This window comes from Botryllus schlosseri, chromosome 4 (genome assembly GCF_051294905.1).
Source record: "Botryllus schlosseri isolate E-star chromosome 4, Bs_hap1, whole genome shotgun sequence".
NCBI classification, from domain to species: domain Eukaryota; kingdom Metazoa; phylum Chordata; class Ascidiacea; order Stolidobranchia; family Styelidae; genus Botryllus; species Botryllus schlosseri.
Window position 1 is genome coordinate 8,667,480 of NC_137239.1, and position 72,089 is coordinate 8,739,568.

A 72,089-nucleotide genomic window follows, 5' to 3' on the forward strand; every position below is an offset into this window, starting at 1 on the left:
AAGCATTAGTAGTGATGCAGCCGGTAATGATCTAAGATTCATTTAAGACATGCTAAGCAATGCAAGCAAACTGTCTTTTTGCTGGTCCTACCAGCATAGTCTGTGCTTATCTTTAGACCTCTTTTCGCGGCATCATTGAGGACTTTGACAGCACTTGCGGGTATGATTCATTATGCTGCAATAATCTGACAAGTGCCAAGCATAAATGACAGATTCATCCAGCCCTTACAGCATTCAAGACTTCAATTATATACCACGACAACAGCCTAATAAGATCAGACAAAGTAGTGTCAATGTCAAGCTTTTTATTTGTATTCAATGATGCTACATCCCCTCTGAAACTAGAAATTCGTTTGTTACTTGCATAAGGGTTTGCAATATACTTCCGCTTGTTTTTGTGCTTTCCATCAATGAAATCAAGGCATACAGGCTACAACGGTTACCTTCACAATAAGTCACCCAGTCATGTATTTAATAGTGTACGCATTGGTATTCTCTCAAACCAGAGTCCAGCCAGACGAATACCGATTCAAGATGATAACAATCTAAACTGGAGCATGTATCAACAAACCAGAACACATCAAAGAATGAGTATTCTAACGAAACAGTTACAGTACGATAAGAGAGCTTACTAACTAAATTAATATGTAACAATACCGTGCCATAAGTAATTGCGTTTATAATGAAAGATGTCGCGGGCCGCAAAATAAACGTCTGCGGGCCGCCAGTTTAGAACCCCTATAAGCAGGGGTCTATAAATGGTACTTGAGTACAATTTAGCAAAAATAGCTTATTTTATACTCAAACAGAATTTTAAATCATACTAAATTATACTTTTATGAAAAATGGCTCTTTCCTGGCATAGGAGGGTACCATACTGAGACTTTTATGTGAAAACAAGCTCGTGTTTTGCGTTACTCCACCTGCCGGTGTTTCAAGTTTAATGATCTAACCAAAAATCATACAAGTTTCTGCAGCTCTTAAAACTGTTTTGCATGAAGGCAGCCTTCGAGCGAGAAATCGGTTAGGCTCTCCTGGTAGTCATCCTTTTCAATTCCGATGGCGAAAAAATCCGCCTCCACTGGTGCCGTCGTTGGAAACACGGTCGAGAGCGTTCCGCAGAAGTCCTTTAGGGTGGGCAGGTGTATTTTCATACCCTCGAGGACACCCCAAGCGTCCCTGAAGCTGCTGTCAGGGCCCTCCTCCTCCAACGTAATGCGGAAATTGTCATGGTCTCTGTAAAAGTCCCGCAGTTGAGCGTGCTCCGTCTCGACATCCTCGAGTTTTTCTTCGGCCCCCCAGCTGCTCGAAGCCGTCCTGACTGTTCGCGAACCAAGTCAGAGACAGCTGAACGACGCAACTTAACCAGTTCTTTTGGGAGCGTCGGTGGTATCTCGTTGTTTTTGATGTCCGCGTTGTTTGCCAGGATATCACAGACGCCATGAAGAATAGGGTGCAAACCAGAAGGCCGACTTCCCTTTGAACAGTTTTCCTTGTAGCCTCCAAGATTTCATCAAGTTTGGCCTGCACAAAAAGTCCTAAGTCGAGGATGAATTCCTGAACATTTGTCATGGAAACAGAAACTGATTCCACTCTGACGTATTCTAATTCACCCTGGAAGCCATCCTCCTCACAAAGCTCTGTAGTTACTGAACACAAGTCCTTCAGGTTGTCACGCAACTTCATCAGCTAGTCGTACTGCTCGGTGACCAGAGTTTTCTTGCCTTGCAGGGCTTGACCACTTTCAGGACCTCTCCGGCGATTACAAGGACGGGGTGTTTGGTGACAATTTTGAGCTAGTTAAAAAAAATTTTTGGGGGGGATTCTCGGTTTTAACGAAAATGAGAGATTTTAAATGGAATTTTAACCTACTTATGGCTTGAAATCATGCAAGATGATTATATTTTATGAAAGAGCCAGTCTCATACTTTGTAATTATGCCATAAAAAAGCATGAAACATTTTGATGATCTGGGTGGACCTTCCCCCCTTAAGAACTGATTCAACCAAGCAACCTACTGCCGTTATATACACTGCAACAGTATATTCCGGTCTTGTCCAGTTCAGCAGGGATCGTCAGCCTTGCCAAGTTACAACCTATAGTTCAGATAATTCACTCACTCACTAGAGTTTAGATTATAGCGAGCGAGAGAGATGAAATTTTGAAGCCTATTATGACAATTTAATTTGAGCTGCGATAGATTACAAAACAGAAAAAAAATGAACAAAGGAAGAGGAAAATGAGCTGAGCGTGGAATGAAATGAAGCGGAAATCAATCCCGCCGTGCGAGTAAAGCCACACACACAGCACTGCGCAGGAAGAACCCCAGTGCAGTGCGGCATCTGCACTCCGCCGCTGCGGTCTCCCCACCCAACCGCCAGGCAGCACCTGTGGGAGCCAGCAGGGCCCGAACAGAAGCGATAAACCCGCCAATGCGTTCTTAGAGACTCCGGTGAACTGACAAACACCGAAAAACGGTAAACAAAAAATCCTTATTTTATACTCGACAGAAACTTTATTTTATACTAAATTGTACTTTTGAGACCCAAAAGTACAATTAAAAGTGGCCTGCCTATAAGAGAGGTACAATTTTCCGTGTGAATTTACAGGAACGTCGCAGTTGGAGTCGGAGTTGTTGTTGGTTTGGGGTACTCATGGTGCTTGTCGACTACAATGGTCATTTACACCATGCCGAAATTTTACATTTTTAATGTCGCATCTGTCGACTTGTAGCACAACTGACTTCTAGGCTTTTTCTACGACACCGCTTACGCGAATGAGATGGCGAGGAGGAGCCTAGATAAACCTCCAAGACTTAAGGTCGGAATACTGGAGTCGACCTCGGTCGGACTCGAACCCGCAACCCATCGGTGTTGCAGCCGTGTATTATACCACTGCGCTATTCTTTAAAACATAAGGAGTCGGAGTCGATATATTGAAAAAATATGGAGTCGTTGGTAAAATGAATAGCTTCCACAGCCCTGTAAGAACCAATGTCCACCATGCAGTCACGTTTCAAATTGAAATTTGAGATATCTGCGTGAGCTTGTAAATACTTCTGATCTTACTAAAATTTCACTTGTTTCAGGTGTGTTGATTATAACGCCATGTCAGCTTATTTGTTTCATTCGATGGTTTATGATGGTGTAAAATCTGAAATGATAGGTTCACCGACAGTGCGACTTTTACGACACCAACGAAATAGTCTGTTAAGACTTTTTAAACAATTTTGACAATTTATTGACCTAACGCTACAATTTTGACAAAATTTCGACTTTTTTGTAATGAAGAGCTTCTTGGAGGTACAGAACTTCAGTATACAATTGAGTAGTATATTCATATTGAAATGAAACCCGAATATTTTCGGCTGACACTCGTCAGGGGTAATCGTCAGCAACTAGTAGAGAATAAGAAAGAACAATGTATATCGACAATCGTATCACAAAATATGACGTCACCAGCACGAAACTTCAAATGAGAGAGCGTTCATGAACGTGCGTGAGCAACAACAAATCCCGCACCACATGGTACTATAGAAAACTTACTAAATTATGCGTTAGACTTTGCTTGGATTGATGTCAGGAAAATAATTACTCGGGATCTATCTATCATCGAACCGCGAAATTGCGTTTTTGAAACGGGTTCACGAAAGCGATCTGGTCACCTCGATTATTCAGAATATCATGCCTGTGATTTCATATGTAGCGATACCATTCGGGTTTAATTCAAAATCGATATATTATTCAAGTGTAGCTATCTCCAGCAACGTGACATTTTTATGTCAATCCTCATGTTGCGAGTCCTTGATACTACGACTTCACAAACTACGTTCTCTACATGGTTGAATCCAGACGATTGACGGCCCTGCTGTCCACCGGGAGCAAAAAGGCTTGACCGCGTTATCTTACGGTCTGAAGTGAAACGTGGCTTAACGCGAACCTAGCACTTTGATATTCAGTCGTTGAAATTAGGGTTTTTGGTAATATGCAAACTTTGGCCTCCCGGCAATGGCTTTTCGCTATATATACTTGAAAAATAAACCAATGCAGGGTGCTTCAACTTTGTAGTTGAGGGAAGATTGGGGAGTGTTGTCCATTTGCTCATTTGGGTGCTACGTTTGCCCCGTTTGCAATCTGTTTGATACATTGGCACTATTTCTTCGTTGCTTAACCACAATAATGAAAGTTTGTTTTCGGGCTGCTCTATTTCAATCACGTTATGCAGCGAAAACATCGAATTCCTCCCGACTCCCGCGAGCTTGTCTTTGGCGTAATCAAAATGCTGAAACGCATTCTTTGTGTTTGGCAGGGGTTCCCAATCTTCAACTCTCCGTGGCCCCTATGTTTTCAGCTGTTCTGGCTCATTCATTAGGCATAAAGATGGAATATAAAACACATTGAGACCGGCACACTGCTTTGTCTGGTAGTTATGTTATCCAGCTTGAGATAACTTTCATCATACTTCTTACTTCTCCCACGAGTAGCCATTGTGCAAATCTAAAAATATTAATTAATCTAATGGTAAAACAATAGCATCTCACATCAAGAAGTAGCTACAGTCAAATTGAATATATTTCGAATAGTAACAGTAATTTGTCACTATTTCAGTCAATTCGGCACACAGATGCTTTCTATTGTTTTGTAACCCTGGACTTTCAATTGTGTCGTTGGATTCAGAAACAACTTGAGCCAGAGTGATTATAAAATCAAATATTGAGCTTGAAAGGCCTAAAAATGACAGAAGGGGTCTCAGCTTTCCCGTGGCCACTTACTGGCCACAGATTTTTCTGTGGCCGGCCACGAATATCTCAAATTGTTCCTTGCATCAACCACAAATATATCATGACTATTGGTCACTATACACAGGCTTGGCATAGGCATTTTTTCATCGATCGATGGTGATGCATTTGATGACGCAAAGTATACTTACATATATATATATATCTGGAGTCATCTATTATTATAACAGTAATTTGATTATATAGCAGGCACATTTATGTCCTATGCCCATCACATCGGTTAGCAGCTTGATCTAACAACGGCATATGCGATACAAACCGATCCTTGCACCCAAGTAATCAAGTATCCTCTGGCATACACTAGGGCAAGGGTGGGCATTCTGGGCAATTATTTTCCTCCGCGGGTCAAATGAGAAGTAGAAAATACGTTGGCGGGCCGAGTGAGAAATTTTAGCTATATTCTCCAGCGTATTCCAATTTTATTTCTACATTACATTGTTACTAAGTGCTGCTCAGTGAATGTGTTGATATTAGGTAATGATAAATTGGCGGTTGATTAAAAAAATATCTATTTCCGTCATGATTGGAAACAATGTTAAACATGATACATTTTCAACTCTCGTTAAACCCCTATCCACGTTCTTCAATTATGACTCTAAAACAGTGGTTCTCGAGCTTTTTTAGACACGCCTCCCTTTATGATAGTGCAAAATTTCACGCCCCCCCCCTTATCATGACATCACAAAATATTAAAAAGTGCACAAAGAATGCTAGCAATCCCAACGGGTAGTTTGATGGTATGGAAGGTTCTGGCTGTTGATAATCGAATTCTGAAATATCTAAGTCGGACAATACACAGAGCAGAAACTGTAAACTGGGGGTAAATCGCGCGAGGCGCGAATTAAATTTTGATCAAACTTCGGCTTCGCGTCACCATTCCGATGCTTTCGCGCCCCCAGTTCGAGAACCACTGAACTGAAATGTATATGAAATAGTACAAAGCTTGTTTTCTTGGTCGCTGCCTTCCGAGCAGTGTGCAGCTTAAATAGCCCTCATGTTGGGAACGGGTTTACCCCTGACTCCAGTATACAAATATTTAGTACTCTAAACCAGTGATTCCCAACCGCGGCCCCCACAAAAATATTGAGAAATCGACTTTTGCTTGGCTTGGAGTCTGGAGTTTTCAATTAGGATTGCAGGAAAGTTGTGAGTAGACTGCTAAGATTACGTCACTGCTGTTTCAATGTAATGTGCGTTAACTTTCCTGTTGAACGAGCAGTAGGCCTACCTACCTATAGGTATAGATCAGTGGTTCCCAACCTTTTTCAGTGGCAGGGTCAAATTTAGAATTTCAGAGTACGGTCGGGGCCGCACGAACACCAAGGCAATGAAAGGAACCCAAAATAGTCACCAAAATATGAAAATTGGCATTGTTCCGATCATTCGCTTGACGCCATTGGCCGTTGTGTTGCCGCATACTCCCGTTGTTCAGAACAATCAACCTTTGCTGGCTATTTTGGAGTAGTTTTATTGCTCTGGCGAGATCTCAATTCGTATTTTTGGAATCAGTGGAATCGATTTCGATAAACACCGACATATCAAATTATTCGGACACTTGGGTCGCGAGCTATAGGACTACCAATTATGCTGCTTTTTGCCGGCTAATCAGTACGCATCTCGACGTATTCAATCGTGAGTCACTTGTTGCACATCTATTAGTAAATTAGTTATCAATACCCAGGGCCGTAACAGCACTTCTTCAGCCCTCCCCCCAAAAAACGTTTCTCATTGGGACCCCATAGGGTGATAAACAGAACTTTAGGCAGCATCTCTCGACTAAGCGCGCTAAGCGCGAAAAATTGCTATAATTCATGATTGAATCGGTCAATATAATTGGGAATTGCAGATATATTGGTATCAATTTTTATCCTCTCTCTGCTCACGTAATCAGATTGACCGGTTGAGCCGAGTGAGTTGTGTTTGAAAAGGTAGGACCACTCAATAATAATTAAACATCTTCGGGCGTATACCCGTTGGCAGGAACGAAACAGTAGCCTACTTCGTCAGGCCCCCCAAAGCACTTAGGTCTTGAGCTCCCATAGGGTGATAAACCGACCCCCCGTGCCGTTGTTCGCTTCTGCCACGAAATCAGGATCCCCGTTTAGTGAGCCAGCGCGGGGCGCGAAAACTTTCGATAATTCAAAATAAAATAGGTCAATAAGATCGGGAATTGCTTATATATTGCTGTCAATTACGTGTCCTCTCTGCTCACGTAATCAGATTTACCGGTAGAGCTGAGTGAGGTGTCTTGGAAACTGTAGGGCCCGTAAATAATAATTAAACATATTCGGACGGGCGGACCCGTTGGTACGACTTCGTTACATGATGTTATTTGTTATTTCGTGACCTCCAGTCTGCTATATCAAGAAATATAGAATCGCCCAAACATGCTAAACTAAAAGATGCAACCGATTTCAAATTGGTAGTCCTTCACTGGAATGTAAATTATTCCCTGCGAGATGGTAGCCTATTTGTCTCGTGGCGTTCAGATTGCCAAGACAGGAACATTCGGCGCCAGTCATTTAGGCGCCTGTGGTCAATTATACCTATATGTATTTTGAATATACATAACGAAGTTTTCGGTCCTTTTCGGCCAAGGTTTTGTCGCTGCCGATCGTTCTGGCACACTTCTTGGAGTCGCATGTCACATGGCCTAAAATTTATATGTCTTCGTGCGTCGTGGCGCGGTAATGGCCAACGCCGATATGCCCACTTCTATTAATCTTGCGTATTTTATCTTGGTCGAAGAGTACCCAATAATTGAGGTACTTGGAAACCTGAAATCGCGCGCAGCGCGAAAAATCTTTGGAAAAGTTGCATAAAATTTCATAAAATACTCTATAATTTATGCTAATTCACTAAATAATTTTGGGCCCCCTTCGAGCTCACTCCCCCCAATTGGGGGGCTTGGGGTGCGGCAGTTACGGTCCTGTCAATACCTATATCTATACCTATATCTATAGGTACTGCCCGTTCAACTGGAAAGTTAGGGCACATTGCATTGAAACAGCAGTGACGTAATCTTAGCAGTCTACTCACAACTTTCCTGCAATCCTAATCGAAAACTCCAGACTTCAAGCCAAGCAAGAGTATTTTACAAATATAACTTTTTTTTCATAAATCGAATTCTCAATATTTTTGTGGGGGCCGCAAGAAGGCTAGCTGGGGGCCGCATGCGGCCCTCAGGGCCGCGGTTGGGAATCACTGGTATAGATATAGGTATTGACAGGACCGTAACTGCCGCACCCCAATTGGGGGGAGCGAGCTCGAAGGGTGCCCAAAATTATTTAGTGAAGTACCATAAATTATAGAGTATTTTATGAAGTTTTATGCAACTTTTTCAAAAATTTTCCGCGCTGCGCGCGATTTCAAATCTCAAAATACCTTAATTATTGGCTACTCTTCCACCAAGATAAAATACGCATGATCTATAAAAGTGGGCATATCGGCGTCGGCCATTACCGCGCCACGACGTACTAAGACATATAAAGTTTTACGCCATGTAACATGCGACTCCAAGAAGTGTGCCAGAACGATCGGCAGCGAGAAAACATTGGGCGAAAAGGACTGCCCTTACGCTGACCGAAAACTTCGTTATGTATATACAAAATACATATAGGTGGCCTATAATTGACCATAGGCGCCTAAATGTCTGGCGCCAAATGTTCCTGTCTTGGCAATCTGAACCTCACGAGACAAATAGGGTCCATCACGCAGGGAAGAATTATATGCCAGTGAAGAACTACCAATTTGAAATCGTGTGCATCTTTTAGTTTAGTACGTTTGGGCCATTCTATATTTTTTGATATAGCAGACTGGAGGTCACGAAATAACATCATGTAACGAAGTCGTACCAACGGGTCCGCCCGTCCGAATATCTTTAATTATTATTTACGGGCCCTACAGTTTCCAAGACACCTCACTCAGCTCTGCCGGTAAATCTGATTACGTGAGCAGAGAGGACAAGTAATTGATAGCAATATATATGTAATTCCCGATCTTATTGACCTATTTTATTTTGAATTATCGAAAATTTTCGCACTGCACGCTGGCTCACTAAACGGTGATCCTGATTTCGTGGCAGAAGCGAACTACGGGACGGGGGGTCGGTTTATCACCCTATGGGAGCTCAAGACCTAAGTGTTTTGGGGGGCCTGACGAAGTGCTGTTTCGTTCCTGCCAACGGGTATACGCCAGAAGATGTTTAATTATTATTGAGTGGTCTTACCTATTCAAACACAACTCACTCGGCTCAATCGGTCAATCTGATTACGTGAGCAGAGAGAGGATAAAAATTGATACCAATATATATGCAATTGCCGATTATATTGACCGATTCAATCATGAATTATAAAAAAATTTCGCGCTTGGCGCGAACAGTCGAGAGAAGCTGCCTAAAACGGACACCCGATTTAGATGATAAATAGCGGTAAACAGCCATCTAGCCTGAGGGGGGCTGGGGGGCTTCGAAGTTCGGTTTATCACCCTATGGGGGGCCCAAGAGCAACGTTTGGGGGGGGGCTGACGAAATGCTGTTACGGCTCTGGGTATTGATAACTAATTTACGGATAGATGTTCAACAAGTGACTTACGATTGAATACGCCTAGATACGTACTGATTAGCCGGCAAATAGAAGCATAATTGGTAGTCCTATAGCTCGCGACCCAAGCGTCCGAATAATTTATTGATATGTCGGTGTTTATCGAAAGCAAGTGTCGCACTGATTGCAAAAATACGAATTGAAATCTCGCCAGGGCATTAAAACTAGGGCTGGGCACAATGATTCGAGTACTCGAATCTGAATCGAGTATTAATTTTAATGATTCGAGTCGAGTAGTAAAAGACGATTTTTTCGAGTACTGAAATGATACGCTCCTCACCACTGAAAGTTGATTTATCAACGAGGAGTTTATCAACGATCAACGAATTTATGCTAATTTCACTATTGAAGCCTTGAAACCATGATTGGCCGTATCGTAGCATACGAAACATGTAGTACAAAGCTACGAACGTTACTGGAAATAGCACATTTCCGAAGTCATGATCATCCCACAATATTGTCACCAAGTGCAATGAAATCGGTATGGTCGAAAAAAATAACAAAGTATCCTTAATATGATGGATAACATTATATTCTTTGTGGTCGGTTAAAAGGTACATATTTGAACTTTGACAAATAATATTCTGCTATGACGTCATAATGAGTGATACTCGATTACTCGACTCGACTCGAAGCATTTTACGTGATTCAGAATCGAATCACTCAGGTACTCGATTTTGCCCAGCCTTAATTAAAACTACTCCGAAATAGCCAACAAAGGTTGATTGTTCTGAACAACGGCAGCGCGGCAACACAATGGCCAATGGCGTCAAGCGAATGATCGACACAATGACAATTTTCATATTTTGGTGACTATCTTGGGTTCCTTTCATTGCCCTGGTATTCGTGCGGCCCCGACCGTACTCTGAAATTCCAAATTTGGCCCTGCCATCGAAAAAGGTTGGGAACCACTGCTCTAAACATTCGATGAATTTCAGTTTACGGCTTTCATTTTTGGCATGCCTGTTAATCCTATATGGGTGATAGATATGATGAGTCATATAGTAATCGAGAGCACTGATTGACTTATTGTTTCACGAATTAGGGATTTGGATACGTATCACGTACCAATTTGAAACACATACTGTATAATGCGAAATGTGACAATAGCAACAAAAAAGGTTTGAACTAAACTATATGGAAAGAGGGATTTCTTTTGACTTGAATTGCTACTCATTCTTTGCCATATTTACCATATTTTGAATCGGGATTACGCATGCGAGGTAAGTTTGGGTTACCATAGTCCTCTTTTAAGAGGATTTGTCCTCTTTTTAAAAGTGCCATCGAACGACGCCCAAATGACCTCTTTTTTGAAAAAATTGGTAAAATGTTTTTGAAAATTGGACTGAGATACAGGAAATCAGCATTCCAGTAACGGTCAGGAGAGTCTTTCGAGAGTTTACCCAGAAAGACGACTATTTTTTAGTTGTAGTAGTTTAGTTTTTAGAAAAAGTTGATCAATTTGGCGGTTTCTGCATGAATTGGGCCCGTGATCAGTAGCAAGGCCTACTTGAATCAGAGTGTCCCTCAATTAGGGATAATGAGCAAAAAAGGCCTTAATTGCACAAACCATCCACATAATCAGAGCGATCGCATTCATTAACTCTGTAGGCTACCGCGATTCGGACGCACGATCGCAGGTCATCGCTATATAGATCGCACCCACAACGGCGAAATGTCAGGGATGGAAGATGTAATGCTTTATCCTGCAGACATTTACAACCACTTTGAGCTGTCAGTCGTAAGAACGATATTTGCAGTTCTAGCGGCAGTCGGTTTAGCAACCAACTCTCTGATGATCGCCACAGTGCTGAAGATGAAAAGAACTGCTTTCCACGTTATAATCATCGGGCTGTGTTTGTCAGACATCATGTCGTCCTGCAACAGTCCGCTGTACGTGGAGGTGAATCTTTCTTTCCAGGATATCAAGTTCCCGGCATTTTTCTGCTATTCGGCGACAACTTTGGACATTGCCACGTCCATAGTTACAGTGTTTCAGGTCCTTCTGCTCACTGTCATCAGATTCAGGAGCGTAGTCTACGCAATGGCGTCCAGAGGCGAAATGACGCCTCGAAAATGCGCAGCGTTCGTGGTCGCATCATGGCTGACCTGCATGCTGGTGGTCATACCCTATCCATTCGGTTTTCGTACCGTTGAGACTAACACAGGTTTCATGTGCACCACAAACTCAAACGCAACTAACATTCATTACTTGATCTTTTTCACGATGACCGTCGGAATTTTCCTACCGGTACTCGCGATTATTACGCTCTGTGTCGTCATGATGGTCTTCTTAGTCTGCCGGAAATCAAGCGTGAGATCTTCAGGCTCTGGCGCGCAAACTGCCCAAAAACAAGCTTTGAGACTACTGACAGTTATTGTTATCAGCTTCCTCATCGGTTACACTGTGGATTATGCAACCAAGCTCTGCATCATGTTCAAAGGGAAGGAAATGACGGATTATTTCGCTCTGACAATGGCGATGGTTGCTCACGGAGTGCTCCGAGTGACGGAATGTCTCAACCCGTTCCTCTACTACTTCGGTTCCGGTGAAATCCGGGAAACTGCGAAGAAACTGTGCGTCAAGTCGCGCACTCCAATGACAGCAAGTACAAGTAATGAAACGCGGACTACCAACGTTCGGGTGGACCAGATTGCATGAGCTGCTTCGCCAGGTTACATACTGGTTGAATGTTCAATTGTTAACCGTAATACAAAGTATAATTCCTGGTATCCTTCAGCTTACAAAAGTAATTCAACACTATGGGCGATTTTGTCTCAAAGAATAGACTTGAATGGATAGACTACTTACTCGAATAGTGACATGATTTTTTTGATTAAAAGAAATATGGTTTCATTTATTATTGCGTGAAACTTGATCATCGTATTCATTTACTCTGTTATTGCCTCATACCTAGAACAATGCGATATAATGAGTGATATTATTATATTCATCCGTTCAGGACCCACAATGCGATACACGGGGCATAATGTAGTATAACTCATTTACTCATGCATATGACATTATACTTTTAATGTAGATAGATCAAGGAATACATCAATACTAGGCAGCGTTCGAGATTACCGGACAGACATACCGATTTCACCTACACCGACTTGTCTCTTCATTTTAGTCGCTTGTTTATTATATCATCTTATGCTTCTTCTGATTCTATGTACACTTGTACAGTGCATGCTTCTTATTTGCATGTTGTGGTGTTTGATTGAAAGACTACTCCAAGTCGTTCCTACCATTGCATTTTGCTGCAATACTGTGATGTTTTGATCTGATGAAATTCCAAATAAAGTGAGCTGAACTGAACTGAAATTTGACAAATTTGAACAGAGGATGGGAATTTGAAACACAGGGAAGGGCTGTGAAAGCGATTCGGTCGTCGGATTGCTTCGGGTTCGTTGGAACATCGCCCTGATCCAAGACGTACAAGGATTTCGTTTTTTTTTTTTTCAAGAATGCGGACTTCCGATTCGGCTACCAATCCTATGATAGCAGTAAAGTAGGACAACTAGCTTTTCGGAATTAGATCAGAATTAGAATGATAGCGGCACAATTTTTTTCCAAATTAGATTAGAGTTACAATTACTGAGTTCGGGGAAGAAAGACAACAAAAATCAAGTTCATCAGTTCACATCAAATCAGAGGTCATTCTCCTAAGCACGAGAATGGCGGATATCTGTACGTCAAGCCTGGGTAGCTCGCACGATACAGTTCTCCTGTTGCATTTTCAGGAAAAACCAGAAACTAGATTACTAAAATGACAACATAATAGAAGCATTTCACAATTAGATTACAGCTATATTACCGCCATTTAGCAGCATTCCGCTCGTTATGGCCAGAATAGCTTGGACTTGGTGACATGAGAAGGGCTTCGCCTTTTCGACTCATAGAAATTATGAGCGGGTGGTCAGATAAGTTCACGAGAGGAGCTGTCATTAAAGGCGCGAAATCCGTTCGCGTTTACATTCACCTCAACATATGCTCATGCTCAGCTTCTCGTGATGTCGACGATACCTCGCCAATGATCTGAATCCATTTTTATCGATTGCATTTAAGTGTCAATGTCACCTTTTATTGATCTACTAATATTTGAAGAGCTTCTTGGAGGTACAGAACTTCAATAGATTTACCATTGCGAATCACCGCGCCGTGGCTACTCCAGGTAGAACTTGCTGACAGTAGCGGTAGTTATCGCGTGATCTAGCGCTAACATGTATTATTTTGTGAATCAGCCGGACACAGATTTGTGCAACCAATTCTAGTCGTTTAACTTGATCGAAATTCCGGTAATCTAATATTAAAATCTAATTCTAATATGTGAAATACGTTCATTAAGCTCTCGTTATAATACTAAATCTACTTTCTGTTCTTCCTGAAACTGCTGCAGCCGAGCCAAGCTCTGTGTACAGACAGTTGCCGTTCTGGTGCTTGTGAGTATTACCTGTGATTCGATGTAAATTGAACTTGATTTTTTTTGTATTTCTGTCAAATTTGGAATTGAATTCATTTTCCTAGTTTTTGCGAATTCACTCGTTCTAATTCGAGTGTAAATTGAAAAAAGCTGTGTAGCTATAGTTTTCTTGCTTGTTTTATTCACGACATTAGCGCTTTTAAACTCTGAGGTCATTTGCGGCCCGTAGATTAAGTTCAGTAACATAAATTCTTTGTGAGGTTTTTTCAATCGTATTACGGGCGACTTCCATTCACGCGCTCTTCCAACATCAGTCTCTGTCTAGTTTTTCGTGCGTCCGTAACTTGAGTCATAGCTGCAGACTTTTTGGCTCGGCTCACATTAATTCTGGGCTTTTCATACACTGCAATCGCAGCGAAGTTAGAGATGAGGAACCCAGATAAACCTCTGACACATGGAAGTTGATCCTAACCGGGATTCGAACCAATGACAGTTCGTGTCGTGGTGCACATAGCCAGAAAAAGGCGAGAAATACCACTGTAAAAAATGCCAATCAATAATAATACTAATATTAATAATAACTGTAAACGCGGACGTTGCCGAATCGCGAATGGATTCCGTCATTAATAGTAGCTAGGGTTGCATTTAAAACAAACGGTGTTTAAATACTTTGTTTAAAACATGTTTTAAATAGTGTTTCAAATAAAGGTCTTTTAAAAAAAATATATTTTTTTTAAGTTGTAAAATTATGCTATAATTGTGTAAATACTTTCCAAAAAACATGTTGTATGAGCCACCCGATATAGCCGACGTATATCGATATAGGATGGTTGGAGCCCGCAAAATGGTCGATTCAACATTAATAGTACAGATGTCTCGTCAAAGGTGCCATATTTACCCTATATTTTCAATTGTCAATGTCAATCGACTATGACGTCACAATTAGATATTGTGACGTCATGGCTTAAAAAAAAAACAAAAAAAAAACAATACAAAACATGTTTTAAATAAGGGCCTTGTTTTAAATATGTTTGTTTTAAATTATTTTTGTTTTAAATGCAACCCTAATAGTATCAGTATCACACATTACTATCAAATATTTATCCTTTCTCAGCCCATGTGATCAGATTCACCAGTAGGGTTGATAGAGGGAGTGCTTTCGAAAAATTAGGGCAAGTTATAAATTATAATTCATCTGCGGTGGGTCAAATGTTATTAGTCACTTTGTTGATGCTGTTATTTCTTGACCCCCCATCAGGATTGTTGGTATAGTATTAATACATAGGAATCGCCCATATGTACCGGAAAAAATTTCTGTCGTGAGGAGCACACGATTCCGATTCCGGCTCAGATTACAAAGGCCGCTATACTATATTAAAATCGAAAAATGAGGTGGCATGAAATCGCGCGGAGCGCGAAGAAAATTGCAAGATTAATTATAATCTCTCAAACATTCGGGAGTGAACTCGTATTTTCAATTTGCATGTCGACGGCCGCCAACACATACTAATTGAATTACGTGTCGGCGGCCGCACAAATACCCTTCTACTGCCATAGGTTGCCTACTTCTGATCTAGAAGAAATGTTGCTGGAATATACACACTGCATCCTTCGCATTGATATCTTCATCTTCCTCTGTTTCAGCATCGTACCTCTTCTGTAGTAGTATCGTCGTCTCTTGTAATATAATCGTCGTCAGCGTCTTCTTAGCGTACTCCACCACCCCTCCGTTTCCAGAACAAGTGCAACAACCACCAGTAGAATCAGTGCCGTTTTCAACTGCATCTTCTACGAAAAGAAGATTGAAAGTTTGTAGTTACTACAACGCTTGAGATGAACTAAGAGTTGGATAACTTTAAATATTATATAGTCTCGTACTAACCTGTTCGATGAATCCAGTTTGTATAGGATTGATGAGCGATAAGCTCATACGAGATTCAGTGCCTTATATAGCCCTTCATGCCGATAGTTTCAATATGTAGGCTACAAAACAATGCCAGGAATAATACAAATTTGTGTACATTAGGCTGATACGCAAATAACACATATCTAATCCTACTTGATATGAAAATTTGCTAACGGAAATGACTCCAGGCGGATGCTGTCAAATTGGCGACTTCGGTTATAAGTAAAGTGCAATTTGTATTCAGTATGAAATAAATATTACGATAATAGATATATCCATCACTTGTATTTGCAGAGACTGACTATAACATTTCGTGCATGCAATGCAAGTAATTGTTTAATCATATCTATTTAAAGGAGCCCGATTGTATATATATATTTATATTTTATAGCATATGATGCCCAAATCCAGAGATGGTCAAAGTAGTCAGAGTTGCTACTCCATTAGAAGTTGAAAAAACACAGTAAATTTTCACTCAATTGTAAGTGCAAGTGAATCGGAGGCGGTTACTTTTCAAATGGCAAGATGCATCTTCGCGACTAAGGAAAATGACCAATGACACTACAAATATAGGTGCAGTCTTTGCAAATATATTCAATTACCGAAGTGATTTTAAAACGGCCGAAGGCAATGGTATATAGCGGCCTTAGCGGGGGTTCTCGAACTAGGCTACGTGTATTCGCCGGTGGTACGCAAGCTTACTAGACGCAGCTAAAGGCTTATACCACCATGCTTTTACATCGCTGTGTAATGTTGCTCTCCTCGACTACGTTAACTTGGGTTACCGTACGTCCTTCAGGAGGATTTGTCCTCATTTTTGAAGAAATGTCCTTCCTTCGTCCAAATGTCCTACTTTTTGGCCTAAAATGCCCCAAAAGACCACGAAAGACGTTAAATTTCGACCTAAAAGATATATGACAGGTTACGCGGGAGTCAAATATGAAAAAAAAACACCTTTTTTATTATTTTAGTCAACACCACAGAAGTATCGTAAAAAGTAATTTCGAGTCAAACTGAAGACGTTATTTTAGTCAACACAACAAGATTTCCAGTAAATATGTCAATATCAGCTGTTTTCTATTTCAGTAAACTAACTTTTATGATTTGATAAAAGTGTCCTCATTTCCCGATTCCAAAATACCGTAACCCTAACATTAACTGAAGTGTACATATGTGCCTGTACTGCCGCGGTGATAAGAGTATTTTTACATATAGCCTAATGAGATCTCGTAGCCTGAACCAGTGTCACTTGCTTATTATGATAGCAAATAGATTAGCAATATTTTATTCTTCAGTGTTTTCTTGTGTGTAATGATAAGCAGGCTATAGTTTGTTGGACTGCTGGTGAACTTATTTTGCATTACACTAGACAAGAATCCATTTCCCGGCAATAGACTTGGTCAAGTAGGCCTATGGTAAATTCGTACCCAGCAGTGTCAGAAACGTGTGCAGAGTCTTTTGCTCTTCCAGACCACTTACAACTGTGTACAAGTTTTTTCGAGCACGTACGAATTCTGTGGCAGTACATTGAACGTGATTATGCGTGCGTCTTTCCAAATTCTAAGAATAGGTTTAGTCGCGGAGAGAAGTATCAAGTTCTTCCATCGCATTGAATGTGTGCAATGATATTCGAAAAATTAAACATATATTTTTTTAAATTGTCTACAGCTACACTTTTGCCGGAATTGTTTGTTGTTTATCTCAGAAGCACTACGTTACAGTTATGCACGTCTATTTCACGATGTTTTAATGACAAGTTCATTGATAACAGTGATGCAAACTTATCTCAAACTTCATTTTACTAAACACCTTCCCCAAAATCCAGTTTACTTAAACTGCTTTCAGGTAGAAATGGTTCATACAATCAAAACCTTTTGAGCAGTGCAACAATTACACACTTGGGTTACTGACCACAGCCTATTCTCAGTTATATTAATTGTTCATTAGCGTCCTTCCTTAATAACAGGCGACAGCAGTCAATTGGTACGCTGCGCTTTATTCAAATACCATCGATTCTCTAACCGTAGAAACGAATTATACGCAGCACTTTGTCTGAAATTAAGTATCGACAGGCACGGGAATATTTATCGATAAAATATCAGAACAGATGACTCCAGCAACTTTGTCGACGCTGCCCATCCGGGATTCTTTTCCCAATCCATAGCTGAAAAATCTCCGAAGTAAGTGACGTGTCCGCTACTCGTGCTTCCAATGCACTCGTGCTCGATATGTCCTTTACCGAGTTTTATCTTAACACCGGAACAAAGAGCGAAAGCGTTTCCCTCGTGATTTATTGCCCGAAACTGGAAAATAATTAGTTTTATGATTATATACATTAATTCATTGTATACCCTTAATATAGCGTGCAGCAAGTCGAGTCCATTGAATGAAGGCAAACCTCAAAAGTAACGCTTAGACGCAACTTAAAAATATGACATATCCTCATGCCTAAGTTCAATCACATTGGAGGCATCTGTGCTTGATATCATCAAGCAGAAGGCATCAAACTCGAGTGTACTTGCCACTCAGCCTGTGCTGCGATATATTACATGTCGATCAAACCTCATTTGAAAGATCAGTGGCATACTAGTGCAGGGCTGACTAGATCAGTGGTTCTCAAACTTTTTCAGACACCCCCTGTATGATAGTGAAAATTTTCGCCCCCCCTTATCGTTCTATCACAAAATGCAACCAGAATGTTAGCAATCCCAACGGATAGTTTGATGGCATGGAAGGTTATGACTGTTGATGAGAGGATTTTCCAATATGAAATTCGGACTACACACAGAGCAAAACCATAAATTGGTGGTAAATCGCGCCGAACGCGAAAATTTTCTTCAGTTTACCCCAGCTTCGTGTTCCCGTTCGGATGCTTTCACGCCCCCAAGAGAGGCGCCCCCAGTTTGAGAACCACTATAGGCTACTATCCACTCAAAACACGCAATTTTGTTACTCTCACTCTGCAGTGTTTTCTCACTTTTTCGTCATCAGGGACCCCATTCGAAACAGATACAAGGATACGTATCCTCTATCAATCCCGTATGGTTGTCAACTTTGCTTATAATTACGGCGATTTTTTTGACATGTCAAAAGAAGTCACAATTTGGTCAAAATTGCAGAGTTGGTTAAAAAATTGTCAAAATTGTTTATAAAGTCAATATTTTTTTCTGCAACTTGCATTCGTTTGAATCGTAGATGTTTATACTGTCGGTGAACTTATCATTTGACATTTTACAGTCTGCAGTCTACTTTATAGGTGCACCGTTGTAGACGGCCCATTGCCTGCTCATTGTGAATCATAAACGGTCAAATTAAACACATGGTTTGAAATGGTGTTATGCTCAACGTACCGCAATATCCCAACTGAACCAATACTGCGTGGGAATTGGTTCTTATATCAAGAATCCCTTGATGAAAATTTGTGATGTAGACCAGTGGTTCTCAACCGCCGGTCCGCGGACCGGTGCCGGTCCGCGACGACATTCCTGCCGGTCCGCGAGGTATATTACAATTTTTACCTTAATTTCAAGATGCAATGTTGAAGGCGACAAGTACAGAACATATACAAGCTGACACATCGCTAAACAGCGCAGTTTGTGCGATCATTCGTTTTCGATTCATTCATTTCGGGCAGGACCGTAACTGGGGCTCCCAAACCGCCAAATTGAAGAGATGCCGAGCTTGAAAAGGGCCCAAAATTATTTTGCAAATCAAAATAAATCATAGTGTGATTTTTTGAAACTTTTTTCAACTGCTTTGCGCGATTTAGTGTCACTAAATGCCATGCTTATAGGTGCCCTCTCCCGAAAAACGCGCATGATTTATATCAGTGGTTCTTAACCTTTTTTCCTCCAGCGCCCCTTTTCAAAAATTGCCTGGGTCTGGCGCCCCCCTATTTTAAGTAGCCTACTCTAGTAAAAACAATTGCTAAGTGGTCGAAGTCCGGTGGGTCTTTTCTGGTTGGAACTGTACTATTGGAAATATTTCGCGCTTGAATCGCGCCCGAGGATCACTCGAGTAATTAACGATATAATACTTGTATATGTGCTATATTCGGGATCAAATCAAGGTCGTTATTTATATAACAACTATCGGGTAGGCCTACCGCCTCATGGTTTGAGCGCGATGTACACATCCCGAATTCACCTCTGCGTTTGGCAATACGGGAAAGTTAATTGTATTGGTATTTGTTTTATTGTTTTGTGTTACAATAGTAAATCAACTGAGAATGTGGCAGAGATATTTGCTCACATTGAATTTAGCACTGCACCCAGCTCTTAACTTTAAGATGAATGTATTCTTCCAAACAAAGTAAACCATATTATATAACGTTTATGTGCGTTGTGGATCACAAAACTAATCAGTATCATCTTTTATGATACGATGAAGAAATATTCTGACGAATTGATTTTGTAGCTCTCAAATAGGCTACAATTATATTTCGGTAATCATTTAGGCCGCAAAGCTTCAAAGCATCTTTAATGTACAAAGGGCATCACTCTCGCAAGTAGGCTACCTCTTCGATTTCAACACATATGCGCGGCAAGATACAAATACCTAGCTGGAAACATTTTGTGGAAAATAACCCGAGCTAGTGTGACGGGAGTGTTTTAACGGGGAATTGGCGATTCAAAAGAACGCGCAATTCTTTTTACACGAATTAAAATAAACCACTGCATTCATGAGAACAGCGAATGTATAAGTTTCGTGACGAAAAATTGCGGGATTTCACATATTTTGTCGAAAGTTAATTTGGAATTATAACTCAGGGATATATACAACTATTTTTCTACCATATATTCATATGCCTCTACTATATCATCTACTGCGACGCCACTTTTCTTCAGCCCCATAGCCCCATACCGCCTCATGATCCCAGCGCCCCTCACTTCGCTCCCTTGGCATTTCCGTCCCCTTTAAAATCCAAATCGCCCCTTGGGGGGGGGGGGGGGGGGCGCTGGAGACAAGGTTAAGAACCGCTGATTTATATAAATAGGCATTTCGTCGTCAGCCATTACCACGCCGCGAAGTACCAATACAAGTTCAGGCTAACATGGGACTACGAAGGTTGTGCCAAAAATTCGGCTGCGAGAATACCGATTCAGTCATGAATGATCGGAAATTTTCGCTATTGGCGCGATTAAGCTGCATAGACTTTCTGCTTACACTGAGTAGCATGAATGTGCTCAGAAGTACAGGTGAAAACATCCACCCAACTGTAGGGTCTGGGGGCGAAGAACCCGGAAGTTTGGCTTATCGCCCTGTGTGGGCCCAAGACCAGCGTTTTTGGGGTGAGCTGACGAAGTAATTTTTCGGCCCGGGTTTGCGCATGGCCGGCACAGCTGCTGTAGGGTGTTGTCTTGCGGCACGCATTGTATTCGTAGTTGCCAGAGTAGCCTGCGTCTGGTGGCAGTGTGCAATGAGCAAGGTAGCACGACAAGGTGCTTGGTTCTACTCCGAAACGCTTATTCTCTCGATATTGTCAAAGAGAAGAATATTATTTGTGTTGGCGTGGTCGGTTAAACCCTAGGCCTTCGGCGCGAAAGACTGGAAACGACTCTCGGCGGTAGCACGTTTATCTGGACAAGGCAATTATATCTCGACTCGGCTGACTCACTACCATAAAATCACATGGATGCCATCATGAAGATAATTAATTACGATAAAAACCCTCTAAATGTCACACTCTAGCACCATATAATTGCAAAAAACCCTTACATACTTTACATTTTGGCTTTATTTCAATTTTGAAAGTTCACCGGTCCGCCTGACATTTTTGGAAATTTTACCGGTCCGATAGGTGAAAAAGGTTGAGAACCACTGATGTAGACAACATTGTCAGAATGAAGCAACACGGTGTGTAACCAGCAGTCTATACGCACTACTTCAGTGTTGCCAGCCAACAACTGCTGCTGTTGAACGTTCTTTCTCCATTCTTGGCAACCTACGGACGGATACTTTCAACCCGAGAATATAGGAAAGTGTCTTTCGTTGTTCTACTACAAATTTTAATTATTTCTACCCTAATGCGTGATGTTCCTGCTGGAATTCTTCATAGGTCCATATTTCATCAAAATGAAGTTTCAGGCCAATACTTCGTAAAGACAGACAGTTCCAACCAGAAATAAAGATTAGTACAATGCTAACATTATGTGCGAAAACACCTAATTTACATACATGAGGACAAAATTTTGTAAACATCAAGTTTTTCAAGGTCAAAAATTATCAAAATTTTGATTTTTCTCTGCAAGTTATGTAGCGAAATTGCCAAGTGTGACGCCTCTCTCATCGTTACCTCTATAAGAATGAAAGAGAACTTTATTGACGCTTTCGTCTCAATTTCGAAATCAGAAGAACGGTATTGAATGAACCTTGTGCTAAACGCTGAAGTAATAACTGCACCTGTACATATCCGCCATCGACTTCAGCTCGTATACGTTCGGTTCCAGTAAATCCAGATATAATTGTGTGTTCCCCTTCGCCCACACCACTGGCATTGCTAGACCGTTATCAACGTTGACTTTGTATATCCCATTTCTTATTTTGTAATGATGTGAGTACAAATTTGCAAGATTGCCTCCGAATGTCGGTAGGAATCCGTTGTTGGTGAAGTATTTGAATAGTGCTCTAAATATAGATGGAAGGCGCATTTTAGTTTTGCTAATCCTCTTGGTTTCGGATCTGTTTCAAATCGAGGATTATATGCAGTCGTTCAACAAGCGAAGATGGGAACTGTCGTTGCCTGAATGATATTACTCGTAATTAATTTCTAGAAAAACTGACGGTCGAAATATTAACGGGAAATTCCAGTCGCCGAAAAAACAGAAACAGAAAACGGTTTTAATATCAGTATACTGGTCTCGTTCTGATAGCAGTTATACGATCTTGTAATAAATAACTTTGAATCGCGTCGCTGGGAAACACATGGCAAAATATTTCTTCACAATGCGATTGCGCTTCGGGCAGAACTCATTGCCATTGCTCAAGTAGCAAGCGTATTGCCGCAGACCAGCAAGAGAAAGTAGTTCATTGAGCATTGTTTCTTCACGATATGCCATAAAATTCGATGCTGATTTTGCGGTGCTCCGGCGCCATGAGCAAAATAAAATTCGTACTTTACTAATAAGCAAAGCTGATGCATTCGAATGATGCCTGTTGAATCAGCTAAGGCAGCCCAGAGATCACTTTCCTACTCTCGCAGTTATTTTTATATTAATTTGAATATTATACCTCACTTGCTGCTTAAATCTTAAAATCCCAGGAGAGCCACGCTCTTGCTCATACGCCGATGAATTGTCTCAGAGTGTCGGCTATACTTACCGATTTTCAATGTCATGCAGCGGAGTATCATTCGGAACATGCCATATCATGATATCACTGGCGTACATGTTGTAATAGGCCGGGGTTTTGTAGTCGTCGCTGGTGACTGACGATGGTATCCCATACGTTGCACGGTTTTCCCAAAATCCGTCGCCGTGTGGATGCGTACCAGTGACGCCTTGCTCGCTAGACCAACGATCACCTGCTGTACATCTTCCTTTCATGTTATTTTCGTGGATCGAAGCGACCAGAGTCCATCCTCCACCACTCACGGCCATATCGCAATATGTCTGGAAGACGTTTCCCTGGTAGAAAATACGTCAATGTGTAATGATTATTACATTAGCGACACGACCCAATATGATGTACAAAATTGTGCATACAGTGGTGGTCATTGTATAGTGAGTATTGCTACTGCAGTTAAGGTAGCACCGTAACTTGGATTGATGTCAGATTATAATTCCTCGGGCTCTGTCTATCATTGAACAGCGAAATTGCGTTTTTGAAACGGTTTTACGAATGCTGGGCAGTCTTTATTCGATCCCACATCATTATCGCCCAATCTCGTAATCATATCCTCAACAAATTCCTTCTTGAGAGACGTCAATATCAGTTGTGGCCATCTATGAAAATGACTAATTGACTATGTACAAAAGGTTTAACATCCGCGACTCGTATCTAACGAAATGTGGTGATATTATCGGACACAAAAAACATCAATAAGTATATGATCATGGGCCGTAAATGATATCAAGTCGTATCATTGTACTGTTACGAAATTGATGCTGATACTTGCCTCCTTGTCTCTGATATAATAAAGTCCATTTTTAAGTGAAGGATTGTGTTTCTTCAATCCTTTACAGCTCTGAGCCGGGTTGATAATCGAACCAGGCGAATCTGAAAAATATCGGTAATAATATGAATGCCAGTCCAATTTGATTAAAAGTTCAGTTTACAAGATCGATCACAAATGCAGCGTCTTTAAGGCATTGCGATTCACCTAATAAAATCGCGTTCATATTTACCATATTTTGTGGCTACAGTTTCCTCGCATATTGCCCCGAGAAACATCAACGCAACCAGCAGACCGTTTTTTGTCCATGTCCAGCCCTCCATAATCAGCGCACTAAGTCAGTTTTATCAGATTGACCTGTAACATTTATGTGATATGTAGTCGGGCATAATTTGTATATGCATAAATCTGCACTACATCTGATGGGCGTTATTCAATATCAACATATAGAAATATCATGCACACCGATTCAGGCAGTGACCGAGCGACCGGCGATCTATAATCGTCCCGTATTTATAGTGAATAAATACCGTAAACGATCGAGATGATAAACACGCACATGGATGTTAGTTAAACATGCGTCGTTTACAAACTTCTTAAAGCTAAAGTGAAACTAAAGAATGTTGGAACAAACTTTTCAATAATTTCTGACTTGTCACGACTACATTCAATATCTATACGGTCTCACGTTAATTGTAAAGAACCAACCAAGACTACGGTTTGCTACTTTATCAGGGTAACTTAAATGTCCCTCTGTTTATACCGTTGGCTGACTATGTTGATTTCTCCGCGGAGTTGTGCTTACATTAATAATTTAAAGTTTACTCTTGAGGACAGACGTTATTTGATGACCGCATTTCATTACATTTGCGTCTACACTTTTCCAATGGATTTCGATTAGTCATACGCTGAGAGGGTAACTTAAGATTATAGTGTGACACTCATCTCCAGAATGGGAGTTATCGCTGACGCCAGCGACCTGTTTTCTGTTATGACAAGCTCTGCAACTTTAATCAAATTTAACCTCGAATCGCGATTGACCCGCGGAGTGAACACAGCAAATGCCAGACTTATTCGACAAGGCCTATGTTGCATTTCAATTTAAGGCTGAGTTATGATATTGTCAAAATACTCGATTTCCACCGATCGTTGTAGTCTGCATAATATACCTAAGTTTACTGCAGGGCTATAAACGTAAGAAAATCATCCCTCAAGATAAAATAAAAATTATGAAACGTTGCCGAATAAATTTGAACTTTATTCAAATAATTTACGTGAATATTGATCAGTGCTGTCCAAAATTAGGTAAAGTTCAATAACGACTTGTAGTAAAGGCTCAATCTGTAGATTCATGATACCAAATCATCAATGGACCTACAAGAAGCTCACATCAAAGTCGATAACATTTCGAGCGAAGCATTTGAATGTAGCCGTCGGAGAGTGGGCGGAGAATCGCAGAACCTGTCTGGCAATCACGACCCCGCATGCTAATTGGTTGAAGACTGTAATTAAAATATTATGATTGACTGACGAGCTGATATTCTGATCATTGCCGGAAATGATTGTTTTCTCTTGTTTGGTATTGGATTACAGCCATATCTATTGGTACGACTGCAGATATGTAATATTGTCACTTTTAATGTGTCGCTGAGAGTTCATAATACAACATAAGCTAACTCAGCGCCCGCGAAAAGTTACTTGTACTAAAACCATAGGCTGTATAAACAGAACCGAAAATTCGTTTACTTTGAAGCCAGCGTTTATGTGCCGCGATTACGTAGCCTACTTGCGTCGTACGCGTGATCCAAATTCAAAATAAAGTCAATGTAGCAAAGTATACCGTACCAATTGAAATCACAAGAAGTCACTGTTTTCACATAGTTTATACTTCAAACCTTTTTTGTGGCCATTGTCACATTACGCATTATAGGCATACACTGTCTTTGCTTCAAATTGTTATGTGATACGTTTCCAAATCCGTAATTCGTGTAACAAGTCAACCAGTGCTTGTGATTGAGTCATCATGTATCATGACCCATGCCATAAATGATGGACGGATAAGTCACAAAAAGAAATCTTAGCACTGAAGGCCGAAATTCCAATCAAATTTGGAGCACTAACTGATATGTTACTGGGGTCAGAGGTAAATCTGTCTTTTTAGTAGTTTGTACGGATCAGGTCACCGTGTTTAAGGAGTATAATTTAAGTCTGTGTTATGACAAAAACATAAAGACAGACGAATGGGGAAGAGTGGGCGAATTTTGGATGAACTGCTCCTTCGCTAAACGACAAGGCATTTTTACCAAGCTGCACGGTCTGCACGCCGCTCGGAGGCAGCAAGCAAGACAATATTTCTAGGTTTTGACTGATACCCGTTTTATCAAATTACCGCTCAGCAAGCCGGTCAAAAATTACCGTCAAATTGCCTTTAGCCAAATTGAAAGTGTGACGTATGCTATACGAATTTCATTGAGCCGTGAGATTTGCTCGTGGCCACACCATATAGCACACTATGCCACTTTACTTATAGCAAAGCAACTAAGGTTTTGCAAAATTGAAAAACTGTTGTACTTCCAAAAATTGTAAACTGTATGTACTTCCAACTTTGATATTAGGCAATTTAATGGCGATTACGGTAATGCCGAACTTTACTATCGACGTGACAGATTTACGTGTTCACTGTTCAGTGTTCACACACGTTCGTGTAAAGAATTTGAAGCTGGCCAGTAACAAACCATTTTTTAGAGTTTAATCATGTGGTTCTGCGCATTTGTATTACTTACCCTAGTATTGTCATATCATCCATACTGAAACATTTATAGTAGACCTATATAAAGTATACTTTTACCAAGGAGCCATATCTATTTCCATACAAACCTATACTCAAATGGCTGAAAAATGTGGAACACAATAACAGAATCTAATTCTGAATTATATCGCGGTCACAAATCATACGTGCCCATGTGCATGCCTTCCTACGTTCCTATTTACATGCATAATTTGGATTCAAATGTTGTACTCGATTTTTACCGTGGTATAAGTATGAGGTCAGTTCTGGTTTCGTGTTCCACGGGAGTATATATTCACACCCGTATATCAGGGGTGGTACACGCACGAAAATACGCATACTTTCCGCTATGAGTTTATCCTTCAAATTTTTGGGTTTTTGTGATAGAAAGTAGTGTTTGATGAGATTTCACCCCTTTTATATGGAAAATCCTTTACCGAAAATTGCTACCATAATCTGTCGACTATGCTCATAAGTCCCAAAATATTTGCATTTGTTACCAGGATACATTGCGCGGCTCCGAATGCTCGTGTCCTGGTTCCTGAGAGCATTATTGAATTGAAGTGAACAAGGTGTCGTAGGAACTCGTATACCACTGAGTAGTTGACTAATTACGTAACTCTCATTTCAATACTGAGAACGCCAGACAAGTACAGCGACTCTCAATCTTAAATCACAACAACAATAAATGTGAACATGCTCTCTGACTGTCACCTTTTGAGCGTGCAAGTCGAAGCGGTGCGGTGTATCGGAATGCTAATATTCGATCAGTAGCGCGCTAAGAATATGCGTGATACAATTGCGAATCGCGATCGCTAGGATATAGTTTGTAGGTGTATTATCTGCAGCTACAGTGTTTTATATAATATGATATCATATGGAATAAATCTTTAAAAGATTAACGAACTATCCATCAATAGTACCGTGATGACATTTAGTGATATCAAAATCAAAAGCATATTGGTGAAGGAAAGTGCCATCCGCTGCGAGCAGGGTTCGAACCTGCGCGGGAATATCCCACTGGATTTCGAGTCCAACGCCTTAACCACTCGGCCATCGCAGCCACGTCGCATCCTTCATCGAACACCTTGACATCACTCCGTGATATGCAATCCACTATCGGACTAAGGTAGTGTTGCAAAGTAACTAAAACTTGAAAATGACAAGGAAAGCATCATATAGAAAATCAAATGTAAACTGTATTGCCATGTCGCGTTGGTAAAACTCTTTTATCGCCGTAACACATTCATGAGGACACACGGCTTCCACTTTTTGTGATGTAATTGTCACAGTACTGTATAAGTTCCTTATTATCAAAGGTACCAAATTACAGCACATATATACCGGTACATAACCAGCGAATACGGCACGTCGAACTCGCCAGTCGTATCTCCCAGTGTAAGACTTATCTCCCCATGTAGTCTTCACACGAATAGTCTATAGAGGTGTGACGTCATCACTCGCTATAACTTGCGACCTGTTACATAATCGACTAGTTTTGTCTACACAAATTTATCTAATAGTTATCAACGTCGCTATCGTTAGTAGCCTATTCAAGTATAGACGTGGAAGTCACGTCTTAAATCTCAACCCAAATACTAGTAGGAGTAGCTATCTCCCAGTTGTAAAAAGTATGTAATTTAGGTCTAGGTCAGGGTTGTAGCGACTCGAGTCGCGATTTTTGGTGACTCGAATTGAACTCGGGTCATTTTTTTCAAATACAAAAAGTGACTCGACTCGACTCCAGTCAATTGGAGTCATTGTCCATGACCCGGCCAAGTCATATGACCCGAGACTTATAGACGGCCAAGATAGACATTTCATCGTAACTTCGAAGAATTAGTAAGTTAGCACACTATTGGTATTTCGTCTGTCAGTACTGCTTTTACTTGAAAATAGGGCCGAGAACTGATAAAGGTGCGAAAAATTACGATATTATGAATGCGAGTCCTTCTATATCGCCCGAACTATGTTTGAAAAAAGTGGGTGAACTTTGTGAATTGGTCACAAGTTTACAACTCTGGCCTAGGTATTCCTAAAACTGAAAATTGTTCAGTAAAGTAGTCGATAATCATAACTACTTGAGCAAGTAGTGAAAGTAGAAAAATAACTACTTGAGTACTCTGCAAATGCCGAAGTAGTACACTGACTGGCAACCTCTGTTAATATCAATACACAACATATGCATTTACCAAGGGACTTACATCCATATCTAAACATCCTTGCTATTTACATTTTCGGTTTTGTTGAATACCTAGTAGTGTTTGAGGACATTCTCATCATTTTAAAATGGACCAGGCTATATATGCAACGTAGAACGGTAACAGAATGCAATATCCCACACTGCAAAATTGAAGCGATAGTATAGGGCAAGGGTCGGCAACCTACGGCCCGCGGTCCGGATCCGGCCCGCCAAGCGAAATCGTCCGGCCCGCGACATAATAATTAGTTATCACAAGAATACGGCCCGCCGTGTCATAATGAAGAGAGATTACCAGACCACGACTGACCTATCGATCTCGCTTCCCATGACATGCCGCCCTATTTCTTGTCGCATTCTTTTTCTATACTATCTTCTTTACTTTCATTCAGTGTGCATGCCTCCTCTTTACATCGCCTAGGCCAAGGTGGGTGTCAGATTCCATAGACTACTCCTTGTCGCTTCGACATCTTCCTGTCTTTTCATTGTATCGCATTTTTGTGGTGTATTGAACTGATAAAATTGCTAATAAACCAATGATGATGATGATGAAGTTTCAATCTGCAGTGCAACACTGCATGAAAAAAATGCGGCATTGCTACGATATAATAGCAGCCTGCATCGTATTAGTCTATTGTTACGCCATAAAACGAAGGTGGTTTAAGTAGGAGATGGAGACAGACTAGACTGGATCAGTGCTTATCAATCGGATGTATCTCGCAACCGAAGTTGTTCCATACTTTTTTAAAGGGTTTACCATTCTAATGGGGTGTGACAATAAAGGTGTCCTTCCTTTGCTTCAAAAACGCTTGGAACATCTCAGACGCAATGACGGAATCTCAAACTGTTCAATTATAGATAACTATAGCCTCCGTATGTTAGTTAGCCTATCTATAGTTTAATTTTCCTGAAGGCATTGTGTGCCAAGACAACAAACCTGAATAGTGTTTTGGACACAATGATGAAAACTGTTAACATGATTTTTGTCTCATTAACTGAATCAGTTACGCCAGATATTACTACAAGCAGAGAATCAATATGGCGATGTCGCTAAGGCGTATATCTGTCATGTTCGCGTATTAATTCGAGCAGCTATGCTTACACGAGTGTATAAACTGAGAAATGAAATAGCAACTTTCCTCGAAAACACAAATATCGCCGACTCATAATCTTGTAATCGAAAATGGGTATCTCATCTTGCTTTCCTGGTACATTTAACGTCACATCTGAACAAATTGAATTTGCAACTTCAAGGGGAAAACTATTAAATACATGAGATGTTGAGGCGCATTCAAAACAAATCTGTGACTCTGGAAATGTCAACAGTACAAAGAAAATTATGCTCACTTTCCTATACTGGAGGAGAGAAAACCTAGTACCAACACTGCATTTGTAACTGTGATACGAAATTTAACTACTGAATATTCACCCGCTTTTCCCACATTCCTTCTCTACAAAATGAATTCTGACTATTCAGTACTCCGTTTAATGTGGACGCCAATAACATTGCCTGAAAATTTCAAATGGGCCTTCCTGAAATGCGATGCAGCTGAATTGAATGACAAATCTCATACAAAGAGCATATCGCTGCATGACTTTGACAAAGTGTACGTTCATGAAATTGGCCTTTATCACAGCTTGACCAACAATGCAAAAGAAATTATATCGATTTTTGGAAGCACGTACGCATGTGAACAATAGTTTTGAACAATGGAATTCACGAAGAGCAAGCTAAGATCACGTACTTCGGACGTCCATTTTGAATAGGGTCTGACTCTTGTTTCATCTGACTTGTTACCAGAAGTTGAAAACCTGTCACATTTATTTTGTGTTGTTGAAGTGTAAATAGTGTGTCTTCTGATTGGTATGATTGATATTGCAGCAATGTAGGATAATATACCGAAGTGAGCGTAAAATATAGTACAAAGAAAAATTCCGGCCCGCGAAGAAGTTGTACACCCGAAATTTGGCCCGCGACTAGCAAAAGGTTGCCGACCCCTGGTATAGGGACTACTTGATAGTCGCGTAAGTATTTGACAGGAACACCAGAAGAAGGCATGCAATGTGCTGTTGAATCTCATCCTTAGAAAATAATTATTGAATTGAAAGTGCTCATATCACAACTGTAGATATCGTGACATGAATTCGACATCTGATCACGTAGTAATTCATAATAATTAAAATAAGAATGACCTGTCAAAGAATAACCTATCAGATACCATACCATGCCCTGCCGCGAGGTACTTCTCGAATTAATATCAAAATATAGATTGCCCATGTAATTTATTGTGAGCTTGCAAGCAGGGCATGGTATGGTATGGTATGAAAGTATGGTATGGTATGGTATGGAACGAAATTTCGGTATGAAATATGGAAGAGTGCAAGTATTTAGTATGGTATGTAAATTTCCCAAGTATGGTATGGAATATTTTTTCATACTTCCACACTTTTTCCATACTTTGGCAGTTTTGCCAGAATCATGACAAAGATCCTACTTTCGATTTTTCAAATTGATTGCATACCTCAGAAAATCGCTCACTGTCTATTTTCATATCTCAAATTGCGATTTATTACTCACCCACCCCGGTCGACATCTATTTGAAGACAATAAAGTAGCGCTACGCGAATATAAAGGAAATTAATATTAATAATGAATATTGAAATCAACTTAAATCTAAATATAAAATCATACGATATTCCACTACTGTCGCGTTAGAACTTATATTTCGCTTATCGTTACTTCCACTCCGTAAACTACCAAGGGAGTTTTAAAATCGTAGATTCTGAGAATGTAAAAGTTACATGAATATTTTTATCAATTTGTTGAACTTGGAAATAATTATCTGCGCTTGGGTAGGATGATCATCTTATTGACATAACCATCATTGTAATTCAAAAATATATAGCTTGTCTTGGAGCGACGTTACGATATGCCGGCCTCCAACACGCATCAAACTTCAAACTTCATGAAATTTGGTTATTTCTGATAAAAGAATAGACACCCTGATCTTGGCTAATAAATCTAATGTATGGCCCACAGATTGGGGGAAATAATGGACATTTGATCCGCTGTACCAAAATGCTTGTAGTGATGTAAATTTAAGATATATTATAATGCAGTGGTTTCGAACCGGTGGGGAATATAGGGCTTTCTGGTCGGGTATAGACTCCCTTGTAAAAAAAATCACATTAGTAACCTCGTTTATAAAACGTCTACTTGAAATGCCGGTCGTATCTCAAATATTTTTATGCCTATTAGCCCATTTGCAATTCGTGCAATTCGTGCATTTGCAATTCGTGTTATCAGTGCCTCCAATTAGCGACAATCGACTGGACAGCGGCACGCGATCTGCCTCATATACCTTTTTTATCCAGTCGCCTTCGAAATGGTGTGATTTGAAATCATGTGTTCATATGTATGGAAATATATGTATTCAGGCAGCTCGCGGACTGGCTAATTGATAGCATAGCATTCATTTATTTGCGTGTTATTCAATTCTGGGGGTCCAACTTTCACCAATAGCAAGTCTTTACAAAACAAAGTCTTAGCAGCAAAATTTATTGGAGGGAGCAATTTTAAAGTGTGGAAATATAGATTTCAGTGTGGGGAATGAAGAAAAGGGTTGGGGACCAATCTTCTAATTTCACAATACCTTCGGTTTATGTAAATTTGTAGATGATGTTACTGCTAGCAGTCCGTTACCACACTAGATTTACATGTCATGAGATTCTGTTGCGAATTCATAATAATCCCGTGTGTGCCTATATATTAGACGTTACGTCTTCGATGATTAGGCAACATTCATTGCTGACGACATATGATATAAAGAAGGTTGGAATATCATTGGTGCATGAGAGCTGTTTAAATGGACAATTTCATCCAAAATAATTAGAATAAAAACACCGCAACATTTCCACACATCAAAAATAGAATATCACTTGAGTAGTTAAGTAGATCGGTCGTGAGCGGCTAATTTTTGCATGGGGTTCTTATGGGCCCGCTCGCACGGTGCCTCGAAACTCGTGTTGGCACGGTGACCCTTTTGACCCCCCCTATCTCTCGCACGGTGCCATTGTGTCTTATGGAGCCTCTCGCACGGTAACCCTTTTCGGTATAGGCATCTCTCACACGGTACCTCGAAAACTCGTGTTGGTGAGTCGTACTTTCAAGTATAGGCATCTCTCGCACGGTGCCGTTGTGTCTTATGGAACCTCTCACACGGTAACCCTTTTCGGTATAGGCATCTCTCACACGGTGCCGCGAAACTCGTGTTGGTGATTCGCCCTTTCGAGTATAGGCATCTCTCACGCGGTGTTGAATATGTACGAGTCGCCAACAATAACCGCACAAACGGAAACGTGGATTGTAAGAGGATTTACGCAGTGCGTGCGACAGACGGCGATTCGAATATCAACAATAGTCGCGTTCGCAAACTAACACTTCAAAAAGATGTGAAATATTTGTAAAATCCTACGATCGCTCACAAGATACCACTTCTGGCATATCAATCTATCACTCAATACCGAACCGAAGTTGAATTGTAATTGAATGCGTAAATTTATCACCTCGACATCAAAATTCGAAAACAACAACTTGATGCTTTATGTTCTCACTCTAATTTCATGATAAGTGTAATAAGTGCCGAATAACAGATACACCACCGGCGAGACTTGAATACCAACAAATTGTCACTTATTTCTATTCTAGCCGTAATCCTTTGTGAAGTTACCGCTTATTCAAAAAGGTGTGAAATATTTGCAAAACCCCGCGATCACTGACAAGATAATGTCTCGGACATAACCATCTTTCACGACTTGGTGTCATAACCATACCGATCGCTCATGCGGTGAAATTTTAGTAATCAGTTTGTCACAGAACTTGATTTCGCTGGTAAGATTTAACAAGTAACGAATAACAGACCTCCAGTGTCGGTAACTTGAATAGCGACAAATTGTCACTTATTTCCGCTCTAACCCTAATCCTCTGTGAAGTGAACGCTTATTCAAAAGGGCGTGATATAATTTTAAAATCCGACGACCACTCACCGGATAATGCTTCACACATAGCAATCCCTCATGCCCGCTCACAAGGTAATATTTCGGTAATAAGTTTGTCACAGAGCCGTCGCAGACGGTGATTCGAAAACCAACAATTTGTCACTCGCCCGCGATCGCTATATGTTTCACGCCTCCAGAATAGTGGCTGACTTTAGTTGCGTGATAAGATCCATGAAAATATTCAATCAATGTGTTAGTTTATCAACTTGAAATGAAACTCACTACACAAATCAAGTCGATTCGTATCTGAATGTTTTAAATCGGTACAACTCTAATCCTTTGACAAATCCCTTAACGGGTTTTTGTTGAATCGAACGTAACCCGAATATTACTGACGCCGACTTTCAGCCGCATCGAATTATTCGCACATTCCGCGCCACTGTTTTCACACTTATAGAATCAATACCAACTATAACTCTACAAGAATCAAGAATCACAAGTATGTGCATTACACAGTTATTGTCTTTATTAACTTGAAATCAAACACTTAACAAAAACACGCAACTAATCATTTGGCAACTCTAACATTACCAAAAAAATCCAGTATTGTTGATTGAAAATCCTTGAGTCATTATTATCAAAAATGTTATAGTACCGCATCGGAATCCATTCGCGGGATGTACTAAAGGTAAATCCAGATAATCCAAAATGAAATATTTGGACTTTGACAAACATGACTACCAACTTTGATCCAGTCACATTTCAAGATCATACTTTGAAACAATCCTTGAAACTTACAACTCTATTCACGACTGAGTTTTCCGTTTATCAAATAGAGTTTCAGTAAATACTATCGCGATATTTTAATGTGTTACTACACACAATAGAATCAATCAATGAAATAGCACCTGTTGTAAATATTTCTAACTTGACAACCACTTGTGCATACCGTGATCAAGTTGCGACGCGATGAGTTAAATCGGGATATTTCAATCTATTTGTCGAAACCTTGAACAAACTATCAGGTTATTTTTTGTTGTAATCGAGTGAACGGAAATAGTATTACGTCTCAACATTTTAACATCTTCCCATACACAAAAGAGTAAAATACAAAAAAAAACTTGTCAAGTCAATCCGTTTGTAACTTACCCAACCAAAGCAAAAAGTATCCTTATGAAAAGTAGACAAGACTACTACGCGAGTAATCACCACAATCCAAAATCCATAGCAAGTTCGGTTGTAGTCATATACCGCCAAATCGTCTTTTTTTGTTCAACTGTAAAAGTCGTTACTATTCTGTAAGATAAAGTAATTACTACTCGGTATATTTTATAAACCAAAGTAAATACTACTCGGTGTGTGGTTTGACATTAACATATTACATTTGAGTATACGAGATTTGAATGTCTGACCAACGTAGTTGAGAATTCATTTCTTGCAATCGAACGCACGCGCTATATTGAAAATGTTCACGATGTAAACATATGAATTGACACATTGATATCGACATATGAGATTTTGTAATAGTCGATCATGACTTGATTATTAAATTATGACATTATTAGACCAGGGTTGCGTTGAAGGTTATTACGATACCAACAAACTTTTCAGAAACATTGTTATTAGCATATCGATTTGTGAAACTAGATTAACATGTCTGAAATGTTTTGATTGGGAAGATTAAGCCGTGTTCGTAAAAACCACGCAGCGTATTGTGGATATCAGGAAATATTTTACAAATGTAATTGTCTCCACTAACCAAGACTAAAGATGAAACACCAATTTCCTTTGTTGAACAATAACCGGTACAATACTTTATCATCGTAATCTGCGGTGAGAATTGAAACACTTCCGCACATTATCCGGTGTCAAGATATCACACTAGGTGAATTGACATACCGCCGCTTGATTAATACCTAATCCGTTCGCACCATTTCACATACTTTGATCATTACAAAAGTAAATTGGAATATGTTTGCTAGATGCATTCAATTCAGTTAGAAATGTCTGGTACACAACAATCGTAATATCAAAAAAGTACTTGCTACACTGTTATTTGCTACAAAAAAGTACTTGCTACACTGTTATTTGCTAAACGTGTTTTGCATTGTTGTTCATTTGTAGTATTGATTGTTCTTGAACCCTCAAATAATAATTCCCGACATGAAACCAAGCCGCTGAAAGTCGTTACCATCACGAAGATACAATGTGTACGATGTTTATCAAATGTGTCCTACCTGGCCAACAGAAAACAATTTTCACTCACCTTGTAATGAAACCAAGCGGTGGGCCTTCGTTCAATATTTTGTTTGTGTCAAATACTTTGCAATAAACACACACACTGGAGTGGTTGAGCTTTACATCATCAAGCTGTCATCTGTAAATCGAGATCCCATCCGACTTGTAACTGTATCGTTTACCTAACCGAGTTGTATGCGCAGTTTCATATTTTTATCATTTAGTGATTGCTGAACATACCAAACGATACACATTCACTTCCGAAATACTGCGTTGATCTCAATTCCCTTTGTCGTGATAACCGAAGTACATTTGTTTCGAATTCGTAACAACCGACTACGACATGATAAATTTTGACAAGTTATGCTTAGAAGATTGGTTGCATATCGCGAAAAAAATAATATACCACTCATATTGATACTGTTAATCGGTATTTTCACGCGAGTCGATTTTCAAATGAGTAAAATTTATTACATGAGTTTCTCCGCTTAATGTAAATGAAAACTCAGTCGTCTTTTAACATCACAAAGACATTGATAAAAACTAAGCAATCAAACACAACACTTTGTACGACACTAATTATTGTTCCACACATCTCATTTCATACTAAGTGTATACGAAAGATATTCATGTTACACGAAAATATTCGCTCATGCTACAAACCTGTACAATGATTGGTGGTGTAAGGCTAGCACAATTGTGGTATCCATACGAGTTTAGTTAACACAATTTACGACACCGAGGTCGCCCCATCTTTCGTAAGACAACAAACCAAGGCTTCAGGATATGTCCATGTCATAACAATAAATCAGCTACTCCAACAACAGAGTACATATGTTTTCTAGCACGGTGCTTACATCTTACACACAAATCAACCCACTTTGCTAACGAAAAGTGCTGAGTCATCACAACAATACAACTAAAATATACTATCATACAAAATGGCCGTTATAGTTTGCACACCAACGATACATCGTACAAGTAGCAAGTCTCGAGAATCCAGTTATTCAAAAAACGTGAAAGTGTTTCTACGCCAAGTCGGTATGTTGACGAAAGCATATATTGTAATATCATGATCGATTTACATTCGTTGGTCACAAAATGTCACTACTCTAAATAATTATTTTTCACTCAAAACCTACTTGTCACCATTCGTTTCATCAAGCACGAGTTCAAGAAACCTGCTACGACATGAATTGTTATTTTTATGTTGTGTAAATAGGTAATAATTAATTTTAGTAACACTATAATCAACATCATCGAGTTGCGCGAATAGATTTACATGTGGTCTTGTGGTTTTAATCGAAGTATACAGCACGGTCTAATGTAGAGTCATCTCTACTGTACAGCAACTCGGTAATCGAAATGCATTAAAATTTAAACAACGATCTTGTTTCATCACGTGAAAAATATGTTCACTATCGCGATACTCTGCACTGGGCGTGCAAATCCTTTTCACACTCGTAATAGTATACCAACGGCTACCGGCGACAACGTTTAAAAACACCAACGACACTAAACATACGATACCTACCCAAATAAAATTACCATTTTCACCTGGAGGTCGGTCGTTACCCGAGTAGAAATACCATTGTCCTTTGGAGATTTATCGTTTACCCATTGTAACAAACCCCTTATCCTTTGGAAACCTATTTTTTCTCTGGGTAACAAACCTTTTTCACTTGGAAATATATTTTTTCTCTGGATAACAAACCTTTTTCACTTGGAAATATATTTTTTCTCTGGGTAACAAACCTTTTTCACTTGGAAATATATTTTTTCCCCGGTAACAAACCTTTTTCCCTGAGCAACAAACCATTTTCACTTGGTGGTCCATCGTTTACCCGAGTAAAAATATAATTTTCTTTTGGAGATCCGGCGTTTACCCAGTGTAACAATACATTTTCACTTGGAAAAATACTTTTACCTAGAGTAACTAATCATTTTCTCCCTGGGTAACAAACCCTTTTCGTTTGGAAAACTATCATTTACCTGAGTACCAATACCGTTTTAACTTGGCAGTCCGTCGTTTACCTGGCTAAACATATCATTTTCACTTGGAAATCTATTTTTTCCCAGAGTAAGAAACCTTTTTTCACTTGGAAATCTATTTTTTCCCTGGGTAACAAACCTTTTTCACTTGGAAATATATTTTTTCCCCAGGTAACAAACCTTTTTCACTTGGAAATATATTTTTTTCCTGGGTTACAAACCTTTTTCACTTGGTGGTCCGTCGTTTACCTGAGTAAAAATATCATTTTCCTTTGGGGGATCTGGCGTTTACCCAGTGTAACAATACATTTTCTCTTGGTCATCTAGCTTTTCCTAGAGTAACAAAACCATTTTCATTTTGAAATCTGACAAACACACCTGACAATTTGATATTTTTGTATATTGTTACAACGGATAGCGACAAAATATACACCAACAACAACTCCAATACATTTGTGTAATCGCATATTCACTTGTGCTGATGCAACCCATCAAAATCATCGGTTACCCACATGCAATGTGCTGTTGTACATCGACGTTTATGTTTTTGGAAAATTGGACAATAGGCTTCGATAGTTCTGTGATGTCCAGGCTCATGCTTTGGATTTTCCAGAGTCAAAATGTCTGAATAAAACACCTCCTCGACGATGGTTGGTATGTGGATAACGGGGTTCGGAAGACGGTTGGATTTATGTCACCCATCGCGATAACAATTCCAGGTCGAGTTTTCCCCCGCATGTTTACTATATTGTGTCTTTATTGGTCAATGTATGTCTCGACATTCAGTTTGAAATCGGAAACCCTGATAAAGTATGTAACCGGATCCGGATATCAACTCTGAATCGATAAACCAATGAACAATATTCAAAGTAAACATGTTACATTCCACGAAAAAATACCATCCAGACATACGTCGCGCTTGTTTGTCCACAACAGTATACGCGTAAATGGAGGTGTGTGACATTGCATGCAATGTGTTGGTATACAAACATCGATCCACAGACATTATCATAGCCGGTAGTTTTGATGTAGATCGAATGTCACCCGATAACAATACCAATAAGCCACATTGCAATGACTCTGAGTCCGCGCTATTACATCGATATTTCGGCACCGTTCACTGATTTACTCGATGGTGTTATCGTGTTGTAACATTACAAGATAGTCATGGCCCTATCTCCGGACAGACCACCCAGACCAATTGGATACATCGGTCAATATCCATCGTGTTGTCGACACCGAAGTTTTCTGCTGCAGCGTTTGACCAAGGTGAACTATCGAATTACGGGTGCTCGAAATGATTTCGATCAGTCTTTCAGTCACGATGCATGGATGTCACTACTCCCATATAACGACTCCAGATAAATATCGTGAACAGTGATTCTGCAAATCTCGGACTGATACTGTGATCCAATAAGGTGTGTTTCTGGGGAATGAAGACTGCAATCGTACACCACAATAGAACACTACCTCGCGATTTCACACGCAATCATAAAACACATCATCGTAAGGGTCCAGTTCGTCCGGTGACATTTCGAAACGGTCGTCGCCACAAGAGATCGGTATCATTTTGAAACGACATCGTTACAAGTCTATTAACGTCGATTCTGTTGGTCATGTCAATCCGTTTCACAATCCATCGTTTTTCAACTCCCCGCACCATAGTGTTACGACACAGACAAGAAGCGTCGGTGGGAATAATAAAACACGGAAAGCACACTTTGGTGTTATTTGACATGGATTTTACACCCGACGAACCTTACATTCGAGCGATGCATTGGAATGACGCTTGTATTATTGACGTAGAAGGAACAGAAATGTATCGATTTATTGGTTTCGTACATATCCAACAAAAACCAGGGTATGTGATTGTGCGTGGTTCGCATATTCGACTGTGAACGCTCTATTGGTATATGCTGTATAGTTCACTTTCACCGTCGTGCGAATAACCCATGTTACGGTTCCATGTTTGTGTGTCTGTATGTCATGCTTCAGATTGACTCAGAGTCATTGCAATGTGGCTTATTGGTATTGTTATCGGGTGACATTCGATCTACATCAAAACTACCGGCTATGATAATGTCTGTGGATCGATGTTTGTATACCAACACATTGCATGCAATGTCACACACCTCCATTTACGCGTATACTGTTGTGGACAAACAAGCGCGACGTATGTCTGGATGGTATTTTTTCGTGGAATGTAACATGTTTACTTTGAATATTGTTCATTGGTTTATCGATTCAGAGTTGATATCCGGATCCGGTTACATACTTTATCAGGGTTTCCGATTTCAAACTGAATGTCGAGACATACATTGACCAATAAAGACACAATATAGTAAACATGCGGGGGAAAACTCGACCTGGAATTGTTATCGCGATGGGTGACATAAATCCAACCGTCTTCCGAACCCCGTTATCCACATACCAACCATCGTCGAGGAGGTGTTTTATTCAGACATTTTGACTCTGGAAAATCCAAAGCATGAGCCTGGACATCACAGAACTATCGAAGCCTATTGTCCAATTTTCCAAAAACATAAACGTCGATGTACAACAGCACATTGCATGTGGGTAACCGATGATTTTGATGGGTTGCATCAGCACAAGTGAATATGCGATTACACAAATGTATTGGAGTTGTTGTTGGTGTATATTTTGTCGCTATCCGTTGTAACAATATACAAAAATATCAAATTGTCAGGTGTGTTTGTCAGATTTCAAAATGAAAATGGTTTTGTTACTCTAGGAAAAGCTAGATGACCAAGAGAAAATGTATTGTTACACTGGGTAAACGCCAGATCCCCCAAAGGAAAATGATATTTTTACTCAGGTAAACGACGGACCACCAAGTGAAAAAGGTTTGTAACCCAGGAAAAAAATATATTTCCAAGTGAAAAAGGTTTGTTACCTGGGGAAAAAATATATTTCCAAGTGAAAAAGGTTTGTTACCCAGGGAAAAAATAGATTTCCAAGTGAAAAAAGGTTTCTTACTCTGGGAAAAAATAGATTTCCAAGTGAAAATGATATGTTTAGCCAGGTAAACGACGGACTGCCAAGTTAAAACGGTATTGGTACTCAGGTAAATGATAGTTTTCCAAACGAAAAGGGTTTGTTACCCAGGGAGAAAATGATTAGTTACTCTAGGTAAAAGTATTTTTCCAAGTGAAAATGTATTGTTACACTGGGTAAACGCCGGATCTCCAAAAGAAAATTATATTTTTACTCGGGTAAACGATGGACCACCAAGTGAAAATGGTTTGTTGCTCAGGGAAAAAGGTTTGTTACCGGGGAAAAAATATATTTCCAAGTGAAAAAGGTTTGTTACCCAGAGAAAAAATATATTTCCAAGTGAAAAAGGTTTGTTATCCAGAGAAAAAATATATTTCCAAGTGAAAAAGGTTTGTTACCCAGAGAAAAAATAGGTTTCCAAAGGATAAGGGGTTTGTTACAATGGGTAAACGATAAATCTCCAAAGGACAATGGTATTTCTACTCGGGTAACGACCGACCTCCAGGTGAAAATGGTAATTTTATTTGGGTAGGTATCGTATGTTTAGTGTCGTTGGTGTTTTTAAACGTTGTCGCCGGTAGCCGTTGGTATACTATTACGAGTGTGAAAAGGATTTGCACGCCCAGTGCAGAGTATCGCGATAGTGAACATATTTTTCACGTGATGAAACAAGATCGTTGTTTAAATTTTAATGCATTTCGATTACCGAGTTGCTGTACAGTAGAGATGACTCTACATTAGACCGTGCTGTATACTTCGATTAAAACCACAAGACCACATGTAAATCTATTCGCGCAACTCGATGATGTTGATTATAGTGTTACTAAAATTAATTATTACCTATTTACACAACATAAAAATAACAATTCATGTCGTAGCAGGTTTCTTGAACTCGTGCTTGATGAAACGAATGGTGACAAGTAGGTTTTGAGTGAAAAATAATTATTTAGAGTAGTGACATTTTGTGACCAACGAATGTAAATCGATCATGATATTACAATATATGCTTTCGTCAACATACCGACTTGGCGTAGAAACACTTTCACGTTTTTTGAATAACTGGATTCTCGAGACTTGCTACTTGTACGATGTATCGTTGGTGTGCAAACTATAACGGCCATTTTGTATGATAGTATATTTTAGTTGTATTGTTGTGATGACTCAGCACTTTTCGTTAGCAAAGTGGGTTGATTTGTGTGTAAGATGTAAGCACCGTGCTAGAAAACATATGTACTCTGTTGTTGGAGTAGCTGATTTATTGTTATGACATGGACATATCCTGAAGCCTTGGTTTGTTGTCTTACGAAAGATGGGGCGACCTCGGTGTCGTAAATTGTGTTAACTAAACTCGTATGGATACCACAATTGTGCTAGCCTTACACCACCAATCATTGTACAGGTTTGTAGCATGAGCGAATATTTTCGTGTAACATGAATATCTTTCGTATACACTTAGTATGAAATGAGATGTGTGGAACAATAATTAGTGTCGTACAAAGTGTTGTGTTTGATTGCTTAGTTTTTATCAATGTCTTTGTGATGTTAAAAGACGACTGAGTTTTCATTTACATTAAGCGGAGAAACTCATGTAATAAATTTTACTCATTTGAAAATCGACTCGCGTGAAAATACCGATTAACAGTATCAATATGAGTGGTATATTATTTTTTTCGCGATATGCAACCAATCTTCTAAGCATAACTTGTCAAAATTTATCATGTCGTAGTCGGTTGTTACGAATTCGAAACAAATGTACTTCGGTTATCACGACAAAGGGAATTGAGATCAACGCAGTATTTCGGAAGTGAATGTGTATCGTTTGGTATGTTCAGCAATCACTAAATGATAAAAATATGAAACTGCGCATACAACTCGGTTAGGTAAACGATACAGTTACAAGTCGGATGGGATCTCGATTTACAGATGACAGCTTGATGATGTAAAGCTCAACCACTCCAGTGTGTGTGTTTATTGCAAAGTATTTGACACAAACAAAATATTGAACGAAGGCCCAACGCTTGGTTTCATTACAAGGTGAGTGAAAATTGTTTTCTGTTGGCCAGGTAGGACACATTTGATAAACATCGTACACATTGTATCTTCGTGATGGTAACGACTTTCAGCGGCTTGGTTTCATGTCGGGAATTATTATTTGAGGGTTCAAGAACAATCAATACTACAAATGAACAACAATGCAAAACACGTTTAGCAAATAACAGTGTAGCAAGTACTTTTTTGTAGCAAATAACAGTGTAGCAAGTACTTTTTTGATATTACGATTGTTGTGTACCAGACATTTCTAACTGAATTGAATGCATCTAGCAAACATATTCCAATTTACTTTTGTAATGATCAAAGTATGTGAAATGGTGCGAACGGATTAGGTATTAATCAAGCGGCGGTATGTCAATTCACCTAGTGTGATATCTTGACACCGGATAATGTGCGGAAGTGTTTCAATTCTCACCGCAGATTACGATGATAAAGTATTGTACCGGTTATTGTTCAACAAAGGAAATTGGTGTTTCATCTTTAGTCTTGGTTAGTGGAGACAATTACATTTGTAAAATATTTCCTGATATCCACAATACGCTGCGTGGTTTTTACGAACACGGCTTAATCTTCCCAATCAAAACATTTCAGACATGTTAATCTAGTTTCACAAATCGATATGCTAATAACAATGTTTCTGAAAAGTTTGTTGGTATCGTAATAACCTTCAACGCAACCCTGGTCTAATAATGTCATAATTTAATAATCAAGTCATGATCGACTATTACAAAATCTCATATGTCGATATCAATGTGTCAATTCATATGTTTACATCGTGAACATTTTCAATATAGCGCGTGCGTTCGATTGCAAGAAATGAATTCTCAACTACGTTGGTCAGACATTCAAATCTCGTATACTCAAATGTAATATGTTAATGTCAAACCACACACCGAGTAGTATTTACTTTGGTTTATAAAATATACCGAGTAGTAATTACTTTATCTTACAGAATAGTAACGACTTTTACAGTTGAACAAAAAAAGACGATTTGGCGGTATATGACTACAACCGAACTTGCTATGGATTTTGGATTGTGGTGATTACTCGCGTAGTAGTCTTGTCTACTTTTCATAAGGATACTTTTTGCTTTGGTTGGGTAAGTTACAAACGGATTGACTTGACAAGTTTTTTTTTGTATTTTACTCTTTTGTGTATGGGAAGATGTTAAAATGTTGAGACGTAATACTATTTCCGTTCACTCGATTACAACAAAAAATAACCTGATAGTTTGTTCAAGGTTTCGACAAATAGATTGAAATATCCCGATTTAACTCATCGCGTCGCAACTTGATCACGGTATGCACAAGTGGTTGTCAAGTTAGAAATATTTACAACAGGTGCTATTTCATTGATTGATTCTATTGTGTGTAGTAACACATTAAAATATCGCGATAGTATTTACTGAAACTCTATTTGATAAACGGAAAACTCAGTCGTGAATAGAGTTGTAAGTTTCAAGGATTGTTTCAAAGTATGATCTTGAAATGTGACTGGATCAAAGTTGGTAGTCATGTTTGTCAAAGTCCAAATATTTCATTTTGGATTATCTGGATTTACCTTTAGTACATCCCGCGAATGGATTCCGATGCGGTACTATAACATTTTTGATAATAATGACTCAAGGATTTTCAATCAACAATACTGGATTTTTTTGGTAATGTTAGAGTTGCCAAATGATTAGTTGCGTGTTTTTGTTAAGTGTTTGATTTCAAGTTAATAAAGACAATAACTGTGTAATGCACATACTTGTGATTCTTGATTCTTGTAGAGTTATAGTTGGTATTGATTCTATAAGTGTGAAAACAGTGGCGCGGAATGTGCGAATAATTCGATGCGGCTGAAAGTCGGCGTCAGTAATATTCGGGTTACGTTCGATTCAACAAAAACCCGTTAAGGGATTTGTCAAAGGATTAGAGTTGTACCGATTTAAAACATTCAGATACGAATCGACTTGATTTGTGTAGTGAGTTTCATTTCAAGTTGATAAACTAACACATTGATTGAATATTTTCATGGATCTTATCACGCAACTAAAGTCAGCCACTATTCTGGAGGCGTGAAACATATAGCGATCGCGGGCGAGTGACAAATTGTTGGTTTTCGAATCACCGTCTGCGACGGCTCTGTGACAAACTTATTACCGAAATATTACCTTGTGAGCGGGCATGAGGGATTGCTATGTGTGAAGCATTATCCGGTGAGTGGTCGTCGGATTTTAAAATTATATCACGCCCTTTTGAATAAGCGTTCACTTCACAGAGGATTAGGGTTAGAGCGGAAATAAGTGACAATTTGTCGCTATTCAAGTTACCGACACTGGAGGTCTGTTATTCGTTACTTGTTAAATCTTACCAGCGAAATCAAGTTCTGTGACAAACTGATTACTAAAATTTCACCGCATGAGCGATCGGTATGGTTATGACACCAAGTCGTGAAAGATGGTTATGTCCGAGACATTATCTTGTCAGTGATCGCGGGGTTTTGCAAATATTTCACACCTTTTTGAATAAGCGGTAACTTCACAAAGGATTACGGCTAGAATAGAAATAAGTGACAATTTGTTGGTATTCAAGTCTCGCCGGTGGTGTATCTGTTATTCGGCACTTATTACACTTATCATGAAATTAGAGTGAGAACATAAAGCATCAAGTTGTTGTTTTCGAATTTTGATGTCGAGGTGATAAATTTACGCATTCAATTACAATTCAACTTCGGTTCGGTATTGAGTGATAGATTGATATGCCAGAAGTGGTATCTTGTGAGCGATCGTAGGATTTTACAAATATTTCACATCTTTTTGAAGTGTTAGTTTGCGAACGCGACTATTGTTGATATTCGAATCGCCGTCTGTCGCACGCACTGCGTAAATCCTCTTACAATCCACGTTTCCGTTTGTGCGGTTATTGTTGGCGACTCGTACATATTCAACACCGCGTGAGAGATGCCTATACTCGAAAGGGCGAATCACCAACACGAGTTTCGCGGCACCGTGTGAGAGATGCCTATACCGAAAAGGGTTACCGTGTGAGAGGTTCCATAAGACACAACGGCACCGTGCGAGAGATGCCTATACTTGAAAGTACGACTCACCAACACGAGTTTTCGAGGTACCGTGTGAGAGATGCCTATACCGAAAAGGGTTACCGTGCGAGAGGCTCCATAAGACACAATGGCACCGTGCGAGAGATAGGGGGGGTCAAAAGGGTCACCGTGCCAACACGAGTTTCGAGGCACCGTGCGAGCGGGCCCATAAGAACCCCATGCAAAAATTAGCCGCTCACGACCGATCTACTTAACTACTCACTTGAGAGTGGCAAGTTGCGAAAGCATGGAAAAAGTATAAAATATGGTATGGAAGAATGTTGCTATGGTATGGAAAATTGTCAAGTATGGCATTGAGCGATTGGGCGGGTATGGAGTATGGAAAATTCCCATTCCATTCCATACCATACCATGCCCTGCTAGCAAGGGCCAACCAAACATTTGTTTAGCCTGATCGCGAAAATTTGAATGTTGATGACTAAAATATCAGTTCCGACGCATTGACGTAGCCAGGGGCCAGCCAGATTTTTCATGGATATTCGTATATGACCATAAAGTGAAATATTTTGTGGCAAAATAATTAGATAAAATAAGCTATGTTTCTTAGCACTTCGCGCGATTGATTGTCACTCGATTTCTTGCTTTTAGTATTGGTACCTCTTTCTGAAAGTTAAAAATTTGACCTGTTCAAAGAATTGCGCGTAATTATATTCGCAATTATGAGAGAACGTGTCGTCCAACATGTGACTTCACGTCTGGTCTTGCAGAATGATCGTCGGCGATGAAACCTTTGCACAAAATGATAGACACATAGTCGATATTGATAGGCACAAGCCTTGAATAATCCTGTCCTTTCCAAATGAGCCGAGCAGTATACAAAGGTGACCCGCAGAATATGCAAGTAACATTATTAGTGGCCGAATTCGTTCATTAACTTTGAAATTTTTTCATTAATACACACTGATATGTCATGACGTAATTGTTATCAATTTTGTTGCGTAGAAAGATAAATCTTGTTTTCATCATTACATCATCCGCTTCGCTCCTGTCGGTTCGTTAATCTCATGTGATCCTTTGCGGAAAAGATTGGCCAGCCTTGACCAATACTGCAAGTTTTCAGCAGACAAAAGTAAACCCGCCTCATAATTGTCACGTGCAGTACCCACTTGAATGTACCTGGCAGGGACGTCTGAAAGATGCATTGAACTCACTGACATGACTCATGAAAACTATGATCCGTCAAATACCGCAAACAGTTTTTACACAAAAGCTGTTTTTGGTCAGTAAGAATTGTAATGATGTGCCTTATACCGAGATCGGTCATGGTATTTTGTAAGGTGTGTCTTAATAGTGGTATATATAACTCAGGGGTGGCCAACCTGCGGCCGTAGAAGGAAATTCGTGCGGCCGTGGACACGTAATTCAATTGGTATGTGTTGGCTGCCGTCGACATGCAATTTGAAATTACGAATCGACTCCCGATTTCTTGATAGATTTTGATAAATCTTGAGGTTTTATTCGCGCTGCGCGCGAGTCAATGTGACTTCATTTTTCAATTTTAATATGGTACGACCCTTTGCAATTATAGCACCACATTACAGATTCGAGCAGCAGAGGAAAATGATGTGCCCCATATAGAAATTCCCACTCGGAATCGTGTACTCCTCACTATAACGACAATCCTGATGAAAGGTCAAGAAATAACAGCATGAACATAAGTGATTATTAACAATTGGCCCACCCGAAGATGCATCGTCATTTAAAATTCACCCTAAATTTTCAAAAACACCCCCTCCTAGAACTCTACCGTCGAATCTGATCACATATATGGGCTGAGAAAGGATCAATTTTTGATAGTGCTATATAAAACTAACAATATTATTCAAAATTCTTCAGTAAATCTGGAAAAAATTATCCGCTTCGTGCGACAATGAGCACACCCAGTGACCACTCGCGATTCGGTGCGTAGGCCTATAGCAAGCCTACATGATTGAATAGGTTAGTCCGGAGTTCACCAGAAATGTACGTACGTCGTACATATACAGGATACACTCTAATATGGGCATTTGGCATCCAGCTAATTCATTACGACTATACCGTGGAATGCATCCGTAGGCTATACATGAGTAGTCGAAATGCGGTCGTGAATGACAAAAAGGTTTGCCACCCTTGATCAATGTTCCCTCTAATTTTTGACGAGTCTGCGCACACTCACCAAATCACTGCGCAGACCCTTGGACAACAGTGCGTAACGACTATAAAAAGGTCACCACATCGGATTTTTTGTGCGCAACTTTGATTTTCTGTGCGCGGAGACCGTCTCAGCACTGCGTATTTGCGCACGTGCTCAGCTTAGAGGGAACATTGCCCCTGATATAACTGTATCAGATTCCAAGGTCTGTGACTCAATGATCAGGGTAGTAATTTTGTCCTCGAAGTCGAGCATTCTGTCACATAGCGTTTACCGAAGCTAACTCGCGTTCTCTTTACGAATAATGTTAACCATGAGGCTCAAGTGCCCAGAATTTTCGAAGACACCACTTCAATCAGATCTTCCAGGATAACCGATCTAATATATCCAATATGAACAAGAACCGATTACAGGCCAATCTCATACATCAGCGACTTGCAAGTAAATGCACAGCACTGATTTGTTTATTTTATAATTTGAGCTACATCAAGGCACACCCTCTGCTAAACTCTAATGTCCGATCGGTTGAAATGAAAAGCACTTCTCGTGTTGTTGTTGTTGTTGTTGCAGTTCTTATATCAGAATATGCCATCGAGACCAAAAGAATTCCATACGCCTTGCCTAGGGGCGGGCAACCTGTCAAATCGGCAGGCCTGATATGGGGAAATGAAGTAGGCCTACTTGTCGCGTTTGATTCCTAATCCAATACATTAATCGTGTATTCACACCAGTGTTGGGATGACTCGAGTCATGACTTGACTCGAGTCAGACTCGAGTCACTTCATCGTATGACATGACTTGACTCGAGTCACTTTGCTAAATTGACTTGACTTGACTTGACTCGGCGTATCAGAAATGTGGTTTGACTCGTGACTCGAAGCAAAATTCACGAGTCAATTTCAAGTCATCAAGTAATCGGTGTCGATAAAAATCACTGTATCCAGCACAGTGGTCGGGAACCTATGGCTCGCGAGCCATATATGGCTCTTTTGGGTATAAGATATGGCTCTTGGCCAAATATTTATTTTTGCACTGAATTGATCAATATTGCAGCGACTTGTTGGTAAATTTTCATCACGGCCAAAATAATTATTCTCGTGGCAGTATTACTATTACCATGTCTTTGAGAAGTAAAGACAATGCCTTCTTCCGGTTCAGGGGCTCGGACCCCCTCTCTTCAAAATAATCAAATTTAAGTTACTGTCCCATCGGCGGCCAATATCACTTGCGAATTCTTTGCGCCAGTATTGTTTGCGTTATACTGGAGCCGAATCTTGGCTCCTGTTAATTGAAAGGCTATTGATTAGGTCTCTGATTGCGCCGTTTATTTAGTTGCCTTATACAACGACTACTCGTGCTGTTAGGATGTCTTTTCAGTACTAAACGTTTATCGTGTGTCGACATCGTTTCGTCGTGCAACAGAGAGTACAGGCTCTGTATCCTGGTGTGATGGCAGCGACGGGCTCGAACCCACGCCATCGAAATGACTGGTGACTACCTCCTGGCGATGTATCCAAATCGAAATCTTGAATTGTGCGATACGTTGAATCAAAGAACGTAGCACACATGGCGACGCTCATTTCAAAACGCTATTTTCAAATTCACATTGTCTTCCTGATCTACGGCGCGAACTGAACTGTTGTGGATGTGACATTAACAATTACAAACTCGAATTACAAACAAAGCCATAGCTATCCATGTTCCACGTTCTCCACGTTCTGTGTAGTATCGGCGATAAAATATATGCGTGTAGCGCAACGATATGTTACCGCCGAATACTTTGAGAATTGAGAAGTCGATGAGTATTTAGATTTTCGGATCAGTGTGACAGTCACATTAACATCAGATCAGTTATAATAAATTCTAAGCTACTTACGATGAATTGCGTTATCATTGGTGAGGCTTGGCCCATCTGCGTCTTACCTCTCTTTTCGAGCTTTATTTTCGAACAATAAATATCAGTTTTTACAGAAAAAATGTGGCGCACACGAGGAATCCCATGTAGGGAGTTCGAATTAGTGCTACCATGACGTCACGAATTTTCAATTGTGACGTAACAGTTGATTGGAATGTATGGCTCTTTCGGAGTTGGGATGGAAAAATAGGGCCAATATGGCTCTTCGGACAAAAAAGGTTCCCGACCACTGATCTAGCATATGTTCGGATTGTTCGCGCAAGGCTGGTGTAACCAGTGAGAGCGACCAATCATTCAATGATCGTGCGTTTTACTGAACTCCATTGTTCTCTCACAAATACATTATTCGCAAACGAAGTGATCGAAGCTTACAGACTACGTTGTCGTAGATTATAGGCTAGTATAGTAAAGTAATCTAATAGCAAAAGGTCTATTTATGTTCTGTGTTCTTAACTTAACCAAACCTCTTGTTTTATTGAAATTGAATTCGAAAATAGTTTGTATAGTCCTCAACCGTTGACACAGGCTCGAATTGTATCATATCAATTTGCAAAAGGGTAATGTATTGCATCTTATCTCTATTTTTGCTGGTAACTATAAACTGAGGCTGTGCAATTACTTACCACGTAGTTTATTAGTTCTACTTATATGTGAGCGATACAGCGCCTTACTTGCGTGTATATTTAACTCTCTATTCGTTCATCGGTTCAAAATCAATGACCACTCAATCTGTATTTCAGACAGCTAGCAAAATACAATGACGTAATGACGCCTCATACACCAAAATGGCAATTTGACTTGAATTGTGACTTGACTCGAGTCACCTCCAAAAATCGACTGACTTGACTTGACTCGAGTCAACTTCGAAAATCGATTGACTTGACTTTATTCGAGTCAAAATATGCAATGAATCGAAATGACTCGTGACCAATTTTACAGTTGAGTTGCATGCGATAGTAGTATAGTAGATCGCTCGTGATTTGCCTGGGGTTCTTATGGGCGGGGTGGCATGCTAACGCGAAAACCGGGGGTGGCATGCTAACGTTTTCGTCTTATGGCGGGGTGGCATGCTAACGTTTTCGTCTTATGGCGGGGGTGGCATGCTAACGTTTTCGTCTTATGGCGGGGGTGGCATGCTAACGTTTTCGTCTTATGGCGGGGGTGGCATGCTAACGTTTTCGTCTTATGGCGGGGGTGACATGCTAACGTTTTCGTCTTATGGCGGGGGTGACATGCTAACGTTTTCGTCTTATGGTGGGGGTGACATGCTAACGTTTTCGTCTTATGGTGGGGGTGACATGCTAACGTTTTCGTCTTATGGATGCGGTCGCATGATAACGCGAAACTCGTGGTGGCATGCTAATGTTTTTTGGTATACGTGCGGCGACATGCTAACGACGATAAATGTGTCTGTCATGTATTCTTACGGGATCTGTGGCGACTCGCCATGTGTTCTTATGGGCGCGGTCGTGATTCGTACTTTCAGGCATCTCTCGCGCGGTGTTGAATATGTACGAGTCACCAACAATAACCGCACAAACGGAAACGTGGCTTGTTGTGAGGATTAAGCAGTGCGACCTATATTCCGAATGACCTGCGCACTGAATTATTTCCCGGCCAGCCGCTACTATCGATTATTACACTAGACCAGTCAGTGTGAAATAGTTTGATCGTAAATTATGATATATGATGTCGTAGTTTAGTCGTGTCAAATGACCGATCGTGTTCTCTTTCGCTACTGATTGCTAGCTGAATATTACTTTCGGCTTATTCGCTGTTTCGCGCCTACAGAATAGTCTGCTGTTCACAACCGCAACTTCATCGCGATAGCACAATTTTCACACCTCGATCAGTAGAACAACACCGCACTAACCCAGTTGTCGAAACACATAGGTCATACATTTTACGTGAAATATTGTATTGTGGTATACAAATATGCAAACTATTCTTTCAATTCAACAAGTCTAGTTAACGAATCGATTTTCAAGCTACCGACACAGTTTTTAACACGAGTGAGTTGATATTTCTTCCCGGGTACGAGCGAGGCTTTGTTCCATTGATCCAAAACCACCTCGCCAGTATCATCCTTCAATGTAAAACTGTATAATTTCCACTCCTTTCCGGCGCCAGAATTGACCATCTTCTCCTCTCGAGAAACACAAGTAGCGGTGATCGAGACGTATTCATCTTTATTTCCGTATACTGATTCACAGGTCAATAATGGGTATTCTTCAGTCGTATGTCTCGATTTTCCATGTAGAGTTACCGACGAAGCCCGACCAAGTAATACAGTTGGTTTTCCAGTAAATTTATCAATTTGAACCCAACCGGATTTGACCATGAGTTTTTTTCGTTTGGTGAATGCTTTCTCAATGTTCCCGAACAAATCACGATTGAAACACGTGAAAGATATCTCTTCGTTATTACCGTCAATGAATATACCTTTGAGATATTGGCTAACGCCACCTCTTTTGGGTGATGAGGCGAATTTGACGCCGACGTGAAAATTTGAAGCGGCTCCGACTTGCATAGTGTTAATGATGCTGTTCGATGTCATATCGTTTGATAAAGTGTCAACTTGAAATGTAACTCACTACACAAATCGAGTTGAATCGTATTTGAATGTATTGATTCGACCCAACTCAAATCCTTTGACAAATCCTATTAACGCGATCTGTTGAATCGAACGTAACCTGAATATTACTGACGCCAACATTCACCCGCATCGGATCATTCACACATTCCACGCCGCTGTTTTAACACTTATAGAATCAATACCAACTATCTCTAACCCGATAATATTCAATCATTTTGGTAATTTGCCAACTTTAAATCCATTCGCGGGATGTACTAAAGGTAAATCCAAATAATCCAGAATGAAATATTTGGACTTTGACATTGCGTGAATTGAAATAGGTTTGACAAACATGACTACCAACTTTCACTCAGTCACATTTCAAGATTATACTTTGAAACAATCCTTGAAACTGACAACTCTATTCACGACTCCGTTTCCGTTTGTAAAATAGAGTTTCAGAAATACTATCACTATGACAACTCAACATTTTAACATCTCGCCATGCACAAACGAGTAAAATACAAAAACCTTGGTAAGTCAATCCGTTTGTAGTAACTCACCAAACCAAAACAAAAAGTGCCCGTATGAAAAGTAGACAAGACTACGCGAGTAATCACTACAACCCACAAACATACCAACTCAGTTGTATCCATATCCCATATTTTTTTATTCAACTGTAAGATGAAGTAATTACTACTTGGCGCGCGGTTTGAGATTAACACATTACATTTGAGTATACGAGATTTGAATGTCTGACCAACGTAGTTGAGAATTCTTACAATCGAACGATGGTGTTATATTCAAAGTTATCATGCTGTGAACATAAGGATTGACGCATTGATTTGACATATGAGATTTGTAATAGTTGATCACTTGATTATTAAATTATGACATTATTAGACCAGGGTTGTGTTGAAGGTTATTACGATACCAACAAACTTTTCAGAAACATTGTTATTAACATATCGATTTGTAAAACTAGATTAACATGTCTGAAATGTTTTGGTTGGGAAGATTAAGCCGTGTTCGTAAAAACCACGCAGCGTATTGTGGAAATCAGGAAATAATTTACAAATGTAATTGTCTCCAGTAACCAAGACTAAAGATGAAACAACAATTTTCTTTGTTGAACAATAACCGGTACAATACTTTATCGTCGTAATCTGCGGTGGGAATTGAAACACTTTCGCACATTTCCCGGTGTCAAGATATCACACTAGGTGAATTGACATATCGCCGCTTGATTAATGCTTAATCCGTTCGCGCCATTTCACACACTTTGATCATTACAAAAAACAAATTGGAATATGTTTGCTAGATGCATTCAATTCAGTTAGAAATGTCTGGTACACAACAATCGTAATATCAATGAAGTACTTGCTACACTGTAATTCACTTAACGTGTTTTGCATTGTTGTTCATTTGTAGTATTGATTGTTTTTGAACCCCCAAATAATAATTCCCGACATGAGACCAAACCGTTGAAAGTCGTTACCATCACAACGAAACAATTTGTACGATGTTTGTCAAATGCATCCTATAGTTAGGTGTACTAGAATTATTTGTGTAACACATACGCCGACAATGCAATCGAAAATTTTTCCGTTGTCATTCGCTAAAGTAAATGTCATCACAATACTCATCAAGCTGTCATCTGTAAATCAAGATTACATCCAACTTGTAACTGTATCGTTTAACTACCGGGTTGCATCAGTTTGCTATTTTTGTCATTTAGTGACTGCTGAACATACCAAACGATACACATTCACTTACGAAATACTGTGTTGGTCGTAATTTCCATCATCGTGATAATCGAAGTACATTTGTTTCGAGTTCATAACAACCGACTACTTTTCTATGACCCGATATATTTTTGACAAGTTATGCTTAGAAGATTGGTGCATCTCGCGAAAAATAATATACCACTCATATTGATACTGCTACTCCATCGACCGGTATTTTCAAACGAGTCGATTTTCAACCGAGCAAAATTTATTACTCGAGTTGTCCTGCTTACTATATTTAAATGTAAACTCACCCGTCTTTCAACAACAAACAATGATAAAAAGTACACAAGCAAACACAACAAGTTTTACTTTTGTAGGACACTAATTATTATTCCACGCATCTCATTTCATACTAAGTGTATATGAAAGATGTTCATGGTACACGAATATATTCGCTCATGCTACGAACATACACAATGATTGGTGACGCTTTCACACTATTTCGATTTAGTGTAACAAAAACAACAACAACAATTTTCACTCTCTTGACTTATGAAAACAACAGACGAACCTTCATTCAATATTTTGTTTTTTTTGTCAACTAGTTGCTTTTTCATGAGACCCCCACTACTCTTACAAAAGTACGAAAGATATTTACATCACACAAAGTAATCAACTTTGCTCGATATTCCCATGCTACGAACCTGTACAATGATTGGTGACGCTTTCAAACTGTTTCGATATCACAAGACCTTTATTGTCTGAATGGGTGTTCATGTATCTTAATAATCAAATAGTTCAACACAGAACTAGTACGAACAGAAACATCAGAGTTGTTTACACAAAAGTTTGTATGCGTACAGTATGCGAATACCATGTGTAAGTCGAGCGCAATTGCGGTATCCATCCAAGTTTAGTTAACACAAATTCATTACAACGGGGCCGCGTAAACTTTCGTGAAAGAAAAGCATACCCACTTCCCGAGGGTTCTGTCAATGTCATAACAATAAACCAGATACTCCAACAACAGAGTACATATGTTTTCTAGTCACGATCCTTACATCTTTCACATAGATCAATCTACTTTGCTACCGAAAAGTGCTGAGTCATCATATGGTTGTCCTCACAACTAAAACATACTATCATACAAAATGGTCGTTATAGTTTGCACAGCAACGGTACATCGTACAAGTAACAAGTCTCGAGAATCCAGTTATTCAAAAAACGTGAAAGTGTTTCTACACCAAGTCGTTATGTTGACGAAAGCGTATATTGTAATATCATGATCGATTTGCATTCGTTGGCCACAAACTGTCGCTACTCTAAATAATTCTTTTTCACTCAAACACAAACGCATACTTGTCACCATTCGTTTTCATCAAGCACGAGTTCAAGAAACTTACTACGACATGAATTTTTATTTTTATGTTGTGTAAATAGGTAATAATTAATTCAAGTAACACTATATCAACATCATCGACTTGTGCTAATCGATTTACATGCGGTCTTGTGGTTTTCGCCGGGACATACAGCACGAACTAACTGTAGACTCCTCTCTGTTGTACAACTACTCGGTAATCGAAACGCATTAACATGTAAACAACGATCTTGTTTCGTCACACCAAAAATATGTTCACTGTCGCGATACTCCGCACAAGACGTGCATAGCCTTTTCACACTCGTAATAGTATACCAACGTCAAGCGATAACGTTTAACAAGACCAACGACACTGAACCCACGACGTTTACCTATGTAAAATTACCACTTTCACTTGCCAGTCCATCGTTTACCTGACTAAACATATTATTTTCCTTTGGAGATCTGACGTTTACCCAGAGTAAGAAACCATTTTCACTTGTAAATATATTTTTTTCCTTGGCTAACAAACCTTTTTTCGCTTGGAAATATATTTTTTCCTTGGCTAACAAACCTTTTTTCACTTGGAAATATATTTTTTCTCTGGTTAACAAACCTTTTTCACTTGGAAATATATTTTTTCTCTGGTTAACAAACCTTTTTCACTTGGAAATATATTTTTCCCTGGGTAACAAACCTTTTTTCCCTGAGCAACAAACCATTCTCACTTGGTGGTCCGTCGTTTAGCCGAGTAAAAATATCATTTTCCTTTGGAGATCCGGCGTTTACCCAGTGTAACAATACATTTTAACCCGGAAAAATACTTTTACCTAGAGTAACTAATCATTTTCTCCTGGGTAACAATCCCTTTTCGTCTGGAAACTATCATTTAACTGAGTACCAATACCGTTTTCACTTGGAAATACATTTTTTTTCCCTGGGTAACAATACCATTTTCGTTTTGAAAACTGACAACCACACCGGTCAATTTGATATTTTTGTATATTGTTACAACAAACAGTGACGGAAATATACACAGACAACCGGTTTCAGAGTATACCCCATCGGTCGTATCACATCAATATCATCGGTTAACCACATACAATATGCTCTTGTACACCGAAATGCATGTTTTGGAAACTTGGACAATAGACCTCGATAGTTCTGTGATGTCCGGGTTCGTGCTTTGGATTTTCCAGAGTCAAAATGTCTGAATAAAACACCTCCCCGACGACGGTTGGTATGTGGATAACGGTGTTCGGAAAACGGTTGGATTTATGTCACCCATCGCGATAACAATTCCTGGTCGAGTTTTCCTCCGGCATGTTTGCTATATTGTGTCTTTATTGGTCAATGTATGTCTCGACATTCAGTTTGAAATCGGAAATGATAAAGTATGTAACCGGATCCGGATATCAACTCTGAATCGATAAACCAATGAACAATATTCAAAGTAAACATGTCACACCCTGTGTTTCCACGAAAAAATACCATCCAGACATACGTCGCGCTTGTTTGCCCACACCAGTATACGCGCAAATGGAGGTGTGTGACATTGCATGCAATGCGTTGGTATACAAACATCGATCCACAGACATTATCATAGTCGGTAGTTTTGATGTAGATCGAATGTCACCCGATAACAATACCAATAAGCCACATTGCAATGACTCTGAGTCAATCTGAAGCATGACATACAGACACACAAACACGGGACCGTAACATGGGTTATTCACACGGCGGTGAAAGTGAACTGTACAGTACATACCAATATTGTGATCACAGTCAAATATGCGAACCGTGTACAATCATATACCCAGGTTTTTGTTGGATATGTACAAATCCGATAAATCGATACATTTCTTTTCCCTGGACATCAATAATACAATCGCCATTCAAATGCATCACTCGAATGTGAGGTTCGTCTGGTGTAAAATCCATATCAAATAACACCAAAGTGTGCCTTCCGTGTTTTATCATTTCCACCGACGCTTCTTGTCTGTGTCGTAACACTATGGTGCGAGGAGTTGAAAAACGATGGATTGTGAAACGGATTGACATGACCAACCGAAACGACGTCAATAGCCTTGTGGTGATGACAGTGTCAAAATGCTACCGATATGACGAGACCAACCCGATCTCTTGTAGCGATGACCGTTTCGAAATGTCGCCGGACGAACTAGACCCTTACGAAGATGTGTTTTATGATTGTGTGTGAAATCGCGAGGTAGTGTTCTATTGTGGTGTACGATTGCAGTCTTCACAGAAACATACCTTATTGGATCACAGTATCAGTCCGAGATTTTCAGAATCACTGTTCGCGATATTTATCTGGAGTCGTTATGTGGGAGTAGCGACATCCATGCATCGTGACTGAAAGACTGATCGCAATCATTTCGAGCACCGTACTTCGATAGTTCACATTGGTCAAACGCTGTAGCCTCAGCGGAAAACTTCGGTCTCGACAACACGCTGGATATTGACCGATGTATCCAATTGATCTGGGTGGTCTGTCTGGAGATAGGGTCATGACTATCTTGTAATGTTACAACGCGATAAAACCATCGACTAAACCAGTGAACGGAGTCGAAATATCGATGTAATAGCGCAGACTCAGAGTCATTGCAATGTGGCTTATTGGTATTGTTATCGGGTGACATTCGATCTACATCAAAACTACCGACTATGATAATGTCTGTGGATCGATGTTTGTATACCAACGCATTGCATGCAATGTCACACACCTCCATTTGCGCGTATACTGGTGTGGGCAAACAAGCGCGACGTATGTCTGGATGGTATTTTTTCGTGGAAACACAGGGTGTGACATGTTTACTTTGAATATTGTTCATTGGTTTATCGATTCAGAGTTGATATCCGGATCCGGTTACATACTTTATCATTTCCGATTTCAAACTGAATGTCGAGACATACATTGACCAATAAAGACACAATATAGCAAACATGCCGGAGGAAAACTCGACCAGGAATTGTTATCGCGATGGGTGACATAAATCCAACCGTTTTCCGAACACCGTTATCCACATACCAACCGTCGTCGGGGAGGTGTTTTATTCAGACATTTTGACTCTGGAAAATCCAAAGCACGAACCCGGACATCACAGAACTATCGAGGTCTATTGTCCAAGTTTCCAAAACATGCATTTCGGTGTACAAGAGCATATTGTATGTGGTTAACCGATGATATTGATGTGATACGACCGATGGGGTATACTCTGAAACCGGTTGTCTGTGTATATTTCCGTCACTGTTTGTTGTAACAATATACAAAAATATCAAATTGACCGGTGTGGTTGTCAGTTTTCAAAACGAAAATGGTATTGTTACCCAGGGAAAAAAAATGTATTTCCAAGTGAAAACGGTATTGGTACTCAGTTAAATGATAGTTTCCAGACGAAAAGGGATTGTTACCCAGGAGAAAATGATTAGTTACTCTAGGTAAAAGTATTTTTCCGGGTTAAAATGTATTGTTACACTGGGTAAACGCCGGATCTCCAAAGGAAAATGATATTTTTACTCGGCTAAACGACGGACCACCAAGTGAGAATGGTTTGTTGCTCAGGGAAAAAAGGTTTGTTACCCAGGGAAAAATATATTTCCAAGTGAAAAAGGTTTGTTAACCAGAGAAAAAATATATTTCCAAGTGAAAAAGGTTTGTTAACCAGAGAAAAAATATATTTCCAAGTGAAAAAAGGTTTGTTAGCCAAGGAAAAAATATATTTCCAAGCGAAAAAAGGTTTGTTAGCCAAGGAAAAAAATATATTTACAAGTGAAAATGGTTTCTTACTCTGGGTAAACGTCAGATCTCCAAAGGAAAATAATATGTTTAGTCAGGTAAACGATGGACTGGCAAGTGAAAGTGGTAATTTTACATAGGTAAACGTCGTGGGTTCAGTGTCGTTGGTCTTGTTAAACGTTATCGCTTGACGTTGGTATACTATTACGAGTGTGAAAAGGCTATGCACGTCTTGTGCGGAGTATCGCGACAGTGAACATATTTTTGGTGTGACGAAACAAGATCGTTGTTTACATGTTAATGCGTTTCGATTACCGAGTAGTTGTACAACAGAGAGGAGTCTACAGTTAGTTCGTGCTGTATGTCCCGGCGAAAACCACAAGACCGCATGTAAATCGATTAGCACAAGTCGATGATGTTGATATAGTGTTACTTGAATTAATTATTACCTATTTACACAACATAAAAATAAAAATTCATGTCGTAGTAAGTTTCTTGAACTCGTGCTTGATGAAAACGAATGGTGACAAGTATGCGTTTGTGTTTGAGTGAAAAAGAATTATTTAGAGTAGCGACAGTTTGTGGCCAACGAATGCAAATCGATCATGATATTACAATATACGCTTTCGTCAACATAACGACTTGGTGTAGAAACACTTTCACGTTTTTTGAATAACTGGATTCTCGAGACTTGTTACTTGTACGATGTACCGTTGCTGTGCAAACTATAACGACCATTTTGTATGATAGTATGTTTTAGTTGTGAGGACAACCATATGATGACTCAGCACTTTTCGGTAGCAAAGTAGATTGATCTATGTGAAAGATGTAAGGATCGTGACTAGAAAACATATGTACTCTGTTGTTGGAGTATCTGGTTTATTGTTATGACATTGACAGAACCCTCGGGAAGTGGGTATGCTTTTCTTTCACGAAAGTTTACGCGGCCCCGTTGTAATGAATTTGTGTTAACTAAACTTGGATGGATACCGCAATTGCGCTCGACTTACACATGGTATTCGCATACTGTACGCATACAAACTTTTGTGTAAACAACTCTGATGTTTCTGTTCGTACTAGTTCTGTGTTGAACTATTTGATTATTAAGATACATGAACACCCATTCAGACAATAAAGGTCTTGTGATATCGAAACAGTTTGAAAGCGTCACCAATCATTGTACAGGTTCGTAGCATGGGAATATCGAGCAAAGTTGATTACTTTGTGTGATGTAAATATCTTTCGTACTTTTGTAAGAGTAGTGGGGGTCTCATGAAAAAGCAACTAGTTGACAAAAAAAAACAAAATATTGAATGAAGGTTCGTCTGTTGTTTTCATAAGTCAAGAGAGTGAAAATTGTTGTTGTTGTTTTTGTTACACTAAATCGAAATAGTGTGAAAGCGTCACCAATCATTGTGTATGTTCGTAGCATGAGCGAATATATTCGTGTACCATGAACATCTTTCATATACACTTAGTATGAAATGAGATGCGTGGAATAATAATTAGTGTCCTACAAAAGTAAAACTTGTTGTGTTTGCTTGTGTACTTTTTATCATTGTTTGTTGTTGAAAGACGGGTGAGTTTACATTTAAATATAGTAAGCAGGACAACTCGAGTAATAAATTTTGCTCGGTTGAAAATCGACTCGTTTGAAAATACCGGTCGATGGAGTAGCAGTATCAATATGAGTGGTATATTATTTTTCGCGAGATGCACCAATCTTCTAAGCATAACTTGTCAAAAATATATCGGGTCATAGAAAAGTAGTCGGTTGTTATGAACTCGAAACAAATGTACTTCGATTATCACGATGATGGAAATTACGACCAACACAGTATTTCGTAAGTGAATGTGTATCGTTTGGTATGTTCAGCAGTCACTAAATGACAAAAATAGCAAACTGATGCAACCCGGTAGTTAAACGATACAGTTACAAGTTGGATGTAATCTTGATTTACAGATGACAGCTTGATGAGTATTGTGATGACATTTACTTTAGCGAATGACAACGGAAAAATTTTCGATTGCATTGTCGGCGTATGTGTTACACAAATAATTCTAGTACACCTAACTATAGGATGCATTTGACAAACATCGTACAAATTGTTTCGTTGTGATGGTAACGACTTTCCACGGTTTGGTCTCATGTCGGGAATTATTATTTGGGGGTTCAAAAACAATCAATACTACAAATGAACAACAATGCAAAACACGTTAAGTGAATTACAGTGTAGCAAGTACTTCATTGATATTACGATTGTTGTGTACCAGACATTTCTAACTGAATTGAATGCATCTAGCAAACATATTCCAATTTGTTTTTTGTAATGATCAAAGTGTGTGAAATGGCGCGAACGGATTAAGCATTAATCAAGCGGCGATATGTCAATTCACCTAGTGTGATATCTTGACACCGGGAAATGTGCGAAAGTGTTTCAATTCCCACCGCAGATTACGACGATAAAGTATTGTACCGGTTATTGTTCAACAAAGAAAATTGTTGTTTCATCTTTAGTCTTGGTTACTGGAGACAATTACATTTGTAAATTATTTCCTGATTTCCACAATACGCTGCGTGGTTTTTACGAACACGGCTTAATCTTCCCAACCAAAACATTTCAGACATGATAATCTAGTTTTACAAATCGATATGTTAATAACAATGTTTCTGAAAAGTTTGTTGGTATCGTAATAACCTTCAACACAACCCTGGTCTAATAATGTCATAATTTAATAATCAAGTGATCAACTATTACAAATCTCATATGTCAAATCAATGCGTCAATCCTTATGTTCACAGCATGATAACTTTGAATATAACACCATCGTTCGATTGTAAGAATTCTCAACTACGTTGGTCAGACATTCAAATCTCGTATACTCAAATGTAATGTGTTAATCTCAAACCGCGCGCCGAGTAGTAATTACTTCATCTTACAGTTGAATAAAAAAAATATGGGATATGGATACAACTGAGTTGGTATGTTTGTGGGTTGTAGTGATTACTCGCGTAGTCTTGTCTACTTTTCATACGGGCACTTTTTGTTTTGGTTTGGTGAGTTACTACAAACGGATTGACTTACCAAGGTTTTTGTATTTTACTCGTTTGTGCATGGCGAGATGTTAAAATGTTGAGTTGTCATAGTGATAGTATTTCTGAAACTCTATTTTACAAACGGAAACGGAGTCGTGAATAGAGTTGTCAGTTTCAAGGATTGTTTCAAAGTATAATCTTGAAATGTGACTGAGTGAAAGTTGGTAGTCATGTTTGTCAAACCTATTTCAATTCACGCAATGTCAAAGTCCAAATATTTCATTCTGGATTATTTGGATTTACCTTTAGTACATCCCGCGAATGGATTTAAAGTTGGCAAATTACCAAAATGATTGAATATTATCGGGTTAGAGATAGTTGGTATTGATTCTATAAGTGTTAAAACAGCGGCGTGGAATGTGTGAATGATCCGATGCGGGTGAATGTTGGCGTCAGTAATATTCAGGTTACGTTCGATTCAACAGATCGCGTTAATAGGATTTGTCAAAGGATTTGAGTTGGGTCGAATCAATACATTCAAATACGATTCAACTCGATTTGTGTAGTGAGTTACATTTCAAGTTGACACTTTATCAAACGATATGACATCGAACAGCATCATTAACACTATGCAAGTCGGAGCCGCTTCAAATTTTCACGTCGGCGTCAAATTCGCCTCATCACCCAAAAGAGGTGGCGTTAGCCAATATCTCAAAGGTATATTCATTGACGGTAATAACGAAGAGATATCTTTCACGTGTTTCAATCGTGATTTGTTCGGGAACATTGAGAAAGCATTCACCAAACGAAAAAAACTCATGGTCAAATCCGGTTGGGTTCAAATTGATAAATTTACTGGAAAACCAACTGTATTACTTGGTCGGGCTTCGTCGGTAACTCTACATGGAAAATCGAGACATACGACTGAAGAATACCCATTATTGACCTGTGAATCAGTATACGGAAATAAAGATGAATACGTCTCGATCACCGCTACTTGTGTTTCTCGAGAGGAGAAGATGGTCAATTCTGGCGCCGGAAAGGAGTGGAAATTATACAGTTTTACATTGAAGGATGATACTGGCGAGGTGGTTTTGGATCAATGGAACAAAGCCTCGCTCGTACCCGGGAAGAAATATCAACTCACTCGTGTTAAAAACTGTGTCGGTAGCTTGAAAATCGATTCGTTAACTAGACTTGTTGAATTGAAAGAATAGTTTGCATATTTGTATACCACAATACAATATTTCACGTAAAATGTATGACCTATGTGTTTCGACAACTGGGTTAGTGCGGTGTTGTTCTACTGATCGAGGTGTGAAAATTGTGCTATCGCGATGAAGTTGCGGTTGTGAACAGCAGACTATTCTGTAGGCGCGAAACAGCGAATAAGCCGAAAGTAATATTCAGCTAGCAATCAGTAGCGAAAGAGAACACGATCGGTCATTTGACACGACTAAACTACGACATCATATATCATAATTTACGATCAAACTATTTCACACTGACTGGTCTAGTGTAATAATCGATAGTAGCGGCTGGCCGGGAAATAATTCAGTGCGCAGGTCATTCGGAATATAGGTCGCACTGCTTAATCCTCACAACAAGCCACGTTTCCGTTTGTGCGGTTATTGTTGGTGACTCGTACATATTCAACACCGCGCGAGAGATGCCTGAAAGTACGAATCACGACCGCGCCCATAAGAACACATGGCGAGTCGCCACAGATCCCGTAAGAATACATGACAGACACATTTATCGTCGTTAGCATGTCGCCGCACGTATACCAAAAAACATTAGCATGCCACCACGAGTTTCGCGTTATCATGCGACCGCATCCATAAGACGAAAACGTTAGCATGTCACCCCCACCATAAGACGAAAACGTTAGCATGTCACCCCCACCATAAGACGAAAACGTTAGCATGTCACCCCCGCCATAAGACGAAAACGTTAGCATGTCACCCCCGCCATAAGACGAAAACGTTAGCATGCCACCCCCGCCATAAGACGAAAACGTTAGCATGCCACCCCCGCCATAAGACGAAAACGTTAGCATGCCACCCCCGCCATAAGACGAAAACGTTAGCATGCCACCCCGCCATAAGACGAAAACGTTAGCATGCCACCCCCGGTTTTCGCGTTAGCATGCCACCCCGCCCATAAGAACCCCAGGCAAATCACGAGCGATCTACTATACTACTTGCGATTGTGTGGTTAAATTTAGAGTGAATTTTGGAATTTGAAGGTTCAGCGATCCGCGAGGTCAAACCGGTTGAGAACCGCTGATCCATTCGACTTGAACCCATCATTATGGCCGACAGATCTTTTTTAAATGTTAGTTCTGTTGATTCTGTTATCAATTGTGTTCCGAAAACAACTGTCGCGTTTAACACCGCGCCGATACTCATTTTTATTCATCTTGAGCTGATGAATCGCATCACAGACCACTTCCGTTCCAAACCGTTGTTAACCTCCATTTACGTGAACCTGGTGATGGGGTTGGGGTATCGAATCATCGTGCCAAGCCCTACCGCCGACTATTAGTGTTGCATCCGCGGGGGCAGTAAGTGAGAAAAGTCATATAACTGACACTGACGTCTGCATAGCTTCGAACATAAGCTGAACCATCTTCGTAGTTTGTTAGTATGGATGGAGACAATTATAATATGTGGTCTGGAGTTCTTCTATTTGGGAACTACCTAATGTAACTGTGCTTTGCCACTACCCAATGTTCAATGTCACCAATATGCAGTTGTCATATGGCTGAAAAAGATGGCAGTGGCGATGGGAGGAGCTGTCCGTTAGTCTGCGAAAGTATACGGCAAATCCGTGGTCCACGGATAGCAGCTTATAGCATACGTAACTGGCAGTAGCTGACACAAACGTCCTGTGTAGTTGTTGACAATAGACGACAACAATTGTCTTTCCAGAATATATTGTACGGATGGCAGGGTTGTAATGACTCGAGTCACGATTTTCTGATGACTCGACTTGACTGGAGTCATTTTCTCAAAATACGAAAATGACTCGACCTGAGTCAATCTGTACGTTGACTCGACTTGGACTCGAGTCATTGCGCATGACTCGAACCAAGTCATATGACTCGAGACTCAGACGGCCAAGACCGACGCACATTTCACTGTCATTTCGACGAATACTACCCAATTGGTATTTCGTCTGATGGTATCAGTACTTGAAAATGCAACCAGAAACTGCTAAAAGTGAGGAAAATTAGTATCCTATATTGCGAGCCATTTGATATCACCAGACAGAGTTATACAATTGGGTTTAACAAGACTTTAACTGGGAACTGAGCAGTCAACACAATGACTTGGACTCGGACTCGAGAGTCATAATACCATGACTTAGACTCAAACCTTTGCTCGGTGACTTGGACACGGACTTGACTCGGTGGTGAATTGAATATGACTTGACTTGACTCGAGTCAAAACTATAAAAGTGAGATTTTCTTGTGACTCGGAGCCTTGTGTCTTGGTTACAACCCTGACGGATGGTTAGTAATTCGGATAGTTTAAGCAGTACGTTATAGCGTAAATGAGTCTCTCTGAGTCAATATACGATATGCACTATTTTATATACCAGCGATAAGTCACGTGATGTGGTACTGTTCCAAAACAGATAGGGGATAGAGGGAGTCAGAGCTCCACATAGCTCAAATAGTGAAGTGATCGTTACTGCGAACTGGGACAGCCTAATAACAGCAGCTCGAAATGATAATTATAATTTAGGCAGTTTCATATCATCGATCCGATCCTCGTAACTTAAAATATTGTAATTTACTCATCGATGGAAATGGAATTAGTACGATGGTGAAGGTGAATCCTAACTTTCAGCGAATCACATGAGCATTGAGCATACAGTAGCTAATTACTAATATTTTAGACGGACAAGAGACTTCGAATTTTTGCACTAAACTACTAACATTTTACACTTACAATTTTGTTAATAAAAAGTTGCATTTGGATTGATTTTCAGTAAATTTATGAGCGAAATTGTCAATGAAGCAGGGTTATCGGAAGGTTCTGCTAATCGCAGTTTATCCGCCAATCATACTACTCCCATCTTCAATAACCACCCTATTTCCCTGCTATGTATTATACGAGTCCTTAAAATCTTTTGATCGCATTTAATTAGTCAAGCATCTACAAATCAGTCCTGCCGTATTCAGTGGTTTCCATTGTCAAACAATGGTTATCTCGAAAATTATGTTTCAGTCGGAGTAGGAATCATTGCTAGATGACCTAATTAGCCCATTAAAAGCATTTTTAGCCGATACGAACCGAAAAGATATACCTTGAGTAGATAAAATACGAGACACATTCAACAGAAATACAAAGGCATCCCATCGCACTGATTTAATTTATATTGTCATTTGTTATTACACCACGTTTGGAGTGATGATAATGGCTTGCGTTGAACTGCTGGTAACTATCAGAGGTGGTCAAACTAGTCACCGTCGCTACTCAAGTATAAGTAGAAGTAACGCCGGAATTTCTACTCAAGTAGAAGAAGGAGTGGTGGTTCACAAGTAAGTAAGTAAATAGGTATTCTGCGCTTATCTTTGCCTACAAAACTGAAAACTGTCAAGTTGATATAGAAGTAGTCTAAAATCATAACTACTTGAAAAGTAGGGGGAGTAGGAAAAATCTACTTCAAGTACTTCCAAAAGTAGAAGTACTTTGTTACAGACCAACTCTGGTAACTATAAATATAAACCTGTTTCGCGTACATCTAATATCTATGCCTTACACTGTGAGCCATCAACGAATGTGGACCGTGGTACAGGTCTGCAAATCATCATTAATAATAAGAAATATCGACCTAGTGTAAATGACATGAATACTACAACAGCATCACTCTGAATGTTGGAACGACGGTAACTGAGGTAATAATTACCGACAGTGATGTCAGTCATATTGTCGTGTGAAGGATCGATTCGACTGTAGGGGTGGTGATAGTGTTTGTATGGCCGTTGGAACTGTAGAATAGTTCGTCTAAAGCCAAATGCGATGCAATAACTCCGCAATGTGATTGGGACTATTTAAATCATGTAGCTCAGCCTCATCTGTGTTATTAGTGTCCACATTTTACCCCAGGTTATCTATTTTCTACTGTTAGACTGACAGCGATGCAGAGAAAATTGTCGTTCGAGTTATGGAAGTTAAGGAATTGCCGATCATCGGGAAGCTCAGTGGTTCTTAACCTTTCTTATTCAGCGCCGGTTTTTAGAAATTGCCGTGGTCTGGCGTCCCCATAAGAACTGTACTACTAAAGACATGAACCTCAAGCAAAGCCACCAATATTATATAACGTACACGTGAGATTATGGGTCACAACACTAAATAGTATACTCCTTTACGGTACGACGGAGAAATATTCCGACGATTTAAATTTGTAGCTCTCAAGTAGGCCTACTAAAGGATATTTCGTTAATCATTTTCGCAAAAAAAACTCGAAGAAACTCTGATGCACAAAGGCTCTCACTTCCTAAACTGCCACAGTGGCTCATTCTCCGATTTCGACTCGCAGTGTGCTGCAAGATACAATATCGAAATATTTTTCTGAAACTAACACTATGTAACAGGATGGGAATGTGTTTTAAGTCAGAATTTGCGATTCAAAAGTACGCGCACAAAGGTTCGTGCCATTCGTTTTACAATCAGGAAACTGCTGCAAGCTCACCGATCCATAAGTGCCGACGTCGTTTGCTTGAGGAATGAACAAAGCTACTTTGTTGTCCATGTTAGGTTCTACGGAGGCGTTTGGTATGTGGATTATTTCTCAAGGGGGCGTTGTGCTAAAAATTTTAGGAATCACTGCATAACACTATTTTCAACTTTACGAAATCCAAAGTGTGACGTATTGCCTAAAATATGATGAATAGAAGTGGAACTTGTTACATAACCACTAGATATACCTGAGTATCTATTGAAAATTTAAAAGTACTGAGAATGTCTGTTTTGTAGTGATAAGTTGGTCAGGCTCAAATTGGAGTGATCACCACAATTAGTAGTATTGCGCCAAGCTACACCAAATCAAAATACTCGCTGAGATGATATCTTTGCGCAGCGGCAGTGCCACAATAAATGATCGGCTAGTGAGATGTGGTTATTGCTAGTTGAAAACTATTACCAATAGCCCGCCAAGTCGGCCTGACGGTCGGTGCGGCAATTTGTGACAGAACCCGTGGGTTCTTGAGATACTTGATCACAGAGGTGGATCCTGACCTTTCTTATTTCGCACTACTGGTTCCTGTGACGAGAACTGTTTCAAATTTCGCCTTCGTCTCGGATTGATGATCACGACGGTTATATATAGGAGAAAATTAGGCCGATGATGATGACAAAGCGGGCGTGATGTCGTATGCTAAGACAGTGAATGTGTAATATCAAATGAAACCAAATTCGAGCGACTGCTGCGATTGATATCTCATGTGATCTAGCGACCTAGTTCGAAGCGTCACAGAAGCCAGAGGACGACAGAGTTTATTAAGACAGTGGAGACTTCTGTAGGACTATTCGAAGGATCATACAACATCCTAGAGGGCAATTGGACTTGGCACCCATGCATTCATGCAGTAGAGGCGAACAAAATAATGCAAGACCTGAAATAAAATAGCGCGAGCCGTCCTCTCCATATAGTCTGTCCTAATGATGCCATGACCAGTGTGATATCATTTGAATCGACGAGCATATTGAAATGAGTCCAACTCGTCTTAATTCGGACACTTTGATTCTTCTTATTGTAGGCCGAATTAAGCGAAGAAACGGCTTTGTACGAAATAAACATGAAATCAGCCGTTCGTTTCATAGTCATGCGTAACACGGACAACGCATTAGAAATGGTATACTGTCGCCTGGTAATTGAAATATAGCAGTGTTGCCGCTGCATGCAGTAACTGATAGCGTACTTATCACATAAGATGCAGAAGAGTTATACCTCATTTCTCTGTCAATCTTGCAAAGCACTCTTTACTTCTCCGATAACGCAGCTAATTACCAGCAATTGCCGTACATTTTACAAGTTCTCAAAAGCTTGTGAATTATAGTGAAGCATCTGCAAACTAGGGATCTGCCGTCTATACAGATTATTCCATTGTCAAACAGATGTTATCTCTGGTATGTTGCTTCACGAGGGGTAGAAATCATTGCTAGATAATAATCTCATTAAAAGCATCTGTTTGCCGATAAGCAGCAGAAAGCTTTACAGTGAGCGGATATAGAGACATGTATTCAACAGAAATGCATCGGGATTCGGGATCCCATCGCACTGAAATATTTCTTCAACCTTTCGTTATCGCGCCGCGTTTTGAGTGATGATAACCGTCTGCGATCATCTTCTGCAGCGTACATTTACCCGAGAGCGAATGGCACCATTGCACTGCGAGCAATTATATATTGCATCTGATTTCAACTGTGAGCTAAGAACAAAAGCGGCTACAAGTTGACAAGTCAAGAATCATAAAAGAGAATATCGGCGTAGTGTAAATGACATGGCCACCCATTCTTTATGGTGCAACGAAGAAATATTCTCTCGATTCAAATATTTAGCTCTCAAGTACAAGGATATCTAGTTAATCATTTTGGCGAAAGACGTCAAAGAATCTACCACTCCCAAAAGTACTACAGTGCCTCTTTCCCCAATTTTGACGCGTTGTGCGCGCTACAAGATACAATACCTAGTTCGTAACGTATGTTTAAAATAACACCATCTAACACAGTGGTTCTCAACCGGGGGTCCGCGAAGCATTTTTAGGGGGTCCGCGAAGCGTCTAAATAGTTGATAAGCTAATTTGTATTGTTTTTAAATTAGGAAAATCACGACTCAGTTACGCTTCATTACTAGTAAGACTCCAGAGCTCACACCAGCAGAATGGCAGTCTGAGATGAAATATCCTCCTGTTTAGAGATGTTCTGTTAGGGATTGTGGAAAAAGAGTTGGATGAGTAAGGTGTTTAGAAAATGTTTACGAAAATCCATTTTCTCCTGCGATATAGAACACCATTTTTATAAAATAACTTCAAGATAAGCTGCTTCTCCAAAGATTTGGTGATCTAAACTTAGAAGATATGACGAAGCTAGAAATGGTCAAGTTTATGTATCAGTTCCATTGCGCGTCAATGTCCCTCAAATTTCAATGACCACTTCACCTCGGAGACAAAAGCGCACAAGTGCAGCACACGCACGTGAACGAAGAACAACTACCATATGATCAGGACTGAATACAAGAAAACGCATTGCTCTATCAAGTATGCCGGACCCCAATTGTGGAATAGCATCTCACCGGCTATCCGACAGTCGTCGGACATGTTCGCATTCAAGCCGAAATACAAGCAATTTCTTCTAAATGAATACTAGCCATCAGTCTTCAGGATTACCGGACCACGACCAAACATCGACCTCGATCTCCGCCACATGACACCTCATTTTGTCGCTTGCGTCCTATATTCTCTGCATTACTTTTCATTCAGTGTGCATGCCTCTTATTTACTTCGTCTAGGCTAAGGTGGGTGTCTGATCTTAAAGGGAACTCCGGTTGTTTCGACACCTTCTTATCTCGTCATTGTATCGCAGTCTTGTGATGTTTTTGAAACGATGAAAATGTTGATAAATCTGATTGATTGATAGAGATCAGTGGTTCTCAAACTGGAGGGGGCACCCCCCTTGGGGGGCGTGAAAGCATCTAAAGGGGGCGCAAAGCTGCAGCCAACTGAAAGTTGTTTCTCGCTCCACGCGGTTTAACTCCAATTTATGGTTGTTGCCATATAGTCCGACACAAATCACATCATGTATAATCTCTACATAGTATGATTATATTTGCAAAAAAAGTTATTTTGTTGCTGTTTATCACTGAGCCTACAATCATGAGGTCAGATGACGATTGCACGATAATTGAGCTAAATCTAAACTAAAACTATCTCAGAGTCCGCGGGGGTCGTAACGGTCCGAAAGGGATCCGCGAAGACAAAAAGGTTGAGAACCACTGATCTAACATGACGAGAGTGTGTCAAGGGAGAATTTGCGATTCAAAAGTACGTGCCTAAAAGTTCGTGCAATCCATTATACATGAATTATAACAAACCACTGTGTTTATGGAAACATGTTTCAAGCGTCTTCCGTATATTTCGCGTGGGGATCGACCAAAAATATCAAAGTTTGACAAATTTTGTCGAGTGAAAACTTGCAACGAGAACGTTGGGGGATACGACTATATTGTTATACCGTATAATCATATGTTCATGTGAGAACTACTACACCATATACTGCGACTTCATTTTGGTCAGCGTCCCCATATCGTCCCCGAGTGTTTCCACCTCCTTTAAAATCCAAA

General features: G+C 39.8%; 1 protein-coding gene, 2 non-coding genes and 1 pseudogene across 4 annotated transcripts; 2 read left to right on the forward strand and 2 right to left on the reverse strand.

Annotated features, from left to right (window-relative positions):
• Nucleotides 1-11,074: 11,074 nt before the first annotated feature.
• Nucleotides 11,075-12,061, forward strand: LOC145437986 (galanin receptor type 2-like). The gene has a single exon (XM_080315353.1). The coding sequence runs from the start codon at nucleotides 11,075-11,077 to the stop codon at nucleotides 12,059-12,061; it is 987 nt and encodes a 328-aa protein (XP_080171479.1).
• Nucleotides 12,062-17,708: 5,647 nt separating this feature from the next.
• On the reverse strand, nucleotides 17,709-24,228 carry LOC145436988 (intelectin-1-like; annotated as a pseudogene). Its single transcript, XR_013914522.1, has 5 exons — nucleotides 24,078-24,228; nucleotides 23,849-23,949; nucleotides 23,053-23,357; nucleotides 22,135-22,359; nucleotides 17,709-18,035 (listed from the first exon to the last, which is right to left on the reverse strand). The product of XR_013914522.1 is annotated as an intelectin-1-like (transcript).
• A 3,386-nt stretch (nucleotides 24,229-27,614) lies between these two features.
• On the reverse strand, nucleotides 27,615-27,696 carry Trnas-cga (transfer RNA serine (anticodon CGA)). Its single transcript has one exon. It is a non-coding gene; the product is annotated as a tRNA-Ser (tRNA).
• Nucleotides 27,697-68,816: 41,120 nt separating this feature from the next.
• LOC145438402 (U4 spliceosomal RNA) lies at nucleotides 68,817-68,952 on the forward strand. Its single transcript, XR_013914935.1, has one exon. It is a non-coding gene; the product is annotated as a U4 spliceosomal RNA (small nuclear RNA).
• The last annotated feature ends 3,137 nt before the right edge of the window (nucleotides 68,953-72,089 follow it).

Coding starts and splice junctions, on each gene's coding strand:
- LOC145437986 (XM_080315353.1), top strand. CDS start 11,075: ATGTCAGGGATGGAAGATGTAATGCTTTATCCTGCAGACATTTACAAC.